This window comes from Mustela putorius, unplaced genomic scaffold (assembly GCF_011764305.1).
Source record: "Mustela putorius furo isolate JIRA1106 unplaced genomic scaffold, ASM1176430v1.1 tig00000031_pilon_pilon_pilon, whole genome shotgun sequence".
In the NCBI taxonomy this organism is placed as follows: domain Eukaryota; kingdom Metazoa; phylum Chordata; class Mammalia; order Carnivora; family Mustelidae; genus Mustela; species Mustela putorius.
Window position 1 is genome coordinate 2,961,010 of NW_025421260.1, and position 72,089 is coordinate 3,033,098.

Sequence of the window (72,089 nt, forward strand, 5' to 3'; positions counted from 1 at the left end):
TTTGACAACTAAGTTTTAATAAAACACAGCTTCAAGTTTGAGGTAAACAAGGTTGACGAGTTCAGTTTTTCAGTTGTATGGTTTCTGTTTAATAGACAAAAGCATTTTCACATATTTCAGATTTGGGGAAACCCTCCATAAAACAATGGATTATTTGAGAGTATACCTTGGGGAAACAGGATGAAGTGATTTTTCTCTGACACTACTCTATTAATATCCATAATCTGCTTTCAGGAGCAAAATTATAAACTAGACCTTAGTTTCTATAATTCACATGTTCCCATATTTGTAGTGGAAGAGAAATTATGTTATTTGCTTATAAATATTCAAGGGTCAAGTTCAACTGAACTAGAAATATACTTCAAAATGTAGTATTGAAAAGTTCATATTTTAACATTATATTAATGAGATATTTGATAATTATTAGTAGTTTATAATACTAGAAATGTCTACTCAAATTCCTGTGTTGCAAAATGAAGAGAATTTCATGATCTGTAACTATTGTTCTTCATTTCTCTTCTCTCCTACTCTTCAGCCATTTTCTCTATATACTCTATCTTAGCATATTCACTATTGGTCTCCTCCCCTTTCTCTTATAACATGTTTACTTAATATATTAGTTAATTAAAAAGGAAAATTAAGATGACTAATGTTAATATTCTTAAATGAATTCTTTTTAGTGATATTTGTAATTTAAGTATCTATTTTAAGCTAATGGTTGCCACACATTCATATCTCTATTTTGTTTTCATTCCTGTTTATATTAATAAGCCATTGTTTCACTTCATAAAATGGAATAAGCCCCAAGTTATTTTATTTATTAAAATATGTCTTAGTTGTATTCTTAATAATGTTCTACATTATATATGTGTATGTATGTGTGTATATTTATATGTATATATGTATAGCTACTTTCTGAGGTCTTAAGTTCCATTTGGAATGTAATCCTGAACATAGGGGAATAGGTACATTTTGCATTACTACCCTCCCCTGTAAAGTATTAATAATATGCTTCACCAGTCTTAATTACTTCAATGACCTTCTTAATTTAACAAATTTAACTTTCTTCATCTGTAATTTTGCCAGAATAATTGGATAACTAGGCAATGCATGTACCTAAACAAATTAGGCATTTTGATAAAACTTCATTATTCATAGTTCATTAGACTAAAAGTCCGATTTTTTAATTAATTTCAATCATACCATAGAGTAAGAGTTCAACATTAAACACCATACTTTGTCCTTTTAGATTTAAATTTTCACATTGTGAAATACAATCAATTTCAAATTAGTGATAAGACATTTATTTTGTATTAGAAGGTATTGTTTCAATTTCTTCAAGTTTGAAAGAAATCGAAATGCACTCAATAAGAACTAGGTCGTAGAACTAATGAAAATGTAAATATCCTTTTTAGAAATTTTTTTTTATTGCATGCAAACTTGTATGATTTCATGGACTCTAGTTAGGCTTTCATAAGTTGTTTATGTCTATTGACCAGGGTGACTATAATATTTTCCTCAGCTTGACAAAATTTTAGACTGTCTTCTGACTCTAAGCCCCTATCTACCTTTTCTTAGAGCATTTACTTGAGAAAACTTTTAACTTCTTTCTCTGCCCTTTTAAGCTTTAAATCTTTTAAAAAAAACCTTTTTTCCAGTTTTACAACCCAAAATGTATTTTTCAAGGACCGGGGAGGCATCTCTTTGAAATGTGACTATCAAGGAATAAAACCCCCATTATATTCCAGTTTCTGGATGAGGGTAAATGCTTTACTGAGGCAGTCTCCAAAAAGAAGGAAGATAGAGTATTTCCCTTCTGCATCAAACAGAAATTATATCATAGATGTCAAGATGGGAATGCATGTATGTGTGTGCATGCACGTGTGTGTGTATGTATTCCTCAAATTAATTATGATTATTTAGGAAGCAGTGTCTGACGCTTCCTTTATACAAGTCTATTGCAGCCTGGAAAGAGGTCACATGTCCTAAGTTCTGTATTGGCATAGAAGTTACTCATTCAGTCAGCTACTGTTTATTGAGCACTTACAGTGTGCCAGAAATTGATTTTAAAACAAGTAAGATGGACAAATTTCCTACTATCTAGAAACCAACAATCTATTCAGAAGTACAACATAAAAAAAAGCAAAATTTTTGAAAAACAAAAACAAAAATAAAACTAGATACTGTAACTTAATAGAGCCTAGAAGGTACACACTAGGTTAGGGTTAAACAGTCAGGGGACAGTTCTGAGTAGATGATATTTGAATAGGGCTATGAATATTGAGAAACTGCCAGGCTTATAAAGATCCATGAGAAAGTGTTTTAACAGGCAGAGTTAGAGGGAGAGTAGTAGAGGAAGAAATTGGAAAATGGGGTAAGGTGTGAGCAGAGCCTGGAAAACAATGATGAAACAGATTCTAATAGTTAGTAGTGTAGATGTAAGGGTGGAACAGAATGTCTTAGTATGAATTTTCTGTAATTTAGGAAGTGAATGATTTGATAAATGGGAAAATTGGGCCCATGAAAGACTTAATAGAAGATCTATACTTCCTCAAATATCTCTCCTCAACAGCTATTAGGGGATTAGTTCACGGTTCAGTAGAAAAAAAAAAAAAAAACTGAGGTTGCAGGCTGCCAGACACATGAAACTGCTCATTAAAAAAAGAAAAAAAAATGGTTTTAAAATATCTACCATATAGAGAAAATGAAACAGTGTAACAATCCATTGTCTTTAGAACAAAGGTATCCAGCACATTTGGAAGAGTGCATATATAGTGCTTTAACTATTCCTTTTTATCTCTCTAAAAGAACTTGCAAAATTTGCCCAAAATTTTTAATTATTAGTTTCCTCATTGATACCCAAATCAGAGTGTTAACTGCAATAACACATGCAGTTTGCTTAGCCTGTAAGACTTAACAGGGGGGAGGCCTGGGTGGCTCAGTGGATTAAGACTCTGCCTTTGGCTCAGGTCATGATCTCAGGGTCCTGGGATCAAGCCCTGCATTGGGGTCTCTGCTTGGCAGGGAGCCAGCTTGCCCTCCGGTTATCCTAGTTAAAATCCTTTATAACATTGTGGAGGAACAATAGTTCTTGAGAACCAAAATGGCTACTAGAAAGTAAATTGAGTATTTATTTGATAATTCATTCATTGGCTACTCTTTAAAGCCTAGTTGGCTGTTTGTGATTTGTTGTCCTTAGTTTTGATTTCATAATCTTGAGGATTTACAGTCAGAGATTTTTGGTTTGCTTGTTTAAGCTACCACTACATTAGAGCCACTTCAGTTCAATGGCCTCTTTGTTTAAATAATTTAACACTACTTACATGATATGTAAATAGTTAAATGAATTGTTACCATTTGATAAGTATTAATAAAGGTGCAAATTAGGAAAACCACAAACATTGAAAGTAACAATCGTACACAGAAGACAAGAAAATCAAATTGATAGCCAAGAAAAACCAACCAATCAACCAACCCATGAATGATTATGTAAAAATATAAGTTGAGATAAACCCATGGGCTTGAGTGTGTGGAGAATTTGTGATGTAGATTCCAGTACCAGTTAACTGTTAGTCATGTAAAAACCACTACAAACTAAATCAGAGGCAACAAAAACTACAAGTTTAGAAGTAAAACAGAGAAGAGAAATATCCCCTTGCAACCCTCTAATTTACCTATAGAAAAATAGATATTATCCTGAGAAGTGATTTTCTTGCTAAAAAAGGGGAAAAAGAGGTAGCGGGTAATAAGAATTCAAAGAATCACTGGTGTGTACTAATATTAACTAACTGAACTAAGTTTAAAAGAGGTTAATTTTCATTACAGTCAATTTTGAAGTCGCTATTATTTAATCATTTAATAAGTTTCAAGTTTATCTTTGTTATGTTTTGAAAACATTGGGAAATATCACTTACAATAGCTGTTACTGTTCATTCAAAGGAATTTCTTCCTTGCTTGAGAGTCAATACGAACTACTCAGCTATCTTGAAGGGCTCATTATATCCCTGCTTTTTAAACTTATGCCAACAAAGGAGTAGCCTAAGGTGGTTTTGACTTCGTTCACATCAATCATTCAAGTAGTGTATTAAACAACAAAATTCAACTGAATAAATGTGAAAGATCTTATTGTCTTTCTTCAAAGATTCCTAATTCAGGAACATCCCATCTAGCAGATGGAAAAGGAGCTCTGAGCAGCCACACAAAACGGAGGACTTTATTAGACAGAAGGAGGCAGGACAAGGAAATCCCCAGCAAGGAGTGGCAAGGTCACCTTGCCATCTTCAGGCAAGGTCACCTTTCTTAGGGTAAAATGAGGGGCCTAACAGGCAGATTACTTCACTAGTGCTAACCAAGAAATTCCAGACTGATTGGTTAAGATTAGACTCATGGGAGAGGCTGAAACAGCAATTTGGTATTAAGTCATGATATGGTGACAAGGTTTGGCACAAATAGTCCCATTTGGGGCCTGTTCTCTCTAACATCAAAATCTTTGTGGATCTCCTTTATCAGAGGAAATCACCCCATCACTGTAAAAATACATATTTTCTATTGAGGTTTCCCTAGACTTTCTTTTATTTTTTCTGATGAGGTGAACATTGAGTACTCCATCCGCAAATTACCTAGGCATCTTATAGCACTAAGTTTTAAAATTAATATAATGAGAACTGCACATGTCCCAAATCTCTCAGACTATAAAAGCTGTTTTATTGTGATAGGTCATAAATATTAGAATTTATTATATTAATTGTTTAATATTTCTTTAGATGAATAACGAATTACAAATATTGGGATATTTGTAAATAAGTTCTGGGAACAAGAACTTTTTTGAAAGAAGGCAGAAAGATTTTGTTAGATGGTTTTCCATTTAAACACAGCACACACTTAAAGCATGAATAGAAAAGATTTTGACCATGAAGAAAATCCCTGATTAGAAATTATAGCTTGCTTTGACAGAGCAAATATTCAGTGAACACAATGACATTTGACAGGCACTCCTCAGGACAGTTAAAGCTCTTAGAGTCATTTGTATGACTTCCTTTATAAAAACTTAAGTTTTCAATAAAATAATCCTTTACAGAATTTATATGGAAAGCCATGTTGACATAACTCCTCATTATACTATTGTAGTGAATAATTTCAGAAATAAGAACATAATCAAATGCATTGGTATTGAATTATGACATATTTTTAAATATCTAAGAATGTCTTCATTTAATTAAGATAGTTAATTTCTCTGGAAATCATCTTTTGTGAATATATCATGTCAGTGAATTGTTGTTTCCTTTATTTTGGTTCTGTCTTCTAAAGGTTGTATGACATAATCCTTATGGATTTATTTTAGTAGAAGAAATTTCTTTATATCCTATACCTCATTCAATGTTCTTTTCAGATGTAAGGACAAATACAAATTAAAAGATAAGTGTCTTTATTAGCTTGTTGAAAGTAAGGTAAGAATTAGAATATTTGAAAACACTTCTCTCTTTGAAATGTATATAAAGACCTTTTGTCAGCTTTATGAGCCAGGAATGCCTTCCCAAGGACTCAGGAACCATCTCACAAAAATGTAAGCATCAAGGGAGATGGCATCCCTAACTCCAAGTTTCTCTGATTAGGTAGAAACCTAACTTTAGTGGGCACTTTGTTCCAGATTGCAAAACTATCTCCTGTCTTAAAGATACCAGAAATTTGTTTCTCCTGGGTACAAAACCAATTAGCTAACACAGAGCATAATCCCTTCTACCAGGTGAATCTCAGATGAATCTTTGTGACAAATGGTACTGTCAAATCCTCTTACATGAAGACTGGTTATTGTTTATCTTGAGAATATGTGTGTAAATGGTCTTGCTCTCCTATGCGATATAAAAGGGTAAGATTTCTTTCTGTCTTTGCCATAGATTAGTGGATTGCCTGTAATGCGTGTAACATTCTGGTTTAATGGTTTTTCAGTAAAACTGCTTTCTGTGTCTACTACCATTATGGAGAAATTTCTTGGTTGGGAGAATATTTTGTTTCTAATGTTTCCCCAACATAGGTCATTCTTAAACATCTTTGTTTCCTTTACTGTCCTGATTTGCTTAAGGATCAAAGGTATAAAAAGAAGATCAAACAGTATAAAAAAATCAGTATAGATGCATATTTTAACTATATATTTGTCTTAACATCTATTGAAACTACCATTAAGAAAATTTGTGTTGGATATAGCTTTTCTAGAGCCACTGTAATTGCATGTAAACTATAAGATCTATCAGTTATTTTTAAAAAGATTTTATTCTTTTAGAGCAGTTTTAGGTTTACAACAAAATGAAGAAGGAATTACAGAGATTTCCCATATACTCTCTGCCACCACATACGTATAGCCTCTTCCATTATCAACATCACTCACCAGAATGGTACTTTTTTTCTCCCATGGATAAGCAAACATGGACACATCAAAATCACCCAACGTCCATAATTTACCTTGGAGTTCACTCTTCCTGCTGACCATGCTATGGATTTAGACAAATATATGTATAATGATTTCAGTATTTTTTTTTAAAGATTTTACTTATTTATTTAACAAAGAGCGAGATCACAAGTAGGCAGAGATGCAGGCAGAGAGAGGGGGGGAGGCAGGCTCCCCGCAGAGCAGAGAGCCTGATGCGGGGCTCCATCCCAGGACCTCCAGACCATGATGCAAGCAGACGACTGAGGCCCAACCCACCGAGCCACCCAGCACCCCTGATTTCAGTAATTTTTAAGAGATTTTTCTTCCTCTACAGAATCACACACTGTAATCAATGTAGATTCTTGAATTTTCCTTGTAGGTCTTGAAATTTCCTTGTCACATCCCAGTGATATTTTTCTTTCTTTGACAATTTATTCTTAGTAGCTCCCACTCTTGGTCATATAGTATTAACCAAAGCTTCAATTTCTAATGATTTTCAGATACCCCATATGCCCTGCAAATAAACTATGCAGAAGAATTCCCTGACCCCACTTCTAGAATAACTGAGTGTCTTCCTCACAAGAGTCGCCTCTTAGATGACTGATGACCCATTAAGACTCTTTACTATTACATAAATATATTGGGTAGTCTAAGGTTGCATAATATAAAACACATAGCTAGAACAAAGAACTCAATGATACCACATGTATTAAGCTGATAAAATTATATTAAACTGTTATATTCTGTTCTGGGAAAAAAATTTTTTTTAAAACACAGGTGAGACTGACCTTTTACACTTTAGCTCTTCCAAAGCAGATTCACAAATATATATGTATTAGTAGACTTATTTTAAAAGAAAATTAGTCTTCAAGTAATTTCCCTATCAGTCATTTCTTTTACATCCTGAGAGGATTAAAGTAGGGGGTAGATGACAGTGTTTTCACTTCCTTGTGTGGTTCACCATTTGTTTTAATAAGTGTTAATAAGCCTAAACTGGAGAGAGAAAGAGAGAGATGTATAAACTTCTCCACTTCCATTGGATGATATGAAAATTGTCCATTTCCAGTGGGTAATATGGCACTGTAATATTCAGATAAGACTAATTTTAGCTGCAGTAAAAACAATCCCAAAATATCAGTGACTAAACAAAATCAAAATCTATTTCTCATTAACATGGAAAATTTTTGGGGTTTGGTAGGCTTACCTGGGAGTTTACCCTTCAAGTGATAGCTCATCATTGCCATAAGAGAGGATATCATGAACAACTTACTTGAGTTAAATGTGTATCAAAAAGGTTATTTCCCCAAAGTTTTGTAAAAAACATGTTGTGATTATTAAAATAAACTACTATGGGGCGCCTGGGTGGCTCAGTGGGTTAAGCCTCTGCCTTCGGCTCAGGTCATGATCTCAGGGTCCTGGGATCGAGGCCCGCATCGGGCTCTCTGCTCAGCAGGGAGTCCGCTTCTCACTCTCTCTGCCTGCCTCTCTGCCTACTTGTGATCTCTCTCTCTCTATTTCAAATAAATAAATAAAAATCTTTAAAAAAAATAAAATAAAAATAAAATAAACTACTATGGATTTTATATCCTGGAAAGGCTTAAGATATTAAAAACCATAATTTACAGAAAACAAAGGTATGATACCAAAATCATAGTTATCTATAGGTAAATTAATTAAATTATTATGATTTAGTTGAAGAAAATATATTGCTTTCAATAAGCATAAAAATTAATTTAAAATGTCCAAGAACTTTTTTCTAAAATTTTCTAACTCTAGAAAAAGGTTTCTCAAACATTGTTATTATTTTATTTTGAGTAAAGTAAATGCAAAGTTACTTTATTTCACATAGTTGTTTGAACAACTGGGTAAACACTGATATATGCTTTCCTTTTCCTTTTACTTCCAGTCAACCAGAAAGTTAGAAGCAATCATTTAATGAGAACATTATCCACTAAGCCCTTTAGGCTCACACTGGTTACCTTTGTATCAGCTTTAAACTTTAGTTCATTTTTTGGCCATCTCATCTCCCATGGGCTATAACTTCCAGCCCATTATGAAGATTGCTTCTGCCCTTGCTGATCTTACACTCATTTATGTTATCCATGATTCAGCTTGACTTAATTTTGCTAGCAAAATTTTCCTTGCAAGGAAAAATTTGTAACGAAGGTCCAAATACATATATTTTGTGAAAGGAATACAATCCATTTATGAATAAATGAATTTCAATATTAAGAGATTGCCCTACATAAGAAAATTAAAAGTATGAAACTGTTTGCCTGAATAAAATATTTGAAAGTTGAGAGACCATTCAGTAATCAATGTATTCATTTCTCACACTTCATCACTGTGAGAGTCAGAACAATTGATTCAACCTAGGAAAAATGTTCATAGGTTTCCAGAAATTTGCCTTCAACTCATTCTACTCCCTACTTTGTGAATGAACATTGTTAAAAACTCCTGGGGATGAGAAGACTATACTGAAATGAAATTTTATCAATAGCGGCAAAAGAGAAAGGAAGGTTAAATGACCATACAATACAAGTAGATCAGATGGTGACTTGGGCAACAGCAACTTGGATTATTTTCTATTGTTTGAATCCAAGACTCAATTTCATAAAAGATAATAGAGCAATGTCTTGATTCAGTATTTTTGTTGTTGTTGTTCTGGGTTACTCTGATTTCATTAACATGTCACAAAGAAGAATCTGATAATCAGTTAAATAATGAAAAATAGGAGACTCTTAAAGCAAACACATTAGCATGACAGCGCAGCATGTCAGAAAACACTCAGATAAAGTATTTCTGCATATTTTTTCTTCTGTGAATGAAAAAGATAACAGACTGTTTACAGGTTAATTTTTTCTCATCAACAAATACCGATGGGACACCTATAGTGTCCTTTTCACTTTTCAAAGTGAACTTTTCAAAGGGAAGTCTATAGCCTAGAGTATAAGGAAAATCATCTTCAAACTGAAAGAACAGAGCAAGCATAGTTAAAGAGGAATTCAGGCACAAAGAGAGTGGTTAATGAAAGAGTACCTATCTGAGCCAAAATATTTCAAATTTTAGACCTTGATTTGTTAAATGTCAGTGTATTAAAAGCACTGACAAATACAACACAATCCCAAAGCTTCTATCTGTATTCCTCAGTGGATCAGACAATGTGAGAGATGTGTATAGTGAACAGAAATTGAAGTTTATTTGTGAGTTGTAAAATACTTACTCTCTAGAATAATATCATGAAATAACCTACCATTGCCATTATTCCCTTAAAGGACATACATTTTTCCCTGAAATACATGAAAGCTAAAACTTCAACTTAAGTTTTAAAATAAATATATTTTGAGGGTGCCTGGGTGGCTCAGTCAGTTAAGGGTCTGATCTTGGTTTCTGCTCAGGTCATGATCTCAGGGTCATTAAGATCAAGTCCCGCATTAATCTCTGCACTCAGTACAGAATCTGCTTGAGATTCTTTTCCTCTCCCTCTCTTTCCTCCTCTGCTCCTCCCCTTGCTCATGCATGGGCACTCTCTCTCTCTCAAATAAATAAATAAAATTGTTAAAAATAAGTAAATAAAATATATTTATATTTGTCAAAACTAACCTCATATTCCTCATTTTTTCTCATTTTGGTCTACATATGAGAAAACGTTACTGTTTGGCATTTGGGAACCAATGGCATGCTATGATTTCTAAATTTATTTAAGATGCTTCTTTGGGTAGCATCTCACAGGATCTATAGTTCATGGAACATACAGAGAAAAACAATTTTCTTGATGGTATCCTTCACTGATGTTTACAATCAATAACTGTTATAAAGACACTGAATATGATTTTGCTCTTGCGAATAATGCATTTGGAAGAAAAAATTGATACATACATTAAAAAGTTTGAAAATGCATGTGGTAGACTGAATTTAAACAAGTGCAATTCAAGTGTAGTTACAAACATACACTCCTTTAATTAGGTGAAAAACCAATTTAAAAACAGGTTGTAAATTACTTATTTAAAAGAATCTAAAGATATTTTTATAAGAACTTAAGTAAAAATAAACAATGTAATATATTATTAGGCTTGGCCAGGAATCAGCTCATCACCTGTTTTTTTCTAAATAGGTTTTGGAGGGGCACCTGAGTGGCTCAGTGGGTTAGGCCTCTGCCTTTGTCTCAGTTCATGATCTCAGGGTCCTGGGATCAAGCCCTGCATTGGGCCTCCCTGCTCAGCAGGGAGCCTGCTTCCCCCTCTCTCCCTGCCTGCCTCTTTGCCTACTTGTGATCTCTCTCTCAGTCAAATAAATAAAATATTTAAAAATAAAGAAATAGGGTTTTGGACAGTTGTGTTTTCATTTTCATTTATATCCATGATTTTAACTGTTCTTTAATTTCGTGGTTGACCTATTCATTTTGTAGTATGATGCTCTTTAACCTTCATATATTCGAGTTCTTTCCAACTTTCATCTTGTGGTTGAATTCTAGCATTAGAGAATTGTGGTCTGAAAATATTCTGAGATGATCCCAATCTTTTGGTACCGGTTGAGACCTGATTTGTGACCTAGGATGTGATCTATTCTGAAGAATGTTCCATGTGCACTAGAGAAGAATGTGTACTCTGTAGTTTTGGGATGGAATGTCCTGAATATACCTGGGATGTCCATCTGATGCAGTGTGTTATTTAAAGCCTTTATTTCCTTGTTGATCTTTTGCTTGGATGATCTGTCCATTTCAGTGAGGGGAGTGTTAAAGTCCCCCACTACTATTGTATTACAGTTGATGTGTTTCTTTGATTATTAATTGGTTTATAAAATTGGCTGCTCCCATGCTAGGGACATAGATATTTAAAATTTTTAGATCTTCTTGTTGCACAGGCCCTCTAAGTTTGATATAGTGTCCTTCCTTATCTCTTATTATATTCTTAGGCTAAAATCTAATTGATCTGATATAAGGATTGTCACTGCAGCTTTCTTTTGATGTCCATTAACATGGCAAATTGTTTTCTATCCCCTCACTTTAAATCTGGAGGTGTTTTTGAGTCTAAAATGAGTTTTAAACCTAGCCATGTGCATTCATTTACACAATGTATGACTACTTTCATGCTATAATATAGACAAGTAGTTGTAACAAAAACCATATACTCACAAAGCTTTGTTGTCCAGGTTTTAACCAAAAATGTTTGCCAGTCTTTGGGCTATATCAAGAAAAAAATATTGTCTGGATCAAAAGAGTAGTAATGTGTATATTATTTATGTTGCTTCAAAAACAATAATTAGCACCGATTCATTCTTTAGATTTCAAGTCAAAAAGTCACTTTATTGAAGAAGCATTCATGACCCACATTCACCTAATCCATACAAAATTTCTCTCGTTTATGGACATTGGGGAGGGTATGTGCTTTGGTGAGTGCTGTGAAGTGTGTAAACCTGGTGATTCACAGACCTGTACCCCTGGGGATAAAAATATATGTTTATAAAAAATAAAAAATTAAAAAAAAAAAAGACATCAGAGTACCCTGTTCTTTTTTGTTTCAGTAATCATCAATATTACAAACAGATATTTTGGTGTGATTATTTGATTATTCCTTTCTCGTTCATAATTCAAAAGCTCTATATCAGAGATATATGTCTACTCTGATTACAACCCAATAAATATTTATTGAAAAACATCCGTGGACAGTACAAAAATTACAAGGAATGTATGAGATAAAGGTAAATATAATTTAAAAAAAAGTATAAACATTGTGCAACATGTTGAAATTATGGGGAATTACTACCAAAAAAATTACTACCAAGAAAATGCAAACCAAAAACTTTCTCACCCTTTTCCAGTCAGAATGATTCGAAACTAAAGAGGAAAATAGAGATTGTGGGATACCTGGGTTGCTCAGTTGGTTAAGTGTCTGCCTTCAGTTCAGGTCATGATCTTGGGGTCCTGGGATCAAACCCTGTGTCAGGCTCCCTGCTTGTAGGAAACCTGTTCCTCCTCTGTCTCTACCCCCAAACCCCGCACATGCTTGCTCGCTCTCTCTCTTAAATAAATAAATAAATGATCTTAAAAAAATAGAGATTTGATAAATGGGATTGTTAAGCTGATAATACTTTATCTCTGTAGATAAAGAGATTTCTACACAGGATCACTTGCTCAGTTGTACAACTACAAGATATCAAAGAAGAAAGTCATTCATCACATAGCAGGAGCAGATCAAAACACAACTGCTCTGCAGAAGGCATAACTAATAACAGTAACAACAAATGTTTTCATTAGAACTTTTAAAAAATTCACCATTCAGATAAATCACTCATATTTTTCATATTTTTCAGCAAAGCTGAAAAAGTAGGGAGAAGCCAATGGTGTTACTACACTAGAAGTTACCCCAAATGTCAAATATAAAATCACAGAAAAAGGAAGCTTTTGCTTATACACTAGAGAATATACCATGTATATGTTGGTGCAGTTATTAAGTACACACACATTAAGGATTGTTATGTGTTCTTGGACACATAATAACTTTATGATTATGGAATGACCTTCCTTATTTCTGACAATTCTTGCTCCGAAGTCTACTTGTCTTTAATTAATCTACTTTGACTTAATATTTCCCCTCCTTTCACTGGAAACATCGGTTTTTATTTATCTCCTTACAAGGAGAAACTGTGTTTTCCCTAGGGCTTAAGCCAAAAAAGCACTGTTGCCCTCTAAGAGTGAGGCCCCATGGAATCGCTTCCTCCCAAGCTTGTCCATATTTTGCTGGCAGTAATTCATCACATTTTTTGTTTCTGTGGTCCCGTTTATAGCTTCAGTAGATTCTACTCTAGACAAGGTTACCTTGAATATAATTCTCTGTTTTCACATTTTTCTCCAAGTTTCAGAATGACAGTTTTCTTTGTGACTTCAGTTCTCTGACAGATCCAAGAGAAACCACTGATTAATTAGAATTTTTACATTTTTTCTTGTTGTAATGGTAAAAATGATGCCTTCTGGGTCCTTTACACACGGTCATCCTTTAAAGGTCCTTTAACTGGACCATCCTTTCAAAAGTATGTGTATTCTGAACAGTCTTAACAAGAAAGATGGTTACCTCCTCAGAGGCATAAGGCAGACATGCTTATAGTCCAGTAAATAGAGATTATTTCTTAAAGGGTAGGCATGTTTTCTATCCATGGTAAAATATTTGGGTTCACCATTCTCAGGATTTTGTGATATAATCTAGTTTGTGTGCAGGTAATTTCTTCTCCTTTTTTATATCATTCTGTGGGAACTGGAGTTCAGGGAACCAATATAAACATTGCTATTCTGGCTATTCAACTGTGAGTAATAAAGTGGACTTTGTCTATGACCCAGTAGTAGTCTTATGTCTTCTAACAACATTAATCAATTTATGACAGACTAACAACTAAGATTGGGTTAATTATTCAATACTACAACTTTTGTCTTAAAAACCATTCATTCAGGAGCACCTGGGTGGCTCAGTGGGTTGAGTGTCTGCCTTTCGTTTGGGTCATGATCCTGGGGTCCTAGAATTGAGTCCCACATTGGGCTTTCTGCTTGGACAGGAGTCTGCTTTTCCCTCTCTCTCTCTCTGCTGCCTCTCTGTCTCATTTTGACCTCTCTTTCTCTCTCTCTGTCAAGTGAATAAATAAAATCTTTAAAAAAAATCATTCATTCAGCCTCATTCCGCTTTGATTTTTGTGGACTATAAAAAGAGTTTACATTTTCCTATTGGGAACAAAACATAGTCTGCTACTGTAAACACATCTGACTATACTTGAATTAATGTATCAGGGTAAGAAGAGGGGTTAATATAGAAACTTAGGGAGAAATCCACCTGGATTTTTGGGGTAGACCTTGTTGGCTTATAGGATTTATGGGGGTCATGTATGGAAACTTAGAAGACATTATTGAACCTCATCCCTCTCCTTGAAATATCAGTAACAATAACCTTAAGTAAATTCTGTGAGGCAAGTTGGGTAGATTTGGTAACAGCCAACATCCATCAGACTAATCAGAGACAGCAACAAAATGGCATATTCAGAGAAATTCATCAGAAGCCAGGAAAGTGAAAAAAGTTAAAGGTGGATATTCTTGGGAGATAATTCTTCATGAGTCTTTCATGTTTCTACAAGACTTATGAGAACAGTCATTGGTTGTCTTTATTCAAGGCTCTCTTTTCAAGGATGCTTGTATCACAAATAATCTTGGCAGGAGATCATCAGCATCTTCTTTTAGAAAAAGTATAGTTTTGATTACATCCTTAGAAAACAAAGACAGTGTTTTCCTCTAGTGAGAACAGCAGGCATGTTCACTGCACATTATTAAAAAGTTGGATCACTAAGCTCAAAATTTCTCTCTCCCTCTTAATGCAATCTTCTTCTTGCTTAGATTTCATCTATCCTTCTTCATTCAACCCTGTAGAAAATGTTACTATGGTACTAAGACAAAATTTGATACTGTAACTATTGCTTTTGCTGTACATAATAAAATTCCCTGTCTCTGAGACAGGAATCTTGAGTCTTACCAGCATCCACAAATTGGTAGCAGGCTACTTTATAAACTAAAAAGTGTTATAAAATCTCAGGCCTCTCTCAGTCTTGACAACCATTCACAAGTAGTAAAATCAAAATAGTTAATAAAACTAAACATGGTATATTTACAGATATGAGGAAATGAAGAAGTGTAACTTCATGGCCTTGAAAATATCCTAAAAGAACAAAAACACAAATATAACTGTTGAGTAACAAAAGTGATAACTGCAATTCAGTTAGAGCTAGGAATTAAATTTCTTTAGCAAAATATAGGGTGAGACTGAGGGAAGTTTCAGAATTAGTGTTTCTTGAGGAAAATGGGAGAAACAAAATAATTATTTCAGATTATGCCATGGATGTTGAAAGGAGACAGAAGTGGTATAATCATGAGGTAGTAGTAAAGGCAAAATTTCTTTTTGAGACCCCCAAAATTTTCAAAAATTAATCTCAATAAATTATGTGATTACAATCACATTATATTTGAGGTACCCTAGTAAACCTTGTACTCAGATGGTCCCTATGTGTCTAAATATTTCCAGTTGTATTTCTTAAGAATGAAGACATTTGCTTATATGACCATGTTGTACTTATCAAAGTGAAAATAAAAACTTATCAATATTAACATTCATCTAAAACGATTATCTATTCTACAGACTATTTTTATATTTCTCAATTGCTCCATTAATGTCTTATGTAGTAAAAAGAAAGAAAACTAAGCTAAACCTCTATCAAACAATCCTCTATAACATGTTGCATCTAGTTTTCATGATTCACCTCTTTACTGTCTTCCAATCTATAAAAGATCACGGTCTTTTATTGTCTTCATTGACCTTAATCTTTTTTAAATAGTTGCAGCATTGTCTCATTAGGTGTTCCATGATGTGAATCTGTCTGGCATTCCCTCATAATTATATTAAAGTTATGCATTTGAGAGCAAGCATATAATGTAATATTGTGATATTCTTTCCATTGTATTATATTAGGAGACCCATGATATTGGTTTGATTTGATTACACAGTCAATGTAATTTATGCCAATTTTCTAGAGTTATTTTTTTCCTCTTGTAATTAAAACATATGTTGGGGGTGGTACTTTGTGAATATATATCTGTTATTACTCATCAAAATTTAATCCACTCCAGTTTATTCATTCATTAATGATTCTTATCTGATTTTTCCCAATAGTCATCATTTAACTTGATAATTTCTTTCATATTTATCAATTGACATTAGAGTATAAAAATTTTCTCCTTAAAATATTGAAGTTAACTGATTTATAAAAGCTATGCCAGCGGCACCTGGGTGGCTCAGTGGGTTAAGTCTCTGCCTTCTGCTTAGATCATGATCCCAGAGTCCTGAGATCAAGCCCTGCATCAGGCTGTCTGCTCAACAGGGAGCCTGCTTCCTCCTCTCTCTCTCTCTCTCTCTCTCTCTGCCTGCCTCTCTGCCTCCTTGTGATCTCTCTCTGTGTCAAATAAATAAATAAATTCTTAAAAAAAATAAGCTATGTCATCATTATCCTGTGGCTTCACATTTTCTTTATCGCATTTTATAATATGTCTGATTTTTAAAGGTCCCAATTAAAGGACTGGTCTATTATAACTTTCAAAGAAAATTGCTTCAAGGAATACAGTTTGGTAGAGATAATTAATCAATTGATCAATTCAACTCTATAACATCCCCAAATATCTGGATAGTATTAACCACCAAATTCAAAATCAATAAAAACTGACATGTGAATAAATAAAAATATAAGACACAGAAATTGTCATTAACTCTGCCAGTTTTCTGCTATAAAGATCATTAGTTTCTCTGGCTTCAGTGAGACACAGTATACCTCACACAAAGAGTATTATTTGAGTGCCAAACTGTTGTACTTGCTTTGAAACCATACAGAATTATTCTGTAGTATTCAACTTTTTTTTCAGTAAGTATCCACAATATTTTCCGTATTAAGTACTTTAGAGCTGTGCCATTGTCATGCAATAGCACTTAACTATAGATTTGCAAGGTGAAAGAGGATAAGCAATCTTAAATATCCAAGCACATATTAAGTGTACAAATTATCTTACAACCCTATCCATTTATGTTTATAGAAAATCACAGTCATAAAATTATTATTTGAATTAAAGTTTGACTATAGTCAATAATGTTCCATCAGAAATCATCTTGTGATAGAACATTCTGGAAATTAGACTGTTCTGAGGCAACATATGTAATGAAACTTTTATGGAAAGAACACTTCAAGAATGCTGAGAACCATTGGTTCCTAAACATGTATTAAATTATTCTTATTTCTCCCAAATGATTTACTGTTCTATATAAATAGGTTTGATCTAATGTAAATATGACAATTTAGAATTTCTCTTCTTAAAGTAAAGTCTCAGATGAATTAAAACTCTTTATTTAATTTTACCCCTTTAAAAGTTATGATTTTCTATGATTCTATTGTGAATTTTCATTTATTTTTCCTCACAATAGAAGTTTCAGACATTTTGTACCAAAGTCTCAGGAGAAAAAAGAAGTAAGCCTTTCAAACCAGGATATAAAGCATCTGTTCTGGGAAAAATTCAGTTTTCGAATGCTACCAAATATTTGTCTGGTTTTCTTTCAAAGCTGTATAAATCAATTTTAATACTTTTCCACATAATTTCCCCCTCTTCCCATTGTGAGAATACATTTTTCCCCCTTTTACCACCAATCCCTGGTTTACTAATACCTACATGCTTATATAGACTTATTATATTGGTTAAGAAGAAATTTACTTTTAGAAGTAAGATGATCTCTCAAAATGAAATATAGCAAAGTACTAAATATTAATATTGAAAAAATTATCTTGCTCATTCTTTCATATCTTTGGATGTAATTTATTACAGTATGATTTTTTCATTAAGAAAATTAAAACACACAAAAAATTAAAAGTACAATAAAGACAAGTTAACATTTTAATTCAGTAAATTATTTAATACATGATCAACTTTAAAAACCAAAGGTAAAACTACTTCTAGATTTATAGTGTAATTTATTTCAAGATTTATAGTAAGTGTATCTTACAACTATACAACTAACTATAGGTCCCATATATCTGTAAAAGCTGGAACCAACTACATATTTTAATTAATATGCTCTTTCAGTCGATTTTGATCAATGATGTTATATTTTATAGCATTTTCTAATTTAATTCATATTATATTTATATGTGAATACATTGACAAAACATCTCCAGAATAAAGTTAACAAAACCTAAACCATTAAAGTTATTCTCAGTATTATAAATATGTCAGAAATACTTCACATTGAATCAGTCTTACAAAAGTGTGTATCAATGCCAATATGACAAGAAACTTGATATGGATGATAGGGGAACCACACTGAAAAAAGTGAAAGAAAAACCTCAGCTTGGAAACCATATAGAGTAAATTTCAGGCCTGTCTCTGTTCCTAGATTCAGGTGCCATTTGAGTAAATTATGTAAACTTCTGCCTCAAGTTCTTCATCTGTAAAGCGTGAGCTAGAAATGAAAGTTAGAAAAATGATATCAAAATATATGGCTTCTAAATTTTAATTCCCAGAGTCCATTTTCACCAGAAAGGGAGACTAAAAGCTCATTAAGTGTATTTTGATGTCTCCTCCTGAAATAAAGCAGAGATCAAAGTGAGGCCTTTCCCCAGCAGTATTTATCAAAGCAGAACTTTGACTTCTCCTCAGGAACTGTTCTCAATAAGATATGCTCTCAGCCAGAAAAGGAACAGTCCCATTTGTCTTTTCCTCTAACTTCTTCATGGTCACCAGTTTGTAACACTTCACCCTCTGGAGAAATAACCGCCTGCTTCCTGTCAGTCTCATTAATACTCCCTTCAGTGAACTTCTGGCTGGTGCCCAGCTAGGGTGCTTTTCTTCAAACAGAGCCTGGCAATAATGATAGACATAACTGATTGGACTAGGCTTAGATTTTTCACCAGCTGGTTTCACAGCAAAGTCACACAGCAAGCCTGGAGGCCAGGTGCTGATAACAGATTCCTGTCTCTTTGAAAAGTAAAAAACTGGAAGGTAAGATAACGTCTATTCTTTATGTTGTTAACACAAGTCTAAACTTGTAAAACAGCATCATTAAGTTAGGCCTATAGTATGTATTTTTTTATAATGTTGTACATGTTTTAAATCTACTGGACTTGGTTCAGATTAGAAAAGTAATGACTTTCCTTTTTGAGTGTTACTTACCAAATTGATTTTCTACTAATGCTGTTACTTTATAGTCACAATTCATAGCAAATCTACAGGTAGTAAAGAAATAAATATGGGGAAAAACACATCATAGATGAACACTTAGGTGAATTCATTACTTCTCAATTTTGTTACAAACTACAATATAGAATCATCTTTCTTGGGGCACCGGGGTGGCTTAGTGGGTTGAAGCCTCTGCCTTCGGCTCAGGTCGTGATCCTAGGGTCCTGGTATCGTATCGAGCCCTGAGTTGGGCTCTCTGCTCGGCAGGAAGCCTGCTTCCCTTCCTCTCTCTGCCTGCCTCTCTGCCTACTTTTGTGATCTCTCTCTGTCAAATAAATAAATAAAATCTTAAAAAAAAAAAAAAAGAATCATCTTTCTGTGCTTTTGGAACCTATATAATCAATGAATTACAATGGAAATTAAAATATATAGTAATTATCTACTTCTAGGCAGAAGCAGTAAAAACTGTGTTTATACAAGGTTTTTTTTTTGTTAATTGAAAATCTTTATTTGAAAAATTGGCACATAAAATTATACAGAAGAAGCCATCATCCAGATTTGTTCATTTGTATTTAGTCAATTTGCATAAGAGTTTTTAAAAAATTAAAAGCCAAATTGTATATAAAGGGTGGATTTTTTGAAGAATTTCAAAGATAATACCTTCTATTCATTTTCCAAAAAGACCAAACTACAGCTTGTTTATGAAGGTTTTTAACCAATTAAAATTTCTAACAGCTATGAATGTTTAATTTAGCAAAAGTGGTGTTATTTTCAACTATTCCTTAAAATTCAAACACATTCAAAAAAGCAACAATTTATAACAATTTATAACAAACTGCTGGAAAAATATTTTAAATTTATGTTCCTACTTTACAATTAATATGCATATGTAGGAAACTTGCTATTATGAACTCAAGTGAATAAAGTCTGACATTTTAATGGAGTAAGAAAATGTTTTATTTCCAGACCGTGAAGTATTTTACTGGCCATCAAAATGTGTTTGCTAGCTGTTTCTGCTTTATAAGCTGGACTAGAACTTTTTTTTTGCAAATGACCGATTATTTAGCTGATTCATGGATGCTATTTATGATTTGAAGGTCAATACTAAGCATTAAACTTATTACATGAAGCAATATGCTTTTAATCAAAAGTGCTTCTGTTTTTAACCTCATTACCTTTATGTCATGAGGAAAAGGAAGATTTTAATATTTTAAAACCACATTGATGGTCTCTAAAACTGAGTGACAATTACCAGAATGTGAAGACGCAAGTGTAACACGACTTTATTTCGTTGAGAACAACTGAGAGAAATTGTGTTATCATGCTACTGTAACACTGGGGAGTTTGTCACTTCCCTTTCTCAAAGGGAAGTTTCCAAATCATGTGGATCAGTTCTGCCTTGGTCAAGAAGTTTCGTTTTGCTTTTTTGCCCATTGATTACCTTCTCTTTAGGGAGACAAGGATCTCCAGATATTTATGGAAGGTGGGATTCTTACTGAAGGACAGTTTGGTCCCGATTCTCAGACATTTGTTTTTCTTCCAGATTGAGTGTCTTCTTTCTCTCCCTTCTTTAACATCTCTAGGACTTCTGTTCCTTACACTGCTTTCACTCTTTCTTTCTGAGCCCCTGCTACCTTCCCAACTGGATTGGCAACCCTTTATCTAGATCTTCCTTAGATTCTGACTGCTTTAAATCAACATTTCTGTTCTAGGGAACAGAGAGGGAGGTAGACTTAGATCTTCTGTTACCTTTTTAGACTCACACATGCTTTACTTGGCGAAGTGATAACGTTTTAGGGCAAAGAAAAAGGTAGTCTTTCTCCTGACTGAACACAGCCCAGAACTGTGATGCAAGTTTTCCTGAGCAAAGAACAAAGGAGTTGATGGGATGTACCTGATGTTTCTCTGCTTTGTGCTTAAGTAGGCCTTTTAGATATTAGTGAAATATGCAGACAATTTTTATATACTAATTTAAACATATAATAGGAACAATCAGAGCTGTTTTTGTCATTTCAAAAAAATTTCCAAAAAAAAAAAAAGAATGTTAGTTAACATTGTGCTTCCCCACAACTCACATAGATGCATGGATATTTGTATTTTCTTCCTTTCTCTTAAATATGTGAATGTTTAATATAACATAATAATTGGTGGTACACTGAGACCATTAACTTCTGGTTTTTTGTATTAGAATTTTAATATTTTGTAAGTTTAAAATACCAATGGTTTCATTTCTCAATGACATCTTAATCTAGAGTACAGCTTTATTTCTCACAATTTATTACACTTTTACAACAGATTAGGATTAACACAGACTACAAATTGTGTCAAGCTTTAAAATATGAATACTCTATCATAGAATACCAATGCATTTTATCTATTTTTAAAATTTTATTTCTGTATGTATGTATTTATTTATTTGAGAGAGAGTGAGAGCAAGAGGGATCCCAGAGAGAGAGGGAGAAGCACACCATTGAGCCCAGAGCCCAAAGCAGGGCTAGATCCCAGGACCCTGAGATCATGACCTGAACTGAAGGCAGAGGCTAACTTGACTGAGCCACCCAGGTCCCCTGAAAACCAACACATTTTAAAATTGTTTAACAAAAAGTTGTATCAGTTTTCATACTCAACAGTTAAGTGAGTTATACATTCACAAAATTTTATGTGCCTTTAGTTTCTTTTTTCTCTTGGATTTGTGAAGTTTGGAGGCTTGAAGAATTATCTAATTCATCAGATTAGTAAACACTTTGTTTCAGGAGTTCAAATTTCATTATTCTTTTAGCTGTTTCATTTTCAAATTATATTTAAATTTCTTTATTCTAATTATTTTTATGCATTTCCTCTTGAAAAATATTCATGAATAATATTCAAATTAGATAAAATAAACGTATGAATTATATACAATAACTTATGCTTATAAGAACCATGAGACTATTTTTTTAAAAAGCAAAGCAAAGTGGAAAAAGAGGTTCTAATGATAGGATCTGAAAAAAAAAAAATAGTGGCCCATATCTGACAAAGACTTAGGATCCAGGTCTATGTCCTTCTTTATGAACAACTCCTTATAATTTAAAGAAAAACAATACTTAAAACATTTAAATCATATTAATTATAACTCCAAGCTAAATATTTTTAGTGTTTTGTGAATTCTCTGATATTTCCGTTAATAAACTGAGGCTATTGTGTTAAAAACATATAAAATAGGAATTTAGGCCTGTGTGTGTGTTTGTGTGACTGTGCATGTGTCTCTGTGTGTGTAAACAAAACATGTACTCCTACATACCAATGAATTTATTCTTTCTCATAAATACATATTCTTGAGTATGTTTTCAAATATGTTTAAGTTGTATTCATATATACATATAACCGGCACAAATCTATATTTGCATTTGCAATCAAAAATGACTTTATTTAAAACTATCCCTGTTAAAAAAAAAAACAAACCAAAATTTAACTGAGTAAATTTAAAGATCTCATTGGCTTTATTCGATGATTCATGAATTGGGAAACATCACATCCAGCAAACAGGAAGGAGCTCCCAGATGCTGTACGAAATGGAAGATTTTTAAAGGCAGCAAGGGGGTAAGACAAAGAAGTCATAAACAAAAGAAAGAATGATTTCAGGCAAGGTCACTTTCCTTTGGGTGAAGGGTGAGAGTCTATCATGCAGATCACCTCACTAGTGCTGACCAGGTAATTCCAGATTGACTGGTTAAAGGTCACACTCCTGGGAGAGGTTGAAATTGCAATTAGGTTGGGTATTTAATTTTGGTTTGCTGACATGGGGTTTAGCACAAGTAACACCATTTGGGGCCTGTTTTATCTTTTTTTTTTCTTTAACATTTTATGTATAAAATACAATTGCTGGATTTTTAAATGCAGCTATTTGAAATATATAGAATCAACAATGTGTGGTTATCTGAGTACATTAATTTCTTAGCATATTGTTTACAAATATAGGTCAGAGAAAGTTAATTGTTATGGCAGTAAATGCAAGAATGAATTAAACTTGAATAAAATAATTTCTGGAAGAACTAGACTGTGAGGACCTTTTTATTTATTTATTTATTTATTTATTTTTAAAGATTTTATTTATTTACTTGAGAGAGAGACAGTGAGAGAGAGCATGAGCGAGGAGAAGGTCAGAGAGAGAAGCAGACTCCCCATGGAGCTGGGAGTCCGATGCGGGACTGGATCCTGGGACTCCAGGATCATGGCCTGAGCCAAAGGCAGTCATCCAACCAACTGAGCCACCCAGGTGTCCCTGTGATGACCTTTTTAAATCGCCAATATCATTGTTACATTTTCCCAGTGAATTTTATAATCTGTACTATTCATTATAATTTCTCTTTCGATTTTTTTCTTTTAACAGGTTCTTACCCAATGATTCAGTTCGTTTCAGTCAATAATCTCACATAAAAGAATGAAAAAAATGCCATTTTTTAATTACTGGGATTGTATTAAAAATCAAATCTACACAGCTAAAGCAAAATGAAAATGCAAATAATAATTTAGATAATTTAAGCAATATAATAATTTGTTACCATACCTATATTGCACAAATATTTCTTCTAAATGCCTGATATTAGTGTTATGAAATCTGGACTGGATTGCCTGACAGAAGAACCAAGAGGCACTTGGAGATCTTGGAGGATTTATTTAAATGCCGGTAAGCTCAGAGGAGAGTGATCTTAATAGGTCTGAGCCCTGAGTACAAGCAAGGGGCATAATTGGGGCATAATTTATACACTTCTGCTTCCACATATATGGCACTTCTGGCGCATGCAGGAAGTGAGGCAAGGAAAAGAACCTAGAAGAGCCCTGGGGCAGAGACTGAGACTCCTCTGCTTAGTTGTCCATCTACATTTTCCTTATCATTTCCCCCTTTGATGCCCTTTAAACACCTAGTTTAGAGGGCATCATCTTCATTTCCTACGGGATGGTAGCAAGTAAGGAATAATTGGACTCTGATCTTGGCAATTTGAACAATGATAAACTTAGTAAGGACATGTAGTATGCAGGGACCAAATGCTACTGTGAGGAGGAACTTAAGGAGGAGCCTGTTTTGGAAAACACTCGAAACTAGTGAAAAGAGCTGTTGTTGCAGGGCCAGGGCCAAGTGAGTGAGGGTGGTAAAAATCTGCCGTGAGTTGTTGGGTCAGCCGCCGGTACTGAACCTGTGATACCCTGATGCCGGCAGCACCGAGGGCAGCACCTGACACGGCCAATAGCCTCACAAGAAAAGGGATGATTGCAGGGGGACATCGTGGGCAGCTAGGAGGCTTCCATATAAGTGGAGCATCACTTCCAGGGAGGACTGAAATGTTAGGTGAGAGACTAACACGGAAGAATAACTGGTTGTGTAGGATGGTGCAGATGAGTACACCTTGGTCACAGGCCAGACAGGTATTGTTTGGTGCACAGACCCAACTGGAGTCCATGATTGGAGAGGAGGAATTTCTATATAGCTGTACTGGAGTCAGGAAGGGGTCATCCTGGGTCCCTTGTGCTGAGGTAGGAGATGCCACAGTGGATTGGTGAGGGTGACACCTAGGTACTGAATGGCACCAGGCTTCATATAGATCCAGCAGCCAGATCCTAAGGGTGGATTTGAGTAATTGTGGGCTTGGTAGGAGGTACTGATCGTTTCTAATAGTTGTGCTATGGATGGTTGCTGTGTGTGGAGAGGAGATCCAGGAATGTGCCAGGGCGAGTCGTTTCTGTCTGTGACTGCCACACTTGGGGTGAACACGGACTTAAACATAAACTTAGACATGGTGTTGGTTCCCAAGTAGTGATAATGGCCCACGAAAAAAGTGATTCCCATGGTGCATTAGGTGTCATTGGGCTCCAGGACTGAGACAGTGAGAGGAACGCAGTGGTCATTGAAACAGGAAGAATTGATGGCTTTGCATGACAAAGAAACCTGGATGTCACTGCAAGATTTGAAGCTCCACCCAGCAGACCCCCTACTTCCTGGATGAATAGCGACCCATATTCACATCCCCATGCCTGTGAACAGAGCTGAGGGCAGGTTGCTGGCTGTTGAGGTGTGGGGCCACTACATATGTAGATATCTACCAGCCAGTTACCTGAATGATGGCCACAGTAGGAACACCATCTGTGGGTTTCCTGGGAGTTATTGAAAAGTCGGCATCCATCAAAGTGGAGATAACATTTGGTGTATACCCATCCCAGGTGGAAGAAGCCAGTGGGATGCTGGTGGGGGAGTTGGGGGGATTAAGCTGGAAATTCCATTTGCCAGTAATGGTAATACAGGAGCCTGTCCCCTCTTCTGGGTAGGACAAGCTAGAAGCAATGAAAAAGAACAGTATACCAGGTAGCAGAAGACCAGGACTGACTGGGGTCAAGGAAATAATGGTAAAATTCACCTGACCACCAGCCGACTCATGTTTAGGAGCAGATAGCAGGGGACCAACAAAAGACAGGGTTCTCGACCTCAGTCTTAGGGGGAGAGCAAGAGTGGCCAATCCAACAGTAAAGAAAACCACCAGGAAGCAGATTGGGGAAAGGAATAAGGGGTAGCATATGTAAATCTCCTCAAGTTTCTGCCGTGCATGGACCAGCCAGCTTCCAAGGGTGGCTGGAGCAGGGCTGAAGATCCAAGGTGTTTTAAGGCAAAAGGTTAACTTTGGGGTTGATGTGGCTGGGGAGAAGTCTGCTGATTCAGTTGAAGGCAAAGCCGGAGCATGATTTGTGAGGTCTTGCTGGACTCTCCACTGGAGTGGCTTCTCATCCAAATGATGATCTCTTTTTATTCTGGAGTGGTGGACCCATGGGGTGACACCTGAGAACTTGAGGTCAGTAAGGGTGGTTAGAACAACAGAGTGCGGCCCTGTCCACTGCAGTTTGAGGCTCTTTTTTCCAAACTTTGACCCAAACTGAGTCCCTGTCTGGAAGGAGTGTGCCTGAGACCATAAAGAGATTGGGAACCCTCTCAATAGTGTAACTTTGTAATTTATTTAGGGTGGCCCCAGGGCCTGAAGCTGCTCCTTTATTTCTTTATCTCCAACATGATGTAAGTTTTCTGGAAGGCTCCATAGGCATGGGGAAGGCTGTCCTTTTGCTAATTCAAAAGGGGAGAAACGTAGTGTACCAGGTGTGCAATGAGCACACAGGAGAGCTAGGGGTAGCAGATATGGCCATGGGAGTTCAGTCTTCTGACAAAACTTTGCTAAGGTTCCCTTGAGGGTGTGATTCATTCACTTTACTTTCCCTAAGGGCTGGTAGGCGGTGTGGAGTCTCCGGGTAATGTTTAGGGACTTGGTCAAGACCTGTACAATGTCTGCTACAAATGAAGTCCATTGTCACTATAGATTGTTAATGGCAGACCAAACCAATACATGATTTCCCACAAAAGGACTTTCTGGCTTCACTCCTTCCTGGTCAGGAAGACTTTGACCCACCCAGAGTATATGCATACTATTACTAGGAGATACCTGAACCCCCTGCTTGGCTGCATGTCTGTGAAGCCTATTTCTAGATCTTCGAAGGGTTTTGCTCCTATTTTCTGGACACCCAGAAGGAATTGTGGTGCAGACTGAGCATTATTTTAGCATAGGTTATACATCCCTCACTGGTTTCTCAGCAAAGTGCTAAGAGCTGGCTGATGTAATAGTGCTTCTTGAGGAGGTCCTCTAAGACAGGTTTTCCTAGATGGGTGAGTTGGTGGTATTCCTTGACTAGATAGATGCCCTCTTGTTGCTGTTGGAATGAAGACATGCCTGTCTGGCATCACACACCAACACTTTTCAGTCAGGGTAACCCCAGAGCTCACACTGACGAGCCTGGCAAAAAGGCTATTGTATTTCGCATTGTCCTGGTGGCCCCAAAGATGGTCACAGTCCTTTTGCTTTCTGAAAGGGGCCACTGGGGAGGTGACAACAGAGTACTTGGCTTCAGTGTCAACCATAAAAGTCACTGATTGGTCATCTACTTTCATTCTGACTGTTGGCTCATTGGGGCCAAGGAGGAGAGACCCCAGACCCCTTCGAGTCTATTTCTGCCAGGCCTATGTGGTCCTCCTCTCGGTGTTCTTTCTTGTAGCAGCTAGGTTTCTGCACCTTCCCCAGTTAGGGCATTTGTTTTTTCCAATGTTCCTTCTCCTTGCAGTAGGCACATTGATCATTTTCTAAGGAGGTTCTGGGTCTCCTCCCTTTTGGTAGTGAGGGTCTCCCTGCCTTTGTGTCATCCTTTTCCCTCAGGGTGGAGGCAAGGAGATTGACCTTCTTTTTCAAACCCTTAGTTTCTGAAGATTTGTTGTTTTTTGCTTTTCTTTTTGTTTGTTTTGTTTTGTTTTTCTTTTGGTGGCGTAAAGGTTTGTTTTTGGTTTTGGTTTTGTTTTTTTCTGATGTCTGGGGCAGCCTGAGCCACAAAGGAGGTGTTTACCATTCTATATCTGGCGGGCCCAGACCTGGAGCTCACCCCAGGGCAGCCTTTATCTATGTGTAGTTGGCTTCTGCTTCTTCAGTCCAGACAAGGTGTTCTCGATCTGGTCCCCCTAAGAGATCACAGACGGGTCTTGCTATTGCCAAGAACCCAGGGATCCGGATGTGGCAGAATCCTACAGCCTCCAGGATTTCTCATAGGCCCTTTTTTGTCTGGGGTTGTGGCAAAGAAATAATGATTTTCTTTCTCTCCAGCCCTAGTTCTCTCTCCCCTTGAATGAGGAGAAAACTGAGGTATTAGACCTGTCGTTGGCATATCTATGCTTTCTTCCATGAGACTTGGTATACCAAGTCTGACAGAAGCTAAAGGAGGGCCTTTGTGACTTTTGTGCAGTCTTCCCAGGGTGGCCAATGCGTCTGAAAGGGGGATTCCATGAGCTCTACTGTATCCTGTGGTTTCTCAGAGTAGGGAGAGATGTTGTTTCCAGTTGAGAAAAACGGTGGTGGAGAAAGGTTTGTAATACATCATGGAATGGCCAACTAGTACTGTCCTGTCTTCACCGCACCTCTCGGATTCTCGGGTTCTCGCATCTCTTATACTGACATTTGGAAGGTGCCTGCGCCCAGCCTGGCTGCTGGTCCCAGGGAAAGTAGATCCTTTGATCCTTTGGTTCCGGGGGCACCAGTGAATCCTCTGGGCCTGAGGATGGTGGGAAGACTGATGGCAGTGGAATGTTTGGAACTAGAAGGTCAGGTGCAGACGGCCCTGGGGGTGCCTACCAAGGGGGCAGGATTGGTTCATCTTCAGGATCTCTGGCTAGGATTTGTGGAGGCTGGGGCTTTTGTCAGTCTACTTTGGGCCACTTGAATGTAGCAACTAAGACCCTGGTCTGTCCTTACCTATTGTAAGCAAATCGCACCTGAGATGGAAGAGTCTGGGCAATTCCTAGCCAGGAATCAATGTATGGGAACAAGTCAGGGTGTCCTGGTTCTCCTGTTATGACTCGCCATACTCGGCGAACCACTGGGAAATCCAACATCCCTTCTGAAGGCCACCCAATATTAAAGATTTTTTTTTTTTTATTTGACAGAGAGAGATCACAGGTAGACGGAGAGGCAGGCAGAGAGAGAGAGAGGGAAGCAGGCTCCCTGCTGAGCAGAGAGCCTGACTCGGGACTCGATCCCAGGACCCTGAGATCATGACCTGAGCCGAAGGCAGCGGCTTAACCCACTGAGCCACCCAGGCGCCCTGAAGGCCACCCAATATTAAAGTTGAACCATTCCAATTCACACAGGGTTCTCAATTTGCTGAGATTCATCTTGACTCTATAGTCTCCTGAAAACCCCTTCTTGAAATTTTGGTCATGGTCTCAAGGTTTACTCTGCACTGACCCCTTGGTGATGTTCTCATGTGTGGTGGTGCAGAGACAGACGAGGTGAGGGGAGGAAGGGTGGTGCCTCTTGTGGTGAGGAGACCAATTAGTTGTCCATCTGGCTATGTCCCAAAGGAGCTTAGGTGAGGGTCCTCACCTAAGGGTCTCAGCATTGTGACTTATAGTTGGAATCTATTCCAATGCTGCCCTAGACCACATGCAGTGCACCATGGAAATCACAGATGGCTCCACTCAGACTCCATATGTTTCTGGGGAGCTTACGGGTACCCACCCATGAAGCCACAGATTCAGTCCACCTGAACAAGCCAGGTCAGGCTGCACATTCACTCACACATCCATTCCAGAAGTTACTACATTCCCTCCCACCAATCCCTACCTATGAGACCTCTAAGAGGTCTTTAGGTGGTGATCCATCTCCCCTTCCACCCCAGTGGGTGGATCTGACTTGGTCTGGGGCCCCCAGACCATACTGTCCTGTGATATTGAGACCAGGTCCTCACCTGCCAAGTCTCCCTGAGTCCAGCAGGAACAGTTCAAGGTGGGCAGGTTCAAGGTGACCAGGTGAGAGACTGCCAAATATTAGGCAAGCTGCACCTTTTCTGTTACTATCCCTCATTCAGTCACCACCCCACCCTTGCCCTGAAACCGGTGGCAACAATGGACCAGCATGGTTGGGTTTCCTGGTCAGGGAACCAAATGTTACAGAAACTATATTGGATCACCCAATGGAAGAACAAAGTGGCACTCGGAGAACTTGGAGGATAGGAGATATATTTAATGCTGGCAGACTCAGAGGAGAGTGATCTCCAAAGTTCTAAGCTCCTAACATAAACAAGGGAAGTAATTTATACACTTCTACTTCTGCATACTTGGCACTTTTGGCAGCCTGGGAAGCTGGGCAGAGAGAAGGGCCCACAAGGGCCCTGGGGCAGGGACTGGGTCCCCCCTGCTGGCTTGTTCAGCCATCTTAGGACATAGACTTTCCCTATCATTAGCTATCAATTTATATATAATTGATGAGTTTTATTAACCCTAATGATCATTAATCAACTTGAAAACATATGGATTTTCTAATAACTCTTCATAGAATTTAATGAGCTACCTTTTCATAAGGAGCATATGAGAAGAAACACTTTAATAAAATACTTTAAAATAATTAAAATGCAAAAGATTATTACATAACATTTGAATTTATAGTCAGTTTATATTCAATTAATATCACTTTCAAAAATGGTAATTTTTGAAGATAATTTAACACAATAGCTACTAATATTTTTAACATTTAATATTTATAATATGCACAATATTTCAATATTAATATCAAATATTAACATATAATTAATATTAATTACAATAATTAATATCAATAAAATAGTAAAATAATTTTGATGTGTCCATGGGAAATTAAAAAATTATATATAAGGTAAACTTTTGGAGTTGGAGCAATTCATGAGAAACTAACATGCATTGTGCTAAATTAAATTTACTCTGGTTTGGGGGCCATTTTTGCCTAATACTAAGTTAAGAAATCCATGTGTAAAACCAACCTTACATGGAATGTTAGGTAACAGCTTCTTTAATAATATCAACTTTTCATTAATGCATCACCAACAACTTTCTTAAAAAAAAAAAAAAAAAAAAAAACACAACAAAAAAAACCCAGAATCTTCTCCTTAAGTCTATATTGTTGCCTCTATAGTTGAATAAAAATTCCATTCTAAATATGGCATCCTTTGAAAAATTGTATTTTTTTTTCCTTTTATTTCATAATTGCACCTTGAAGATGCTTTCTTTTCTGACCAGGAGCAAATAAAATGTTCTGTAATTACCCATATGTCATAAACTACAACAAAAAGACAATGAAAAAAAAAAAATCATGGTCCATGAGAAAAGAGAAATAGATGAGGTGAGACATACTGTTTCTTAGGGTTTAGGTCTAATTTCAAGATGGTGGTTCCCATAACAGAGTTTAGGAATCTTATTCAGTTGAGGAGAGAGATAATGAAGTGTGGGTTATCAAGATGACCAGAAAATTACAAAGTATAGTATATGAAAGAAGGAACTTGCTCATAAAATGGACTTTTAAAATTACAGTAAGAGACTTCTTGAGTATGTGGTTGAAAACCAATCTACACATTTGTAGGGGAAGAATACATGAGACTGGGAAAGAACAACTTCCCAAGCAAGAACAATTACCAAAAATTTTCACATTGAAAAATTCCCAGAGTTCTACAGTTCTAGTAATCAGTTGAGTTCCATCTATCAAAAATGAAGAATTTTCTCAAATACATGGGGCATTACATGTAAACCTCAGAAATGTTTACATTATTAGTGAGGCTAAATGAGTCCTAGAATGAAGGCTATTATAAAATGAGCAAATGAGTACACATGAATATAACTGCTTTCCAGAAAATATCAACAAACTTTCATTTATTTATTTTTATGTTTTATTTATTTATTTGATAGAGCAGAGAGCAAGAGGGGGAGCGCACATGCAAGCAGGGGGAGGAGCAAAGAGAGAAGCAGTCCACCCCCTCCCTGCAGGAAGATAATGTAGGGTTCAATCCCAGGACACCAGGATGCTTAACCAACTGAGCCACCCAGGCACCCCTCATTTAAATTTACTTTTAAATGAATAACACAAAATTCAGCACTTTTGCATGTAAATCACAGTGCCCAGAATCCATTAACATATTACTAGACATATAAAAGAAGGTGAATATCACCCATAACCAGGAAAATAGCATACAAATGAAAAAGATGGAATTAAAAAGCACATTAAAAGAGCAATTTTAAGAATGTACCATATACTCATGAATGAACATGATGAAGAGAAAAAAGAATATAAAAAAGGTTCCAAATGGAACTTCTAAAGATGAAAAATATAATATATGAAAAAAATCATTTAAAGAGCTATAAAAAAGATAGAAATCACAGAGAAAAGAAAATCAGTGAATTTAAATGTGTAGCACAAAGACCTTCCCAAAAGAATATATGTGAAACAAATATAAAGTGTGTCAGTTACCTGTAGTACCATATCACGTAATGTAACACACACACACAGAGTTCCAGAAGGAGTGGTAAAAAAACAAGAAAATTATTTGAATAAATAACTGCTGAACATTTTCCAAATTTGTGGAAATCTGTAAGGCTAGAGATTCAGAAACTAAGCTCCAAACATAATAAAACCACACAAAGGCATATTACAATCAAGCTGATGGAAATCAGTAATTAAGAGAAAATCTTAAAGACATTAAATAATAGAAGACAAATTACACAAGGAGTAGAGATATGATAAGAATGAGAACCAACTTCTTATCAGATATAATTAAGGTACAAGACTACCGTTAAAGAATTGAAGGGGGAAAAAACAGCTACATTAGAATACTATACCTATTAAAATACATTTTCACACTGCAGGTAAAAATACCTTTTTAAACAAATATTCTTGGGCGCCTTGGGTGGCTCAGTGGGTTAAGCCGCTGCCTTCGGCTCAGGTCATGATCTCAGGGTCCTGGGATTGAGTCCCGCATCGGGCTCTCTGCTCAGCAGGGAGCCTGCTTCCTCCTCTCTCTCTCTGCCTGCCTCTCTGCCTACTTGTGATCTCTCTCTGTCAAATAAATAAAATCTTTAAAAAAAAATTTAAAAAATAAACAAATATTGTTAGCAGATCTTTACTACAAGAAATATTATAATAATTTCTTTAGGCTGAAGGAAAATATATCAGATAGAAAATTGGATCTACACAAGGAACCAAGAGAACCAAAAAATGGTGTATATATAACTATATCTATATCTAACTATATCTAACTATTGCTCAAAGGCAATAGGCATTCGCTAATACCTTTATTTTCCCATTCTCTATTCACTCCTTAATATGCAGAAATCTGGTACCTATCTTTATATGTCTACATTTTAGACAACATCTTCTAATAGCCAAATCCAAAATCATTGTTAGGGTTATTTACTTGCTCTCTCTGCTGTATATAATGTTTGTGGCTAAATTCCTTCCTTTGGAAAATCGTATCAGATTTCTATGAGTGAGCATTTCCTGATTTTCCTCTTCTCACACATTCAAGTTTTCTCTCTCTTGGGGTACCTGACTGGCTTAGTCCAAAGAACACAGCACTTGATCTCAGGTCATGAGTTGAGTTCCACATTGGGTGCAGAGATTCCAAACATAAAGAAACTTAATTTTAAAAAGTGTTTTTTTTTTTTGTCTGAACATTCCATAAGAATTGTGTTCATCAGTATTTTCACCCAACCATTATTTTGCTTTTACACGGGCACTTTCCACTAACAAAATTATATACTCAAATAGTTGTTAACCACTTACATGTTAATTCCCTCCAATTATTTATCTTGTATTTGGACAATGGTGCTAACATATAGGTTAATATGTTTAATTGTCAAACACTATTGCCACTGAGTCTCAATCTCAAAACTTCTGGAATAAACACATGATCTTCAAATGCCAAATATATATTTTATGTATTTTAGCATTATGTTAAATATAATGTTTAACAGTACCTTCATTCATCTACTTGGCTAACCAAAAAATTAAATATCCTCCTTCTAGCTTCTTGTCCTGTTCAAACAAAAATATATCAAATAGCTTCTACTTACCAAGCACATCATTGTGCCCTAGAAATATACAAATAAAAGATGTCTACCCTTGATGGAGGCAAGGCATATGAGAAACAATAAATAAAGTTACAAAACAGTGTGGGAAAAGGTCATGAAAATGAAGTAAGGAAATACTCGAAGTACACTGGAGTGATCATGTCAGTTGAGATCTCAAAGATGGAGTAATATCACCTGTCATTGAAAGTTGAATGGAGTTTGTGAGAGTGAGAAAACAAAACAAGAATATCTCAGGCAGAGGAAACTCCATATGTAAAGCCAGAAAGTCTTGGAATAGAAAAAGAAAATAATTATGTGAACATGAGAAAGAGGAATTAATGTTGAGTCTGTGGCAGATTTTGTATCAGTATATGAGTTTTATTAAGGGCAAATCAACTTGGATATTAAGGGCATATCTATTTTTATATGGATATGTCTATGTACAGAAAGCATGACAATAAGATAATTCACTTCACAATCTTTAAGAAACAGAAAGGCAAAGTCTTACTTGTGTTTTAGAAACATTAACACAGGTGTATAAAAAATTATCATATTGATAAATACTGGTGCAATGAAACCACCTTCTCTCCCTTTCTTTTAAATCTTTTCCCTGTGGTGATTTGACCTCTTTGACTTTGCCACCCACTGCACTCCAAAGGGAGGATAATATGCTAATCTAATCGTTCCAATCCAATTCTCATTTTGTTGGCTGATTTATGCAGAGTACTGAATTAAATTTACAGCGCAAGTGAATTTAATATGTCCAGTGATTAACATGGGAGGAAACAACTAAACAAAGCAAAAACACCTTGTGGGGAAATCACAACTCTTGTGAGATTTGGGTACTGGTTTTTAAGTCACACTTAAAGCAACAAGTATTATGGGCTGAAATGCGACAGGTGGTACTGCTGGATTGGGTCTTTAATTGTTATACACAGGGAAGGAATTTATTTGGATCATAAAAGACTGGGTGGCCCCTAAGCTATAGGCCCCCAAATAGGGCTTTAACAGCAGAATGATGATAGGATAGTATAGTCCAACATGTGAAAGAGAAAGGAAGAAAGAAAGAAAATTTAATTCATGTAGATCATGAAAGTTGGGATTCACAGTAGCAAATGAGTTTCTTCTTCCTCCTTCCTTCTGCAACAGAATTCTGTTCCTGTTACCAAAATTAATCATTTCACATGCACTCTGTATTGGTCCCCTCTCTCCTTATGGACTTTAGTCCTTTCATCAGTTTCTCCACTACTCCCCTTCTTCCTTCTAAATTATTTTCAACAGCATACAAATATTGCTTAGTATTCTCTGCCTGATAGTACTTCTTTAGCTTATTTGACTCACTGATTTTTACCTTTTCTTCCAACTAGATTATAAATTCCACCAGAGCAAGGGCTAGCATTATTTGTTTGACTCTGTATATCTCGGACACAGATCAGGGCCAGAACTCTAAAATGCATCCTGAAATTAGTGGGGAGTCATTAACAGAGATTTAAGCAAGGGAAATAACAGATCAGATTTTCATTATGTACTGTTCAGGGGTCTGTTGGAAAGGCGGAGAGAACAGAGCTGTAAGGACACTGATCTCTTACGGGGTCGCTCCATCTCTTGCATCATTAGTTTCATCCTCTGTGATCATTCCCATAACCATGAAAACCTGCAATCACACTCACAAAAGCCGTCAATGACCTCAGAGCCCTTCCGGCACCATTGCTGTTTGCACACTCCTCCAAAACAAAACAAAACAAAACAAAAAATACAAAAAAAAAATTACTCTTGAAACATTAGAGGTATTCCATTGTATATTTCTATTCTCATTCTCACCAATTCATGCTTCATTCTTTCCAATTTATAGAAATATGTAAAAACTTGATAGGCTCTTTTCAATTACCATTTGATGAAAGTTTTCCAAACCTCACCAACATCCAACATGCCATGCAGCTAGAAACTTAATGAGAACATGTTTTACCTGGACTTTGGTTTGATGATGCCAGATAGACTGCGATTAACTCATGAATTTATGAACCAAAAATCATGATAAGCTAATGATGAATAAATTTAGAACTTTCTATGTATCTTTTTTTATGTGGGGGGCTGGTAAAATTTATGTATCTTTAATTAAAAAGTGAACAGGCCCTTATATATTATTCTTGCTGGGTTGTGTTGTGCATATCATACAATATGTTTTGATTAAATATTTATAAAAATGTTATCCTTTTCAGATCAAGAATCTGAGGCACAGAGAGTGATAATTGACTGGTCATGATGCTATAAATGGTAAATGAAAATTTTGACCTAGGTTATCTGACCTCAGAGCGAAAAGGTATTATAGTGTCTCTTCTAAGTGAAATACAAGTAAGGAAAATTCGTGCCAAAAAGAATGGTCCCCATTATTTTATCTTGGCCCTTTAGCAATTTTCATTTCAGAAAATTACCCAAGGCAAGATCAAAGCTTTACTTCATGAGATAAGAATCAAGCTTATTAAAATTTTTCATATCTAACATTTTAATGTGTTACTATATCATTGTTTAACAAATGAAAAGCCTTTTGTAAAAATTTTTAAAATGTAAATTATTCTTAGCTTCCTTACAACATTATTATCATTATATCTAAAGCTTGTTTTAGTAACCTTTAGGCCACAGCAATATAGGGCAAATATCTTCAAATATCCTGCACTATATTAGGTTAGATTCTATTTATAAACCTCTTAAGGTTGGTGTTAATGTTGAAACACAATAGTACAAAAGAAGAGTTTTTCTACTATATTTAATATTCTGACCCAACAGTAGGACTCTAATTGATAACTTTTGTCAAGTCCTTCACACATTTTCAATTTTCTTTGACTTAATAACTTAAAAGTAATGAGATCAGAACTAAGATAAACTGTAAATGTGAAAACAAACTTTATTAAACATAAACTGGAAATACTCTTACAACAATAATACCTTTTTTAAAATATTTTATTTATTTGAGAAAGAAAGAGAGCAAGCATGAGTGGAAATGAAGAGGCAGAGAGAGAGAGAGAAGCAGATTCCCAGGAAAAAACCCATTGCAAGTCTTCATCCCAGGACCCCCGAGGATCACGAGTTGAGTCAAAGGCAGATGCTTAACCCACTGAGCCACCCAGCTGCCCCAAAATGGTAAGTTTTTAAAAAATATTCGTATGTTAGTCTATTTGTCTAGAGAGTAGACAAATAAGATTTTTTTTAGGATTTTTATCTTTTAAAAAAAGATAAAGATTTATCTTTTTTAAAAGATTTTATCTTCAAGATTTATCACTTTATTTGACAGAGAGAGCAGGAGAAAGAGAGAGCACAAGTCAAGGGAGGAACAGAAGGAGAGAATCTTGAAGCAGATTCCCTGCTGAGCACAGAGCCCAGTTGGAGGCTGAGTCTCACAACCCTTGAGATTAGAACCTGCTCTGAAACCAAGAGTCTGACACTTAAGTGACTGAGCCACACAGGCACTCCTGTCAACAGAATAGTTTATAGTGCACTTTCTGAATAGCCTCGGTCTTCCTTCCTTGCTGACTTTGTACCATTCTTTCCCCCTAGTGGTATAAGCAACCTAGACTATATCTGTGAAATTTTTGCTTCAGTTTTGTTTTCCCAAATTGCTTTTCCTCTCCCTTCTTGCTATCTGGGTCAGGTTATGCACGTTATGTCCTTTCAAACCCTAACTGGTACACAGAAACACTGAGAGAAAAAAAATTATCCTTAATCAAATCTTAAATTTTCAGGAATTGTGACTTTAACTCAGTCTTCAATGGTAGCATTCTGCCAGCTGTCTTTTGAATTTGCAATATATTTAATTGTTTCCATTCTTTTACAGGTACTTATGAGCCATAAAATTCCAAAGACTTACTTCAGATGTGCCTGAATAAGGAGGCACTTACCGCTGCATGCCAACAGAAGCTTCTTTGCTTCCTGCTTATGTGTATGAAGTTATGAGTTTGGGTCCAGGGCTTCTCAAAATTAAATATGCATAAAAATCAAATGGAAATCAATGGAAAACAAATGTACTTTCAATTTGGCTTACAAACGTCTAAATAAAAGGTATTTTGGGTTTTCCTGAAATATTACTGACTACATATATCTGGAAAAATAAAGAGCCATATCTTATGAGGAATATTAACAAAATACTATTCTAAAAAGTTACTCTCATCTATTCAGTTCATATAGGGTAAGAATTTCAAGGACATTGGAATCATCCATGAATGTGCAGGAAGTTTCTCCACAGTCAACTTTTTTGTTAAAGTAATAAAAATAATCTATTGATCCCTATGAAAAATCATCTGATATATAAAGAATGACAAATCTTCCTCTATGCTACTATCCCCGGTGTTCTTTGGTTCTTTGTCCTTTCTCTCATTGAAGAGTAGCAGTTCTCTCGTACACTCTCTGTCTGCTTTCTGCTAAGAATAGATGGATCTTCCATCATATCCTCCAGCTTTATGACAGTCTGAGCACCTTCTGTTACACCCACAGTTTTACCACACATTCTCTTATCGACTTAGAGGAAGCACGTAGACAAACTTCACAAGCAGAGTAACATTTATCCTTTAAATTCGTCACTTGTTGAAAAATTATTCACTTATGCTATAAATATCTTTTTACAGAAAGAAAAATAAGTTGAAATTGGAAGCCCGTTCTCAGAAGGAGGGTTATTCAAACAACAATGACCTGATTTTTTGACTAGGAATAAATTTCCTGCTGTAAGAAAAAGACAGCAAAAAGTGATACATTGGTCATATCAGAAAGAGGGAACTATTACTTCTACAACCCACAAAATCTGGAAAATAATATTCCCAAACAAACATCAAATATTTCTTTACTTACTCTTAGGATATCCCTCCATTAAATAACTCTAAAGATATAAAGTGATAAAAGATATTCAACTGTTGACAGAGGAATTATTTTCATATGTACCTTTTTGTTCAGATATCTTTCATGGTCTAATAGTATGAGCTTAGTAAAAACTATAAACACAAATGTAAAAATTACAAAAGGGAATAATATATCTTAACCTTTTGATTGATGAACATCTTAATGTGAGATATATTAAGACCATAGAAGACTCTTACTACAAATTGTTTTACCATTTAGAAGATATTCGCCATAAAAAAGGTAAATAAATTAGAAACAATGATATACTACATGAAGGAACAGGGAGATGTCAGGACATTTTAAATTTGACTAAAGGATTATGTGGTGAAATCTCAGGAGGAGTATAAGAGTGTTAGGAAAGATAATTGTATAATCGTGGTTACCATATGTAAAGAAAATGACAGTTGCTGACTGTGTACAAGAATGTGTGTGGAGGGGGTAGCTAAGATGTCAGAGTAGTAGGAGGACCATAGACTTGCCTCCTCCTTCAAACATACCTAGATAAATGTCAATCCATTCTGAATATCCAAGAAATTGATCTGAAGACTGACAGAACACACTGCACAATTAGAGGAAGAGAAGAGGCCGTATCAAGGAATGTAGGGAGTAATGAGACGTGGTCTGGAGAAGAAAAAGATCATGGGTGCTGCAGAGGGAAGGGAACCCTGGTTGTGGAAAAAGGCAAGAAAAAGAGAGAGCCGTACACAGGGGATTACACAAGGAGAACACTTCCCTGAGCCATCGACCAGGAAAAAGAGAGGGGCTGATATTTTGTGAGTTTTACAACCAGTGGGAATCAAAGACTAAAGTTTTAGAGGTTGCCAGCATGGCTTCTTAGAGCCGTGAAGGCACTGCTGTGCTTCTGGAGAAAAGGCAAGCAGGTAACATGGGCTAGAGGACACAATCTTAGGATCACTGAGATGCACTGGGGAGACTGCTCCTTCTTCTTGGAGTACATCTAAGAGAGGTGGCATTGCTTCTTGGGGACAAAAGAGCCAGCAGGCTTCATTTCCTTTTCCTGCCCCTCAACATAGATGCAGAGACACCTGCTGAGGGCAGCTAATCTGGAGACAGGCTGCTTATATACTTTGTTCCAAAACCCCACCCTCCTGTATTCTGGTGCAGCTGCCCTTCTGGGTCAAACCTGCGTTGATCCCAGTGTGGCAAGACGCTCTGCCCAGAAGACCAGCCCAGGTCCCCATCACACAAGGTCCCCAAAGTTTAGGGTTTTAAAACTCAGCCAGCCTTGCTGGGATAGAGCCCAAAGAATACTGTCTTGCTCCTGGTAGGCAAGAAACTGAGACACAGTGTGAAAACAGTCATCTGAGAAAAGCATAGGACACATGAGGGGAAATCATTCACTCTTTTGGGAGGGCTTCCCTGAGAGCAAAAAAATACAAACTCTTCTCTGTAGGGACAAAAGAGCGGGCTGGTGCATCTCCCCCCCGCCATCGCTCAGCATAGATCAATTTCAGTAAAGAACACAGCACCAACACTGGCTGCCTAACCTGCTATGCCAAGTCCTAACCCCCTGCACTTGGCTGATACTGCTTTATGTGCCCAAGAACCAGTGCAGTGTCCCCTCCCTCAGAAAACCAGCACAAACCCCTACACGTATCTTGTCTACTGACTATAAACTTCTGCAATACTTCAGTTCTTGTGGAAATAACATCAGGTCTCTTTTGAGAAGCGGATCAGAGCACACCAGGTTACAAGTGACCACATTCTGGCCAAGATCCAAAGACTCCCAACTGCAGGTAAGGAGAAACTCCACAGAGATAGAGCAACCAAAACACAGCAGCAGAGTGTGCACAGCACACACCAAAGACATTTCCTGAAGCACCAGATCCTGTACATTATATGACCTCCCCTTCATTCCTCTCAGGAGCAAGAAATATAACAGGCTTTCCTCACACAGAAGAAGACAGAGACCTAAAGAAATTGCCAAGAGGAAAGAATTCATCCCAAAAGAAAAAATTTGGAAAGAACATAAATACATGGAGGTTAAAGAACATTCTATTAAGAAAGAATGCATCATCCAGGAAATTGAAGAAAAAATTTAAAAGTGCATGGAAACAAATGAAAATGAAACATGATGGTCCAAAACCTTTGGGATGTAGTAAAAGCAGCCTTAAAAGAGTGACGTATATAGCCATGAGGCCTACCTCAAGAAATAAGAAAAATCTCAAATAAGCAACCTAAGCTCAAACCTAAAGGAGCTAGAAAAAGAACACCAAATGGAGTCTAAAACCAGAAGAAGAAGGGAAATAATAAAGATTAGAGCAGAAATAACTGACACAGAAACAAATAAAATAGATCAATGAAACAAATAAAATAGATCAATAAAATTTGATCAATTGATCAAATAGATCAATAGTCCTTTAAAAAAATTAATAAAATTGATAAACCCCTAGCCAAACTTATCAAAAAGAGAAAGGACCAAGATAAATAAAATCACAAGGGAGAGAGGAAAGACAACAATCAACACCACAGAAATACAATTATAAGAGAATATTATAAAAAATTATATGCCACTAAATCAGGCAATGTGGCAGAAAATGATAAATTCTTAGAAACTTACAAAGTACCAAGACTGAAATAAGAAGAAATTAAAAAAAAAACTTTAAAAAACCAATAATCAACAAAGAAATTAAATGAGTAATCAAAAATCTCCCAAAAAAAACCAAAATTCCAGGGCCAGATGGCTTCCCAGAGGAATTTTACAAAACATTTTTTTTAAAGATTTTAATTTGACAGAGAGAGATCACAGGTAGGCAGAGAGGCAGGCAGAGAGAGAGGAGGAAGCAGGCTCCCTGCCGAGCAGAGAGCCCGATGCAGGACTCGATCCCAGAACCCTGAGATCATGACCTGAGAGGAAGGCAGAGGCATAACCCACTGAGCCACCCAGTTGCCCCAAATTCTACAAACATTTAAAGAACAGTTAATACCAATTCTTCTGAAGCTTTTCCAAAGAATAGAAATGGAAGGAAAACTTCCAAAGTTATTTTATGAAACCAGCATGACCCAGATTCCAAAACCAGAGAAAGACTCCACTAAGAAAGAACTATGAGCCAGTATCTCTGATGAATGTGGATGTAAAGATTCTCAACAAAATCTTAGCAAATTGAATCCAACAGTACATTAAGAGAATCATTCACCATAATTAGGTAGGATTTATTCCTGGGTTGCAAGGTGTTTCAATATTTACAAATCAATCAACATGATACACCACATTAATAAAAGACAGAATAAAAGCCATATTATCCTCTCAATAGATGCAGAAAAACACTGGACAAGGTATATATCCATTCTTAATAAAAACCTTCAGCAAAGTAGGGATAGAAGAAACATAAGACATAAGGACCATATATGAAAAACCCATAGCTAAAATTATCTTCATTGGCGGAAAAACTGAGCTCTTTTCCTCTATAGTTAGGAACAAGACAGATATGTCCACTCTCACTGCTGTTATTTAACATAGTACTAGAAGTCCTAGCTTCAGCAATCAGACAAAAAAAGAAGTAAAATGTATCCAAATCAGTAAGAAAGAAATCAAACTTTCACTATTTGCAGATAACATGATACTCTGTGTAGAAAACCCAAAAGACTCCACCAAAAAATTGCTAGAACTGATAGATGAATTCTGTAAAGTCATAAGGTACAAAATCAATATACAGAAATCCATTGCATTTCTATACGCTGATAATGAAGCAGCAGCAGAAAGAGAAATCAAGGAATAGGACCCATTTACAATTACACCCAAAACCATAAGATACCTAGGAATAAACCTAACCAAAGAGGCAAAAGATCCATACTCTGAAAACTATAAAACACTAAAAACAAACAAACAAACAAACAAACAAAAAAACCTGAAAACGACACAGAGAAATGGAAAGAATTTCTATGTTCATGAATTGGAAGAACTAATATTGTTAAAATGTCTACTCTACCAAAGCAATCAACACATTTAATGTAATCCCTATCAAAATCCCTATCACAGAGCTAGAACAAATAATCCTAAAATTTGTATGGAACCACAAAAAACATCAAATAACCAAAAGGTGGATATATCACAATTCTGGACTTCAAGTTATATTACAAAGCTGTAGTCATCAAGACAGTATGGTACTGGCACAAAAATCGCCACACAGTTCAATGATCAAAATAGAAAACCCAGAAAATGACCTGTAACTATATGCTCAATTAATCTTTGACAAAGCAGGAAAGAATATTCAATGGAAAAAAGACCCTATGTTCATAGGTGCTGCTGGGAAAACTGGGCAGCAACATGTAAAAGAATGAAACTAGATCACTTTCTTACACCACACACAAAAACAAATTAAAAATATATGAAAAACCTAAATATGAGATGGGAAACCATCAAAATCCTAGAGAAGAACACAGGCAGCTACCTACTGACATTGACCATAATATCTTCTTACTAGATACATCTCCTGAGGCAAGGGAAACAAAAGCAAAAATAAATTATTGGGACTTCATCAAAATGAAAAGCTTCTGCACAGTGAGGAGAACAATTGACAAAACTAAAAGGCAACCTTTGGAATAGAGGAAGGTATTTGCAAATGGCATATCCAATAAATGGTTAGTATCTAAAATATATAAAAGCTTCTGAAATTCAACACCCGAAAATCAAATAATCTAGTTTAAAAAATGAGCAAGAAGACATAGTCCAAGGAGGACATTCAGATGGCTAACAGACACATAAAAAGATGTTCAACATCATCTATCACCAGGGAAACACAAATCAAAATCACACTGAGATAACACTTCATGCCTTTCAGAATGGCTAATATTAACAACACAGGAAACAACAGATGTAAACAAAGATGTGGAGAAAGAGAAACCTTCTCATACTGTTGTTAGGAATGCAAATTGGTACCACCAGTTCGCAAAACTGGCTTTGGAAAACAGAGGTTCCTCAAAGAGTTAAAAGTAGAATAACACTATGATCCAGCAATTTTACTAGTAAGTACTTAACCAAAGACTAAAAAATACTGCTTTGAAGATATACATGCACCCCAATATTTATAGCTGCATTATCAACAATAGCTAAATTATGAAAAAGTCCAAATGCCCATCAACTGATGAATGGGTAAAGATGGTGGATACATATAATGGAATATTACTCAGTCATCAAAAGAAAGAAATCCTGCCATTTGCAATGATGCGAGTGGGGCTTGAGGGTATTACGCAAAGTGAAATAAGTCAAAAGAAGACAAATACCATATTATTTCACTCATATGTGGAATTTAAGAAACAAATAGATGGCCACAGGGGGGAAAAAAAGAGAGGCAAACCAGAAGAGAGACTCTTAACTGAAAACAAACTGAGGAAGGCTGGAAGGGAGGTGGGCAGGAGAATGGGTTAAATAGATGATAGGAAATAAGGAGGGCTTGTGATTCTTATGATGAGCACTGGGTGTTGTATGTACGTGATTCCTCACTAAACTCTACACTAAACTAATACTACACTATATGTTAGCTAACTGGAAGTTAAATAAAAATTTGAAATAAGAAAGAAAGAAAAGGAAAAAAAGGAAGGGAAAGGAAAAAAAGAGGGAAGGAGAGAGGGAAGGAATTAAGGAATGAAGGAAAAAGAAAGAAAAGAAAAAAGAAAAGAAAAGTAAAGAAAAGAAAAGAAAAAGAAAGAAAGGAAGAAAGAAAGAAAAAAAGAAAGAAAGACAGGCAGGGAGGGAGGAAGGAAGGGAGGGAGGGAAGGAAGGAAGGAAAAGAAAGAAAGAAGAGGAGGAGAAAGAAAGAAAGAGGAGAAAAGAAGGAAGAAAGAGAAAGGTGTGTGGACACACAAGTGTGTTTGTGTGTTAAAGTTTTTAGAAAGTCAGTTTATATTGGAACAATGTGTGTATGAAAAATAGGATATTAGACATGTGCACTACTTTTATTATTACTATTTGTTAGAAATATGATTATACAATTTGCCCATAATTGTACTCTATAATTCAATCAATATTATTTATCCAGGTATATAATTTTTGTACACATTTTTTCATTTGTCCTTAAAATGAAACCACAAATGTGTTATATTTAGATACAATCTTAATATTTTCCTATGTTAATAGCACATAATACTACATTCTATATTTTTAGAAGATATATTACTTTAGAGAGAGAACGAGCAGGGAGAGGAGCAGAAGGAGAGGATGACAGACTTCCCACTAGGCAGGGGGCCCAGCGAGGGGCTTGATCATGGGATTCTGTGTTCATGACCTGAGCCAAAATCAAGAGTCCGACACTTAACTGACTGAGCCACCCAGGCACCACTATATTCTGTATTTTTAATGAGCACCATGCCGAGTATATTTGTTCTACTTTGTTACATTTTGTTTCACTAACCGGTAAAACATACATTTTCTTTCTTCTCTACTATATTATCCTTGCCCATACTACTTAGTATATTTTAAAAATAAATAATGTCATGTAATTATATATCTCAGTGGTAACATACAACACAGATTTGCTCATAGCTTGCTTTTCCACCATGAATATATTATAAAAGCACAACTACTTGCGGTAAAAATTATTCAATCATCTATACAATGGCTTAGTATTCTATGGTAAAGTCATTCTGTAATTATTTCATTCTTTCCACTGTTGATTAGCATTGAGATAAAATTGAAGTTTATTTTTCCATCACAAAAGTGCTGGAACAGATTTTTTTGCAGCACTCCCTGAATAAAAGCATGTATTTATACTGTGTGTGTGTGTGTGTGTGTGTGTGTGCGTTTGATTCCAGAGGTGAGAGAAACAGGTCAAAGAGTACACATTATTTGTTACTATACAAATATTAAGAAACACCTTCCAACATGTTTATTGAAGTTCACATTTCTTGGCAGTCACTGAGAGTAGACTTTGCATACATTCTTCTACATACACTCATGCTAGCATTTGAAATTTTCACATACTGAATTATGCTAATTTGACAGTTAAGTAGTTATAGCTGAGTTATTAGAGCTTGTTACTTTAATTTGCGTTTTCCTGAACACTAACAAAATTGAATGAGTTTTCATATAGTCTGGACATTTAAATTTCTACTTCTGTGTATTGCCAATTAATAACTTCCCATGTTTTGCTTAAGTGGTTTCACTTATCACTTATAACCAAATTTAAGAGTGCTTTGTTTGTTTTAGAAACTACCTATTACATTATCATTTGATTTGCATTTATTTTATAGTACATTGCTTTTCTCTTATTTTTAGTGTAGTTCTCAAAAAATCTTATTTTTGCATTGTTAATATGATCAATCCTTTTTAAATTCTTTACTTTATAATTTCTTTAATAAGTTCTCATGTATTTCCCAAATAAATAAAAATTTTTGCTATTTTTAATGAACATTTTAGCATTTATTCCATCTGGAATATTTTTCTTTATAAATTTTTGCTAGAATTTACTTTTTTTTCTTTTTTAGATAGATAACTAATTGTGCCAGCACCATGTATTATGTGAACATTTTATTTATTATACTATAAGGTCCAACACCAAGAACTAATTTTATTTCTTTGCAATTTAATTTCCTGTGTTTCAACTTCAATATCATACTACTTTGTTTACAAAAACTGTTTAAGCTTTTTATGTGAGAAAGCAAAGTCTTCCTGACCAAGCTTATTTTAATATATTTATCAGTCTCATCAATAGGAACCTTCAACTTTGAACTTGAGTCTCAAGTTGGATGGCACCACTGGCTGTGTCTCTTGATGATTGGCTGAATGTATTTTTTATGTAGAAAGAAGACTCTCTCTCTTTTATGGTCATAGTGGACTTACTACTTTTCAACTTTTTAAATTAGATATAACTATGTGACTTACTTTAGTTAGATTACTGTGAATGGAATGGGCTTCTTTGTGCTTCTAGGGAAAAAAAAAAATCACTGAAGAGCAGCCATGTGATTCACCATATTCTCTTCCTCTCACTGAGAAGTTTCTAAGGTCTTATGTTGTAATGGTGGTTTCATAACATGGAGTAGTTTGTTAACTAAGTCATGAATGAATATGACAAGCACTGCTCTTCTACTAACAAAGATTTTATCATCGTAATGGACACATACCGTGAACATGAAACAAATCTTTGATGTTTTGGGTTTTAATTCTTCTTAGACTTTATTTTTTCAGAGAACTTACAGTTTCACAGCAAAACTGGGTAAAAGGGGCCAAGATTTCCCATATACCACTTGCCCTCATACACACAAAGCCTCCTCTTCTGTCACAATCTGTAGTAGAGGGGTACATTTGCTACAAATGAAAAACTGCCATTGACACAGCATTATCACCCAAAGTGCAGAGTTTATATTATGGTTCTCTTAGTGTTTTATATTCTATGAGTTGGGACAAATTTTAATGATGTATATCCACCATTATAGTATCATATAGAGCAGTTTCACTGCCTTAAAAGTCCTTTTTGGTTGGCCTAATCATAGTTGTATTTATAAGCCTAAGTTGAAAATTATGAAAAACTAATTCAATTTATGACCATAAATTGGGGAGCTATAAAATGTCTTTGATACATAAGAAAAATACTTTTATCAAATGAATCACAGATAGTGAAGTCAGGCTTGGGATCCTTTCGAATGTCAATTTGAAAAAGCAAGAATCGGGAAGGGTAGAGTGCACTGTCTTCATTTTAATTATTGCACACTTAAAAGATTTTTAAGAAACAGAAAGAAATAATGACTTTATGCTTAATTTCATTTTTAATTTTGTTTCTATTGTTATATAGTAAACTGCACAAATATTGGTGGATCGACACAATGAATTTTAATGTATGTTCATTTTGGAGTAGTCTCCAGTAAGATAAAAATGAAATAGGGAATACAATTTTGGAAATCTCCACAATCTAAAAATCAATAATGGACATTTACTTTATATTACAAGAGACTTGAAATGAAAAATTTAGATCATGGCATCAAAATAAAGCATTGCTTTCAATTGTTATTAATATATTCTCCATTCTAATTTTAATTATGTAAAGTTTCGTCTCAACATAGCAAATGTTATGTCTGTGCCATGCCAAAATATTTGAAAAATCAACTGATACAGTGTTATAATAGGTCAGAATGGCTATGGTAGCTGATATCAGTTTCACTCTATATCTAGAAATCTAAAAAGTTTAGAAAATTTCTATTTTCAATTGCTGCAAATAAAGACATATATAACGTTAAAATAACCATTCCACCTGCAAATGAAAATTTTAAATATTAATTACATCTCCAGATTAATATATCATTTGACTAGTATTTATTTGCTGTTGATCTCCTACCAGAATATTGTTTTTATGCCTCTTTGGCTTTTATGAAAAAGAGTTGGCCTAATTGACTAATAGCAACTTATAATAAGAACATTATGGTATCTATTCATATATGTTAAGTAAATATTGTGGAATACAAGCAATAAGAAGTGGGTTTTAACATTCCAGGGTCACTGAGTTACTAGGCACAGAACAATATGAGATGCTTCTTATAGCATTTTGACCTGTATATCCTGATGCTTGGGAAGCCAGCTAAGAGACTGGCTAGAACTAATTGTGATTTTAGAGTCAAGGATAAAAGATGCCATAGGAGCAAATTAAACTTCGAGAATACAGCAGGGCAAAGGTGATGAGATTTCCCATATGTTATGAAGACACTGCAAACATTAATTTTAATAGAGTGGGATTGAAAGCGCCTCACTCAAGAGGGTTACCTGTCATGGTGAGGTTTCTGCACAAGCATAAGCCGAGGGGAAAGTGATAATATATCATCCAGAGAGTGCATTACATGTTCCAAGGATATACAGTCTCATAAGCCCTTTGGTGCCTGAAGCAACTGCACAAAACAAAAAGATAGACAGCACAAGGTCAGACTACCATAAAACCCATAATTAGGACTCTTTGATTGCTTCTCACATCTCCTTCCATATGTCAGTCTGGAGGAAACAAAGGCAGAAGAGAAACACCTTGAAGTAGGAATGAACAAGGACATTGAGTGTACATCCTCTCTTTTCCCACTGCAGGTTTCCTAGTCTGGTTCAAGCCAAAGAGGAAATGTAAACTGGCCAGGTGATGAAAAATTGTTTGTTTCCGGTGAACTAGCCACTTTAATAAGTGAAACAGACAGATATCCTAATTAAAAGTGGAGGGAAAGTTGTGGAATATACTCAAGATGACATTCATGGGTGAGAAAGAGATGTGAGAAATGGTGTGTTCAAACAGAAGAAGTGGCAGGGGAAAAAATGGGCCGTTCTTTTTTTCCTCCCTAAGGGGTCCATCTCACCTAAATTGAATAGTTTCATATAAATGCAGATTTACTAGTTTTTAAATATGAAAATACATTTCTTTGTGTCTTCCTCAATTTCTTTCATGAGTACTTTATAGTTTTCTGAACGACATATCAGATAAAGGACTAGTGTCCAGAATCTATAAAGAACTTAGCAAACTCAACACCCAAAGAACAAATAATCCAATCAAGAAATGGGCAGAGGACATGAACAGACATTTCTGCAAAGAAGACATCCAGATGGCCAACAGACACATGAAAAAGTGCTCCATATCACTCGGCATCAGGGAAATACAAATCAAAACCACAATGAGATAACACCTCATACCAGTCAGAATGGCTAAAATCAACAAGTCAGGAAATGACAGATGCTGGCGAGGATGCGGAGAAAGGGGAACCCTCCTACACTGTTGGTGGGAATGCAAGCTGGTACAGCCACTCTGGAAAACAGCATGGAGGTTCCTCAAAATGTTGAAAATAGAACTGCCCTATGACCCAGCAATTGCACTATTGGGTATTTACCCTAAAGATACAAACATAGTGATCCAAAGGGGCACGTGCACCCGAATGTTTATAGCAGCAATGTCCACAATAGCCAAACTATGGAAAGAACCTAGATGTCCATCAACAGATGAATGGATCAAGAAGATGTGGTATATATACACAATGGAATACTATGCAGCCATCAAAAGAAATGAAATCTTGCCATTTGCGACAACATGGATGGAACTAGAGCGTATCATGCTTAGCGAAATAAGTCAAGCAGAGAAAGACAACTATCATATGATCTCCCTGATATGAGGAAGTGGTGATGCAACATGGGGGCTTAAGTGGGTAGGAGAAGAATAAATGAAACAAGATGGGATTGGGAGGGAGACAAACCATAAGTGACTCTTAATCTCACAAAACAAACTGAGGGTTGCTGGGGGGAGGGGGTTTGGGAGAAGGGGGTGGTATTATGGACATTGGGGAGGGTATGTGCTTTGGTGAGTGCTGTGAAGTGTGTAAACCTGGTGATTCACAGACCTGTACCCCTGGGGATAAAAATATATGTTTATAAAAAATAAAAAATTTAAAAAAAAAGAAAATACAGTGCATGTAAACATGGGAAGACATTAAGATAATTATTGATTTCCTGGCATTTTGAAAGTATGTTAATGGACACGATTATTTCCAATCACAATGCAGTGAAATGCAGGGCTAGAGATCTGAATGCTTTATAAGAAAGTACACTTTTAAAAATCAGAACACATTTATTTTAACACTTAGAATTAAAATAACTATGTTATGAACCTTGAAAATCTTATTTGTCCTAGAAAACATAAATGTTTCATTGTAAAAAACAAATAAAAATAAGTTTTTGAGAATGTCCTTTTCCAAGTATAGTAAACCATTCAATACAAATTTTTTGTATTATATTTGTAATTAGGAGATTTACTGAATTTACTAGGAAAAAAAAGAGGCATTCATGAATCTATTCCATTTGTACAATTCTGGAAATAAAGAAGAGAAAAGAAAAACAAGTTATTTGAGAACCATAATAGGAGATAACACTAAAAAGCCTACAGAAAACTGTATTTCTGAAAATTATATTTCTTTTTCATGTCTTTTTAAATATTTATCCAGTTTGATCCAAATGAGCTGTAGACATAATTTGAAAACTAATGGACTGCACAAATGTGGTTTGATTAGACTCAGTGTACGGAACTAGTGCTTCAAAATGGAGGTCAATAGTCTTTTTCAATATCAAAGTCATGAGAAAGAAATCCTAAAAAATTAGGAGGAGGTTGGTAGATTTTCCTTATTCTCAAACCACTCACTAAGCTCCAGGACATCAAGAGAAAATCCTGGTCCCTATGTGTTTTGTCTGCATTGAACAAAAAATATAATAATGATCATATCTCCTTCCCTTGGGAAGCAGCAACATGTTGAGGGAAAATTTTAGTAATTATCATTGATCATAAATAATATAAACATTAATATATACAACTCAATGATAATATATATATAAGATAAAATGTAATGCTAGGTTTGTAAATTCTCTTGTCATTCCTTCTTTTTAAACTTCAAATCCAAATGACAAGAAAATGGAAAAGAAATTCAAGAAGACAACTAGAAGTAATCACAGAGTTAGACTAAATTTCTTGTAGGTATAGAATTAGGTACAATGAAAGTTCTAATTTTGCTTTAAGCAAACTTAAAAACGCAATTTGTCATATAGATAATCTAGTATCTAGATCTATGTGTTATTATCTTTCATAATGCTTCTAAATAAATACATGTTGCATGATGATATATAATTTATCTTTAGGACAAAAAGATGAGTAAATTGTAAAAGGTTGAATATGTGGCAGGCAATAGGTCATAGGTTACGTTATATTTATTTAATAATTATAATTTAAAGCTGTTTATCTTGATATATTTAATAAATCACAAGAAAAAAAGTGTCAGTTTTAACTTGTCATAAATAAATAAATAAATAAATAAATAAATAAGGCTAAAAGTCCCATTGTCCAAAACAAAATTTTACCACCCTTTGGCACAAGACACTGATCTCTCAAGATGGGTAATTGAGAGCTGATGACTAGAGTATACTATTGGTTTAAAGTTAAGTAAAACTGACATTCTTTGGTTAACCTATGCATTCAGGGGTGCAGTAGCTTTATAAGGCTTATTATTCTTATGGTACTTAGAATGAAAACACTGGATTAAGAAATTTATTTAATCATTCTTATAATAATAGTGAATAAAGCTTAATTTAGTTGAACGGTATTGTTATGTTAAGTTTTCTGAAAATAAAATTCATTTTTTAAATGGAGAAATTTATTTATAAAATAAGACCAGCTTGCCATAAAAAAAGATTTAATGTGTTTCCCCATACATAAGAAAGAAGGAAACAAAGACAGGAAAACAAATAAGATTAATTTAGTAAACAGGAACCAAAAAAAAATAAAATGCAAATATGACTTGTTTGAGAAAGGCAAGTTATACAGCATAATGTATAATGTATTTTCCATTCCTATAAAAATACATAGATACAGAAAGCATAACATAAAAAGTTATTAGTTCATAGAGAAAGGGAGATATGAGATATCAGGAAGTTTTAATTTTGTTGTTTTATAATTTTTATTGAAAACAGTAGATGATGTTTATAATTTATTTAAATTTTAATCTATCATGGTAAGAACACTTAACATAAGATTTAGCCTTTTAACAATTTTTCTTAAATTTTGACAAGTATGAGAAAATTAAACATCACACTATTAAACAACCAAAGAGTCAAAGAAGAAATCGAAAGGGAAATTGAAAAATATCTTGGCAGAAACAAAAATGAAAATGCTACATACCAAAAGTTATAAGATGCAAAAAAAAAAAAAAGAATTAAGAGGGACATTTATAGCGATGAATATTCACATTTAAAAATAAAATAATTTACATTTACATTTAAAAATAGGGAGGCAAACCATAAGTGACTCTTAATCTCACAAAACAAACTTAGGGATGTTGAGGGGAGGGGGTTTGGGAGAAGGGGGTGGGATTATGGACATTGGGGAGTGTATGTGCTTTGGTGAGAGCTGTGAAGTGTGTAAACCTGGTGATTCATAGACCTGTACCCCTGGGGATAAAAATATATGTTTATAAAAAATAAAAAAATTATATATAAAAATAAATAAATAAATAAATTTACATTTAAAAATAAAATAAAGATCTCAAGTAACAATTTAAATTACACACTAAGCAACTGAAAAAAAGAACAAACTAAACCTAAAGTTTGCAGAATGAAGGAAATAACAAAGATCAGAGTGAAATAAATGAAATAGAGATTAAAAAACCATAGAGAAGATCAGTGAAACTAAGCTGTTTTTTTCCCAGATAAACAGAATTGACAAACCTTTAGCTTGACTAAGAAAAAAGGAGGGATATTCAAATAAAAACTTAGAAATGAAAGAAGAGTCATAACATGTCACAGAAATAAAGAAGATATGATGCATAATATTTGCCAACAAATTGAGTAACTTAAAAGAAACAGATAATTCCTAAAAACATATAACATAACAAGATTGAATGATGAAGAAAAAGAAAGCCTGAACAGATCTATTATTAGTACAGACACTGAATGAATAATCAAAACCTACTTAATAAATAAAAGCAAGAACAGATAGCTTCACTAGTGACTTCTACCAAACATTTAAAGAAGAATTAATACCACTCCTTCTCAAACTATTCCAAAGTGGAATTCTGAACTGGAGTTCTGAAGTGGAAAGAACACTTCCAAATATATTTCATGAGTCCAGTGTTACCCTGATAAAGACACCACAAGAAAACCGTGGGCTGATATCCCTGATGAATAAGATGGTAAGATGCACAAATCCTCAACAATATACTGCAAATCACATTCAACATCACATAAAGATATCAAATATCGTGGCCAAAGGAGATTCATCTCTGGGATGTAAAGATGGTTCAACACATGAAAATTAATCAATGTTAAAGTCACATTAACAGAATAAAAAATAGAAATCATACCAGTTTCAATAGATACAGAAAAAGCATTTGGCACAATTCAAAGACTTTTCATGATAAGGAAAAAACAAAAACAAAAGAACTTAAAGTAGCAATAGGTGGAAAGTATCTGAATATAATAAAGACCATATACAAGAAGCCCACAGTTAACTCCATGGTGAAAACTGAAAGATTTTCTTCTGAGATCAAAGACGAAGCAAGGTATCTACTCTCACCACTGTCCATCACTTCATGGTACTGGATGTTCTAGGCAAACAAGCAAAAGAATGGAATTGGATCTTCATCTTACACCATACACAAAAATCCAGCTCAAGCAGGCTAAAAACTTAAATGTAGGATGTAACTCTATAAAACTTCTAGGAGAAAATGTAGCAGAAAATCTTCATGACATTGGTCTTGGCAATGATTTTATGGCAACAGCCCAGGCAACAAATACAAAACAAGAAAAGTAAGACTACATCAAACTATAATGCTTCTTCATAATAAATGAAAGAATCAACAGAGTGAAAAGGAATGGGAGAAAATATTTGCAAATCATATATCTGATAGCAGTTATTTTCCAAAACATAAAAAGAACTCCTGTGTACAGTACAGTAGCAACAACAAAAAACTAAACTCAATTTTTTAAATGGACTAAAGATTTGAATAGATATATCTCCAAAGAAAACCTACAAATGGTCAATAGTTATATGAAAGATGGCCAATGTCAGTAATCACTGTAGGAATACAAGTCAAAACCACAATGAGATATTGCCTCATACCTGTCAGATGGCTATCCCTTCCCCCCAAAAAACAAAAGACAAGGGTTGGCAAGAATGTAGAAAAACTGGAATACTTATACGCTGTTGTTGGAAATGTAAAATGCTGAGGCCAGGATGCAAAACAGTATGGAGATTCCTCAAAAATTAAAAGTAGAACTATCATATGATCATATGATCATATTAACAACACCATATTCATTGCAGCCCATTCACAATAGTCAAGATGTGGAAGCAATGTACCCATCATCAAATAAAATGTTGTATATACATACAATGGGATATTTCTCAGACTTAAAAAATAAAAAAGAACTTTGCAATATGCAACAGCATGAAATAAACTTTGAGGACATTATACTAAATTAAATAAGCCAGTCAGGGAATCACAAATATTGCATAATTTCACTTGGTGGATTGGTGGTTACTAAGGGGCTGGGTGGAAGAAGAAATGCGGAGTTGCTAACCAACAGGCCTAAAGTTTCAGTTAGATAAGATAAATAAATTTAATAGATCTGTTTACCACCATGCCTATAATTGACAATGCTGCATTGCATCCTTAAAATTACTACAATATAAAATTAAAAACTTGAAATATGGGGGTGCCTGGCTCACTCTATTGGTGGAGTGTGCAACTTTCGATCTCTGGGTTGTGGGTTTGAGCCCCACATTGGGTGTAGAGATTGGTTAGAAATTAAATCTTTTTTAAAAAATTTGATATATTAAAATTAGTTTGGATATGAATATAAATATGAAAGATTATGAAGAACATTATCGGTGTCCCCACCTTTGCCACTCTTTAGTACATCCTCAAGGAAAAACAAAAGTAAAACAATCAAATAAAAACAAAGATAGGTAAGGGGAAAAAATAATAAGAAACTCCTACTTTGGTTCATATTCAACCAGCTAAAGGAAGAAACAAATTGACGAGCTTTTCAAATTCCTTGCAGCTCAAAATATTTTCTTAAAGAAAATGTCAAAATTAACCACTATTTTCAGATATAGATCTTGGTTTGTGCAACCAGATAAACCTAGCTTCCTTCTTAATTTCTGCTATTAGCTATATTACATGTAACTTACTGCTTATTACTGCTGTGCATCTGTTATTCTACCAAGAAATAGAGATAATTTTAATGCCTCTCACAGAGTTAGTTGTATTCAAGATGAAAGGAAAGCATTTGGTCCATATTTTATAATTTTTTAAATCTTCCATTTCCTTGAATAATGTTTCATTTTTAGGACTTCATCAGATTCAGCAAAGTTCTTTTTTCATTGGTCAACAACATAGAGATTTCCAAGTAATATACCCCAGGGATTTAAAAAAATTATATTAGTATTCAGTGACAAATTTCCTGAACAAACTTATATTTTTATTTATAGTGTTAATTTTTATGAATCAACATTAACATTGGATACACTTTAAATTATAAAAATATCATTTTATGAAAAAAATAACAAACTAGTTATAAAATGAAACTGAAGTAAAGATGATGTATTTGTGCTTCACCATATTAGTAATATGATCTATTGAGATATTAGAATTGATAATTATCCATCATTTTGTAAGTCCTGCTATCTGATCATATTTGATAAAGCACTGATGATGCATGTATACTAGTTAATGCAGATAGATAGGAATTAAAAAAAGAAAGAAAGAAAGAAAGAAAATCAAACCTGTTTTCAAAATGGACATATTACTCTTCATCAATGTCAAATTCTAATCTCTTCTCCAGTGAACTGATAATTACATCATTATTTGCCTTTAAATTTGAAAGATAATCTATTTGGCTTATACATCTGGTAATTCATGCCACAGAAATAGATGAGGTTGGGCTTTTAGATTTATCATCATAGCCACAAGAGACATTACCGAGCAAATTTTGTTCAGTGAGGAAACTTGATGTTGGCAGTACATTGTCATTCACAGGCAAGGTCATGGAGGATTAAAGCAAGCTTACTAATTGTTCCTGTTATGATCGATGTGGCAAGCCTTTTTGTTTGCTAAAACTTGTCAAAAGAAATCCTAAAATGACCTCTCCTCATTTTACAGTTTATTGACACCAAGAAAATATTGATACAGCAGTAATGTGGGCTGTATTTAGATACGCTCCATATTGTTCATATATGCTCTAAAACAGATCGTAGCTAAGAAAAATAATATAGCTTAATATTAATTTACCCTTAAATGACAAAATATTGATTTACTTTTTATTTGCATTTGATAACATTGAGTAAATATGATTAGAAAGTTATCCACATGTCATCCATAATTATGACTTTGGTAGTTGGAATAAATCAACAGTACTTTAAAAATAAATCATTAAATCACTTAGTTAATTCTAGAGTTGTTACATATTCTTCCCATCTTTTGCAATCTCTGTTGTAATTACCACAGAAAGAATATATATTGGTGGGCTTGAGAATTATGTTTTATTATTATTGATGCCTTTACTGACATTTAATTTGTTTTCACCAGAGTTTGGATAATCACAATTTGTAATTCTTGTCAGTATAAAATAAGCAAGCTATGAAACTGATTAAATAGTTTTAAATAGCACAATTAGAATTAATTTGGGTAACATACAATTTCTTACAGATAGAAAGTAAATTTGTACAACGCTAGTCATAAATATTAGATATTTGTGAGACATGGTGAAATACAACAATTTGGAACAATCAGTTGGAAGTGAAAATGTTACATGCATTTTCATGAAGAACCCACACTGTTTGTCCTTATTTAAACTAATATAAAACACATGTAATTTATCAATAACTGTCTTCATTTGTCCCAAACTGGAAAATTAACATTAAGAAGATGTTATCTCAAACAGTTCTTATAAAGGATATAATACTTTCAGGGAATATGTATTAAATGAATGTAAATGTAATTCTTAGTTTGAAGATCTCATTGGAGGTCAGTTATATATAGGAAAAACTGTGCTTTGAATAATCAATATGGAAAAAATATGATTTCACTCATTTGTGGAATTTAATTTTTAAAGGGAAAAAGAGACAAACAGAATAACAGAATCTTAAATATAGAGAACAAACTGGTAGTTGTCAGAAGGGAGATGGGTGAGAGAAATAGTTAAGGGGCTTAAGAGTTCACTTATTATAAAGAGCACTGAGTAACGCATAGAACTGTGGAATTACTATATTGTAGACCTCAAACTAATATAGCACTCTATGTTAATTATACTTGAATATAAATGAATAAGTGAGTAAATAAATAATGTGTATTTACACACAAGCTATGGGTACATTCACAGTCACATAAAAAGTTAATATATCAATAAATATATAAAATAGTTTGCTCTAATGTATAAATAACTAGATCCTTCAAAGGCTGCTAGGTCTAATTTTGGTGACCATATTCAAAGGGGATTTGGGTAAACTAGAAAATAAAAAGTAAGGTTAGAAAGATCAAACCATACTATGGTCAAGAAATAGGGATTTCTTCCAAAAAAATTAAATGAATTCCTACCTGACTGACTCTAATGTGTGAGAGGTGCATTGGGCTCTCTGCTCAGCAGGAGGCCTGCTTCTCTTCCTCTCTCTCTCTCTGCCTCTCTGCCTACTTGTAATCTCTGTCAAATAAATAAATAAAATCTTTAAAAAAAGACACGTTTAAGATTAATGAAATTATTAAGAATTGTTCACCAGAAGAGTTTCATTACCAGAAATACTAAAAATAAATGTTCTTTAGCCTCTATGCAGATAATAATAGAAATTTGCAAGCTCAGAAAAGAATGGAATGCACAGAATTGGTTACTCCCTGCATCCATGCTAAAGACTACACTTTAAAAAAAAGATTATTCCTCTTGTATTCGTTGTGCTACATTAACTATTGACAGCAAAATTTGTAATAGTGTATTATGGCTATTATTACACACACAATTACAAATACACAGACAAACATATTTGTCAACTATAGTATAAAGCACAAGAGTAATATTAACCTATTTAATTGTGAAGTTTCCACATTTTATATGAAGTGGTAGAACAAGAACAATAAATGGACTGTACCAGTTAGGGGAATATATTGTAATCCTAGAAAAGACACACGGACTCCAAAATGTAAAAAGTTTATCTCTAAAATGGCAATGGGAAAGCAAAATTATAAAGTTATAATATAGGATCTAATCCTCATTATGTTTCCAAGTTTTCTATAAATCTGAACTGTAAAATAATACTTAAAGACAGACCACTCATTTATAATCTATATGAGAAGAGTATTGCTATGCAGAAACCGAATTTTATATCCTTCTCTGAACAAGCACCTACAGGGCATTTCACAGGGGCTAGACATTATCTAGGCAGGCAGTAGGTGCAGCACAGAAGAAGGACTATAAAATTATACAACTTTGACCTTACTAACAGAGCTGCTAGTAATCTTGCCCATCCTCTGCTCTGGAGAGAGAAAGAGAGAAACAGAGAGAAGCCTTAACTTACTTTATCTTATGTTTGTTTACCTTATCTTTATTTTGGTTTATTAATTTCCATATCTTTATTTTGTTTATCAATGTAAGCAAATCCTTCTTGGGGAGGAGGAAAGGTTTTTACATTCTGGAATGTCATTGAGAAGGACAACATCTCTACAATTTACTAATCCTAGAAAATCTCCTTATACAAACATTCTTAACTTTGCTGTAAATGCCTCTGCTCAAAGGACCTGCAACATGCAGTTTACACGGAGAATTGTCTCCCAATATGTATGGAATTTTATATATCTATTTAATAAATTCAGGATTGCAATATGCATATTATATTAAAACAAAAATCATCTATTAGCATGGCCTTCTGAATCAGAGATGAATTTGTAATCTGTAGCTAACCCCAGTTGCAAATTTATTTTCACTATTTTTTTTTTGTAATTATACTGTAAAACAAAATCCTCACTCATAGAGCTAAACACTAATGACAACAGGTTTTAGGGCTTAATTTACAATCTTAACCTGTTCTTGAGAAGCTAGCCAAAAAGGAAGATATTTTCGGTTTTAAAGTTCTATTACTACCAATATAAATGCTGCTCTCTGAAATAAATATAAATATCAAACAAAAGCTATTCAAAATGTAAAGTAAACATTGAAGCTTTCGTGTGAATGAACACACTCCGCAGAAGTTCCTGAATAAAATGTGGCACGGCGTACATGCTCTGTAGCTGAGCACTTGTTAATCAACTTGGGAGAAGAACAAGTCAAGAGTCTGAATTTAAAAATGAAATGTTATGACTTCCTATCTTATCTGCAATAGAGAGGCTAATATTGAATCTCTGATACAGCCTTTCCTAGGGGGAGTCAGCCAGCTAGCTGGTTAATACTTGATTACAACAGATACCTTCCTGCATGGATGGACAATAATTTGTCCTTATTGAATAGTCATTTATTTTGGATATGGATTTATTTCCCTGTTTGCTGTGCTTCTGTAATGACACTGAAAATCACTGTTTCTTCTCATTGTTTTGGGGTGGTAGCAAAATTTCTGATAAGCTGTTTTAAAAATTGTTATCTTTTTCTAAATCTATCCTATTCATAAGCTAATCTTCCACCTAAGGTTCATAGAGTTTTGTAAAACAACTTAAGAAATTTGCTCTTCTACTCTGGCTTTATAAGTCGGTGATTCTTGTCTCTAAGTTGATATTCTGAATTCTTCCATTTAATCTTTATCTTTACAGTAATGAGCTGACCCTAACTGACAAGAATATACCAATTATCTCAGCTGAATCTCAAGAAAGAGACTATTCTTTCCTCTCTTTGTGATGAGACACCTGTGTCAATGAAACAGCAAATCATAGCAGCCTTATTTGCCGTGAGAGCACACTGCAAACTCTGCACTAATGTTCTGTCATCCTGATTTCAGAAATCCAATATCCTTAGGACATAAGCTGAATTTGAAAACAATCTAATTGTTCCCTATTTTTCTTTCACATCAATGTGCCAATTTATTGTTTGGGTTATCTATTGCTGCATATTGCTTCATAACAAACCTCCTCCAAACTTACTTGTTTAGAACAACAAGGATTTGACCATTTCTCTTGATTCTCTAAGTTGGCCAGTCCACACCTGGATGGCTATTCCATTGGCATCATTTGAGCTCTGACCAGCAGATCTACCCACCTTGTCACTTCTCCACCTAACCAGTCTGGTTAGAGCCTTACTGCTCTTCACTGTGGTCTCTCTCCTTCTAGCAGGAAGCCTGTGTTCTTAATGGGGTCGCTGAGGAGGCAGGAAGTGGTCACTGTGGGCGAACTCGTTCTGTGTTTGGAAATCTTAGCCTCAATGCAGGTGAAGAAATCTTAGAACTGCAGTCAACAGCATTATATTATTCAAAGCCAGAGTAAAAGAATGAGAAGCGGCTTACAGGTAGAGAAACTGGTATAAAAGATAAAGATGGTGGGGTCCAAGGGCACTCTTTGAGAATATTAAACAATTAGAGATCAGTTGAGTAATTTTATTCATTCAGTTGTCCTGGCATAACAGATATTACTAAATTGAAATTGCCTTCAGGAGTGGAAGCACAGTTTAGATTTTCCCTCCCTAGTTGTACATACTTGTTGATCAATTAATGAGCAATTCATAAGCCTTTTTCCCTCCAGGAATGTTTCACACTTAGGTTGTATCAGTGATGAAATGCCAAGACCTCAGATGTCTGCCATTAGCATCATTTTTTGGTGATAAGTTATTAACCAGAAGGACCATGTCAAAAAGGAAATTTGTTTCCTGGAAAAAGTAGTGTATCAGCCTATTATGATATATTCATGGATAAGAATGACCAATCAGAAACTTTGGGGTATTCCTAACTTGATGCCACGGAGGTGCAATTATATTTGCACTAATATATTTTCAACCTAAAGCAATATGCTAAGATTTTGATAAATGGCCTAAGAAAATTTAATGATGATTCTGAAAGAAATCTCTAACATCACCACATTAAAGCAATTTTAAACTAAGAGTATACCTTCCTTTAAATCCTGGTATTTAAAAAACAGTAAACATATGTTTGGACAAAGAGGAAGAAAAAGATTTTCCTTATTAATATATTCCTTCCATTGAATAAGAAGATAAACTTAGCTCTTGATCAAATTAGAGAGTATATTTTTTCTAATTTTCATTTGTTAATATTAACCTATGAAAGCCATTCCCGTGTATCCCTTAATTTAGCAAAGAGCAAATATTTCCCCAAATTAGAAGATAGCAGCCATTCAACAATGCTCAACAATGATGAACTCCTGAAACATTTCCTGCTTTGGTTTATCAAGACAGACCTTAAATTTCAGCCACTTGTCAGATACGCTGATGACATACGTGTTATAAATATCTAAAACTGTATTTATATGGTTAGTTATTAATTGTAAGTTGTTAGAAAATTCTTATTCATTTGACTTCAAATTAATTATAGACATCAGTCACTTTATCAGTCACTTCTTTTTCTCTTTAGGACAACAAATTTAAACATTTTATTGGTGTTTTTTTAAAAAAATCATCTAGTTTTTTTTGGTATAGCTGTGTTCATATTGTTTTTTTCCCCCATTCCTCAGCTCTGTTAACAACAGTTTTAAATAGTCTTAAAGTGGTCTTCAAATTTAAATATATATATATGTATTTAAGAATATTATATATATTCTATACACTAAGGAAATACATAAATGAAATTGAAAAGTAATTCTTAAACAGCTAAACTCTAAAATATATAAGTTGCTGTTTTGTTTTCCTAGGGTTTCAAAGCTTAAGCAGATACTTTCCCTGACATTTGATTTTGTTTTTACTTTTGATTCCTAAACTTCCAATTAAAATTCGGTATATTTGTTATCATTGAATATTAAGAAATACTGATTCCCCAAATAAAGTTACATTTTCCTACTTCCTATAAGTTACAACTCCTATAAACTAGTGTGCCCTGTTTATAGTTACTCGTCCCTGAAACAATGAGATGCCTTTCTTAAGATCTCTCTTTCACACATACACAGACACATATAAACAAACATTCTTTCAGTTCTAGGCACTTTTCCCAAATATTAGTGATGTAACAGTGGACAAAACATTTAAACTCATGGAATTTACATGCTTGTGGTAGATACAGCAAAAAATTGTTTGTTAAAGGGCACCTGGGTGGCTCAGTGGGTTAAAGCCTCTGCCTTCAGCTCAGTTCATGATCTCAGGGTCATGGGATCAAGCCCCGCATCAGGCTCTCTGCCCAGCAGGGAGCCTGATTACCTCTCTCTCTGCCTGCCTCTCTGCCTAACTTATGATCTCTCTCTCTCTCTCTGTCAAATAAATAAATAAATAAATAAATTTTTGAATTATCTGGTAAATAACAATTTAGGTCATTTTACAAGAGTTATGATTTTCAAAACTGTGACTCTACCCAAAGATTCCTAGAAAAGGAAAAAGAAAAAGTACCTTATTTAGAAATAGTGAAATGCATACAGAAATAGTGAAATACATCCAGACTACACAAGTGTGTTTACAGCACCTCTCTCCATGATTGACAAGCACTGGAAATAACCAAGGGTCCGTCAGTGGCTGAATTATCAAAGAAACATAGAATGAACTACTACTATCAATAAAAAATAATGGGTGATTGATACATTATGCTGAGTAAAAGAGGCAAGACTCAAAATGTTACATAATATTTGATTCCCTTTATATACAGCAACAACAAAAATTAAAGTGTTGGAGAATAGATCAGTGCCTACTAGGGCTTAGAAGTGGGAGAGGGTATGATTTTAAAGGGGTATCAGGAGGGTATTTTGGGGGTAATGGAACTATTTTGCATCCAGATTGTTCTGGTTGTCACATGAACCTATGAATGCATTAAAATTAATAAAAATTTATACTAAAGTTAAGTTTTTACTGTATGAAAATAAAAAATAAATTTAAAAAGCAATCAGCAGATAAATGGAAGAAAGAGCTAAAGTGATTTTATTAGTCGATCACCATGTGCTTCCATTTCAACTTTGTCCAGAAATGCTCTCAGCTGCATTATACATGGTAATAACTCAGACAGTACAGACTAAAATGGACCAAAGTTAATTAATGTCTTTTGTTTATTAATATTATTTATTGACCAGGTATTTGAACATTTAAAAACAATAAATTTCACATATGGGCCATCAAAACAAACAATCTTCTACATGTGGAAGTGAAAAAAATATCTACTACTGTTCTTTCATAAAGCTGAACATCAGATTGGAGACATATTAACTCAGCAGTAAGTAGCATCAAGAAGTGCTATACCAATAGGAGAGATGCGACTAATTCCCCGTAAGAAATGTTTTGTAATAGGGGCACCTGGGTGGAAGAGTTGGTTAAGGGTCCAACTTGGTTTCAGCTTAGGTAGTGACCTCAGGGTCATGAGATTAAGCCCTGCATCAGGATCCTTGCTCAGAACAGAGTCAGCTTGAGATTCTCTCTCGCTCTCCCTCTGTCCTCCTCCCACTCCTGCTCTCTCTCTCTCTCAAATAAATAAATAAATCTTTTTTAAAAAAGAAAGAAATGTTTTGTAATAGATGTAAATTACATCTGAGGCAATAACACATAAAGAGATGTGAAAAAAACTATGAATTCGTAATGAATGATGTGCAGGACTTTAAGAAAATATTATCCATTGGGTTTATTTATATCATCATCTCCTGGAACAGACCTTAGAAATCTCCAGATGGTGCTCAATTCTACAATTTAACTCAGTCAAACCCTCATATGTGTTATTGTCCAAATCTTGTTGGATCCACAACATACCCCCTCATATATATCTCTTCTTCTCCAACACAGTAAGGTTATTCCTACTTAAATCATTACTGTTTCCTTTTGCTAGCTCTTTTTTTTTTGTTTGTTTCCTTCAATATGGATATTTCTGATGTATCAATTAATATTTCAAAATAAAAATATTTTTAGGGTTTTTTTTGTTAAGATTTTATTTTTTTATTTGAGAGAGAGAGAGAGAATAAGAGAGAGAGAGAACATGAGAGGAGAAAGGACAGCAGGAGAAGCAGATTCCCTAAGCAGGGAGCCTGATGTGGGACTCTATCCCAGAACTCCAGGATCATGATCCAAGCTGAAGGCAGTTGCTTAACCAACTGAGCCATCCAGGTGCCCAATTAATATTGCAATATAGAGATTAAGAGTCACTTATGGTTTGCAATATTAATTGGGCATGGGTTTGGGAGAAGGGGGTGGGATTATGGACATTGGGGAGGGTATGTGCTTTGGTGAGTGCTGTGAAGTGTGTAAACCTGGTGATTCACAGACCTGTACCCCTGGGGATAAAAATATATGTTTATAAAAAATAAAAAATTAAAAAAAAAGAACATAAGCAACCAGCTCAATATGTATAAACTGAAAAAAAATATTGCAATATAGAAATATTTTGTTTTTCTTTTATAGAAAACAAAGGATTTTATTTTCTCTGCTGAAGAATAGGCTATTTAAAGTAGTTTTAGGGATTTTTTTTCCCCCATTCATGTCTTTTTTAGGACTTGAAACTAACCACTCAATGTTATCTTTTTCCTCGGTTTGAAGATTTCATTAAAGTTGGGCTTCTTCATGACTACAACTACTAATTAGGTTAAATATACCTTTACCCCAAATTGAAGAAATATAATCAAAGACATTGAATGTAAGTTGATTTATATTTGATTGCCAGATGGTAGGAATATTTTAGTTGCTTTTTCTTTGATTTGGTCACTTCTTTTATATAGACAGATTACAACTAGGTTTCACCCAGGATGCCTCTTTCTCATAAACCTATAACAAACAAATGATAGTAGATTATACAAAACTTTTTGAGATCCCAGATTGCCATATTTGACCTGCTGTCAAGAATAGGCTATATTTAACCTTGATCAAATGAAGGCTTCCACAGACAACCTTTTATCTGCATGCCATTTAGTGTTCTGATCCTTCTACTTCAAGGACAGTAAATTTATTACCAGAAGTAACCTTGCGGCAGGTTCAGCTGGCATCTGTATCCACTTGAAAAGACTTGTTTTTCTGACCATCATGTCAAGTGTGCTCATGCATGGCTTGTGGGCGATATAGTGGAGTATTTGAAATTTAACATTTTTACAGTTAAACTGAATGTAGCATCTAGCTGAAAACTACCAAAAATAAAGTCTTTATGTATTTGAAAATATTAGATTTTATAGTTCCAGTAAAAATAAAATAATTTTTATATTAAGTTTAATCTATGGAAGTCTCTCTTTCCTTTTTTTGTATCATTCTTACCAAAATGAGAAGTCTTCACTTAGTGCATATTGCATGCTTATAAATAAATCTTAATAAAACAAAATAAAATGACTGCTATATATTCATAAAATAATTGTATAGGACATCCATTAAGTAGACATCTTCAAATTAACTTGCATTTTTTCCCCTATGGAAAAAAGTGAAGTTCATATAAGAAATGTATATAAATAATGCAAAATCATTAACAATGGATATAATTCAATTTTAATAGGTTTATATATAGCTGTTAGGCTTCTTTGCCCTTCCAATGATAATTTTTGGAGAAAAGTAGAATTAGTCTTATAGGACCTATATTATGATTCTCCTTTTTGAGATGAGAAAACAAGCTCAGAAATATAGGCAAGTATAGGAAACAAATAAATAAGTTATAAGGATAGGAACTGAACCTACGGTTGCCATGACATCCTAATACTTCTGGTTTGTGACAACCTAAAATATTATGATATGTCATAAGAAGTATGAGCTTTAGAAAGTATGAGTCTTGCTTTAAATAAACTTCTGCTATTATTGGCTATGCTTCCAATAGTGCTTGATAAAATTGTCCATGACTCAGTTTACTTATTAGCAAAATTGGAATAATAATGGAAACTATCGCACAGATATTATGGAATGACTTGAAACTATATATCCCAGTATGCCACTTGGCATTTAGTACAAACTCAATAAATCTCAATTTCATTTCTCTTTCAAGTAATCTCCTTTCAGTGTATTTAAGTATGCAATGTGTGTGTGTGTACATGTGTACATATAGTCACAAATACATGAATGTGTATATATCCATGTGTGTATATATGTATGTGTGTGTATGTATATATATATATGCTTATATCCCAACATATATTAACTTGTTGTAAAGAACTGGAATATGAGATAAATTCTGTTACATAAATATATAGTAAATACATTTAATGCAGTAAGATATTTCTCACTTTTGCTATAATTAACAATGACCAATCTTTACCCCTTGACAGTGTTTGAAATGTAAAAGATACATCAGTTTACATTTTCCCCACTTTTCTATTTGTGTAATGTTAAGGGTTAGAATCTGACATAAACCATGCAGCCAAAACGTATAAAGGGTGGTTTTGCATTTTACCTACACTAACTTCATTTTAATTAAGCCAAAAGTATCACCACAGCTTTTTCCAAGTAGTACAGAAGCAATTCTTTGGCAGTATCATTAAATAGCCTGTGAACCCAAAGGAGGTACCACTCTGGGTTAGCACAGCAACACATTTAAATTTTTCTTTTGCTACTTTTACTTTCTTTAGTGAAGTAAAATTAGAATTTCTTCTTTCCATTTCTTCACTTAGCTTTCGCTTATATTCCATTTTTCTCTCTTAATTGGCATTTATACATAATGGGTTTTAATATACTTTACTCTTGATTTCTAGGATATTTAGGTCCTGACACTTCACAGTCCTTCCCCCCGCCTTTTGTTTCACTTTTTTGAGGCATAATTGGCAAATTTAAATCGATATGTTTAAGATGTATAAGTTAATGTTTTGAAATACATATGATGTGTAAAATGAGCACCCCAATCACACAGATTAACACATATCATCTCACATAGTTACCTTTTTTGTGCACGGGGAGAACTCTGAAGATTTACCCTCTTAGCAAGTTTTAAGTGTAACATGCAGTTTTGTTAACTCAAGTCACCATACTGCATGTTAGCTCTCCAGAACTAATTCATCTCTCCTAACTGGAATTACACACCTGGACCAACACCCCTTCATTTCCTCCACACCCACAACCTCTGGCAACCAATGCTGTGCTTCTACACATTCAATTAGTTTTGATTCCATATACAAGTGAGGTCATACAGTGTTTGTTTTGGGACTTCTATTAAAAACTTAATGGATGTTTGATTTATGATAAATACAAATCAGATTATATAACATTGTTATCTACCAAAGCAATATGTTAAGAGAGGGCAAATACAAAGAGAATCATATTTCGTATTGTTTCTATCCAACTCTAATCTTTATCATTTAATTTGTTACTTCAGATCCTGGGTATGCCTTGAAATACGTAATTATTGGGACACTTTTCTTCTCTGGCAGCACTTCTCTATGCTATTAAAACGGGAAGAAATTTTTTGGTTCTTCGAGCACCTGGGTGGTTCAGTGGGTTAAGCCTCTGCCTTCAGCTCAGGTCATTATCCCAGAGTACTACGATCAAGCCCCACATCAAGTTCTCTGCTCAGGAGTCTGCTTCCCCCTCTCTCTCTCTGCCTAGTTGTGATTTCTGTGTGTGTCAAATAAACAAACAAAATCTTGAAAAAAAAAAAAAGAATTTTTCTGGTTCTTTAAAAGCTTAAGTAATCTCCTAGAACCTTGGAAAGGAGTAAATCCGGGGTGATCTTTGAAATATCAATTAAACTACCTATACTATTTTATAAGAAATTAATGGAGTTTCAAATTATGTATTATTACTAGAAGAATGCAAGCTATGAAAGTTTTTGTGTTTTTAGTGAACTTTGTGAGCAAAATTTTATTAAGTAACATCAATATTTCCCATAGGAAATGTATCATGCTGTTACATTAACAATTTGTGGAGAAGAAAAACTGTAATTGAAAGAGCAACAGACAAATCACATAATTTCAATAAATCTCAGTATTTTATTTTGTAATATGAAGATAATATTTTCTCTACAAAGTTACATTAAGAATTAAGTTGCACACTTTTTTTTTGCAAGCACTTCAAGATAAAAATATTTAAGTGAACTATGTCAAACATAAAAATAAAGTGTAATACATACCAATGTACCTATTTTCCAGATTCAAGAAATTTAAACATTTTTATGTTTTCTTTATATTCTTCCTCAATAAAATGCTAAAGACAATGTCAGATATTTCCATTTGGATTACTGATATTCAATTCTCTCCCTCACCTTCTGTGAAATTTTCTTATTAATATTTATAATTATTAAATATGTACCCATTAAGACAAATGTAGCACTTTTTAAAATTTTTCTTAATTACTAAATCTATCACAAATACCAAACAATGCATTTCTTACCCAATATTTACTTCCTAAGATTTATTTACATTGATGCAATCTTTAAGGGCTGTTTCATATTCCATCAAATAATTATGGAATCAGTTAAGGATTCATTCATTCATATTTACTTATTAGAAGTTCTCAGCAGCCCCTATTAAAACATAATGATTATTTTTCCAGTAACAAGGATGTGACAATAGAATCTGATGCTAAGTAACATCCTAATGCATCCAGACTCATCCTTTTCCAACAGTGATCCTCGGCATTTACCCTTAGATTTGTAGGCTCATAATTGGAAGATAGCTGCTGAAATTAACTGCATCGTGTCCTCACTCTTATGCAAGAAGTAGGTAGGTAGAACCTCTCTCTTCCTCTCTGTCTCTCTGTCTCTGCCTCTCTCTCATACAGGCACACACACACACACACACCCCTTTATAGAGGGAGAGGAAGAACTTTCTCAGAAGTTGCACAGCAGACTTCCTTAAGTATCATTGGCTAAGACGTAATTCACATGGTCACTCCAATACAAAAAAGATAATTTAGAATTGTTTATTTTGTTTATTTTTACAGTAGAATGCCAGAGACAGTAGCATATTGAGATTAGCACGTGGGTAACCAACAATAGTGTCTACCAAAAACATACCACAGGTTTATTCAACCATTCTTCTATTGATCAACATTTAGCCTTTTTTTCAAGTTTTAATATTACATGGAATGCCAAAACAAATATCTTTGGGCATACATATGATGAGAACATACATATGTGTGTACATATGTATTTTGGCTGTCCAGTGTATGAATTCCTTTCATATGATTAAGAAATGTTCCACTTTATGATTGTTGGTGCAATTTAAAACTAACCACCCACTACAGAAGCTGAGAATAACAGACCATCCGTATAAATAAAAGCCTCATTTTATTTTGCTTAAGCTCATTGTTCTTCACAGTGCATTTTTTATAAATTGAAGGTTTATGGCAACCGCGTGTTGAGCAAGTAATTCTATCATAGCCACTTTCCCAATGGCATTTGTTTACTTTGTTTCTCTCTGTCACATTTTGGTAATTCTCTCAACATTTCAAAATTTTTCGTTAGTATTATATTATGGTGATCTGTGATCAGTTATCATGACTTTGCTGAACGTTTAGATGATGGTTAGTGTTCTTTAGCAATAAACTATTTTAATTAAGGTATGTATATTTTTAAAGACATAACGTCATTGCACATTTAATAAACTACAGTATAGTGTAAACATATCTTGTGTATGCAACTGAGAAACAAAGGACTCTGACTTGCCATATTGCAATATACATTTTATTGCTGTGGTCTGGACCTGAACCCGCAAGCAGTATCTCCAAGGTATGTACGTCTGTACTTACTTGGGCAAATGACCTAAATTTTGCCAATTAAATAAGCCTACTTTCCAGAATCTCCCTCTTTCCAGCGGCTGTTGGAAAAGGCGTGGTTGCAGCCACCAAAGAACAGAGAAGTTAACAGGTTTGCCTGAATCAGGGCTAGTTTGTAATTGTTGGAGAAGCGATACCCTGGGAGGGGGGCACGTGGTAGAATCTCATTCAGTTGACCTAAGTGCCACTGTGTAGAAAAGAGTGGGCTAACTATGGACTCTGAAAAACAATCTGAGGGTTTTGAAGGGGCGGGGGGTGGGAGGTCGAGGTACCAGGTGGTGGGTATTATAGAGGGCACGGATTGCATGGAGCACTGGGTGTGGTGCAAAAATAATGAATACTGTTATGCTGAAAATAAAAAATAAATTAAAAAAAAAATAGTGGGCTAAAGGCAAACTGAGGGGCAGGGGCCCCAGTGGAAAATTGGGACACTTGTGCAAATAGGAAGTGTGGAGTTCTTCATGCTGTTTGTGTCAAAAAATCCTGCAGAAAGGTTGTCACCAGGCCAGGACCAGGTTGTAAGGTTGCTGAAGAGATTCCTATCTGGGATAGAACAGGGCAGGATGTTCTCAAACTCACAACTGTGCACCCACTGTGAGTGGTCAGAATTTCAGGTCAGTCCTTCTCCTGCAGGGTCCCTCTAGCTCATTGTACTGAGAAGGATTGACATCAGGCTCACTGTGAAGAAGAAGAAATACGTAAAGCAGGAATTCTCCCCATTATGGCTAAGAATATATAGAAGGGTAAATTTGGAGCTGAGAGGCAATAAATTGCTTACTGACAAATGTATGGCATGCCACACAGTGTATTAGGTAACTAAGATGTCACAATAATGATAAAAGAAAAAAATTATTGTCCCTATAGAAATTATGTCTAGTAGGAGATACGTTATATTATCCAGACATGATTGTATAATTAAAGGTACTATAAAACAATAAAGGTCTGTGAAACAAAAATAGAGTGCTCTGAAAGTATAATGACATTTACTGAAGTTAAAAAAAAAAAAAAACCCTCAGGCATATGTTCAGGAAATTAACACTGTTGCTGTCCCCTGAATGTATGAATATGAGGAGATAACAATATTTGTATAAGGAAGGAATGAGCAGAAGTCTGTGCTAAATGCGTCAGGTTGGGAGTTTATTGACATGACAGATAATAACTGAAATATGGTAGTTGGGGTGCCTGGGTGGCTCAGTGGTTTAAGCCTCTGCCTTTGGCTCAGGTCATGATCTCAGGGTCCTGGGATCGAACCCTGCATCGGGATCTCTGCTTGGCAGGGAGTCTGCTTCCCTCTCCCTCTCTGTGCCTCCCTCTCTGCCTACTTGTGATCTGTCTGTCAAATAAATAAATAAAATCTTTAAAAAAAATGTGGTAGTAGATGAGCTTGACAAGGGAGACAATAGAGAAAGATATAAAGCCAAGTGAAGGGGGGAGGGTGCCTGGGTGGCTCAGTGGGTTAAAGCCCCTGCCTTCAGTTCAGGTCATGATCGCAGGGTCCTGGGATCCAGCCCCACATCAGGCTTTCTGCTCAGCAGGAAGCCTGCTTCCTCCTCTCTCTCTCTGCTTGCCTCTCTGCCTACTTGTGATCTCTGTCAACTAAACAAATAAAATCTTTGGGAAAAAAAAAAAGCCAAGTGAAGGAATCTCTTTTCTAAAAATGTTTATTGAATATTCTCAACATATAACGTTGTGTAAATTTAAGGCAGTCAGCATGTTAAATTGATACATTTATATATTATAACATGGTTGTCATTTTAGTGGTCATTAGACCTCTATTAAATTGCATAATTACTTATTTTAAGTGGTTGGGATAGTTAAGAGATCTTTCAATAAACACACTTCTAAACTGTTCATGATTGGTTAAGATGTGAATTAAAATATACTCAAAGATTTAAAAAAAGATGACATGCAAGTCATTGCCAGCCTCCATTATTAAGAACTGTTGGTGGCAGATTCTGGAACTCAAAGGGTTAAACTGTCAACAGTCTGGGAGACGTAAAGGTAGAGACCATGAATGGGAAGTTACAAACTGATTGTAGTTTACAACTCTTTATATGAAATTCAAAATTAGGAGATTTTGCATAAAACTTGGGTATAAGGCTTCCTTTGAAAAACTGGAAGATTTATCAATTTCTGCACACATTTGCTTGAAACAATATTTGAATGGCTGTAGACCCCGCTTGAGGTGATCTGAGCCATGAACTCTCTAAGTCCTCCTCTCAAGACTGATCAGCTTTGCTCATATTTCCAAAGGCCTTTCTACACATGTGAATTTATAAACTCTGCAATATAAAGCCCTTTAAAGTTGATGTGGGAGAGGAAAAGGAGATGTATGATAAGGAGATGTATGATAATAGAAAAGAGTGATGGTTTCTTGTATCTCATTTCTTCCTTCCCATCTTCTCTT

The 72,089-nt window shown here is 34.9% G+C and overlaps 2 long non-coding RNA genes and 1 pseudogene across 3 annotated transcripts; all 3 read left to right on the forward strand.

The window, feature by feature from the left end:
- The window catches only part of LOC101672774, a 14,943-nt pseudogene extending 10,640 nt beyond the window's left edge, over positions 1-4,303 (forward strand).
- A 14,399-nt stretch (positions 4,304-18,702) lies between these two features.
- On the forward strand, positions 18,703-36,607 carry LOC123391767. Of its 2 annotated transcripts, none has more exons than XR_006606607.1 (4): positions 18,703-18,986; positions 23,750-23,829; positions 35,805-35,859; positions 36,557-36,607. It is a non-coding gene; the product is annotated as an uncharacterized LOC123391767 (long non-coding RNA). The 2 variants fall into 2 exon arrangements; XR_006606555.1 differs by having other exon boundaries at positions 36,561-36,601.
- Positions 36,608-36,672: 65 nt separating this feature from the next.
- LOC123387335 lies at positions 36,673-37,659 on the forward strand. Its single transcript, XR_006602307.1, has 2 exons — positions 36,673-36,723; positions 37,415-37,659. It is a non-coding gene; the product is annotated as an uncharacterized LOC123387335 (long non-coding RNA).
- The last annotated feature ends 34,430 nt before the right edge of the window (positions 37,660-72,089 follow it).